Here is a 72,089-nt window from a genome sequence, read left to right on the forward strand (position 1 = left end):
ATAAATTACATAATATTTATTAATAAATACATGTATTATAATTAATTTTTCATAAATAAATAAAAAATAAATAAATAAATAAATAAATGTATTTATTAATGTAGGTTTTCAGCTGTGTAATCCGACCTGATTAGCTATTTCGGTTTACTTTAGGTCAAATTATACAAACTAGGTGTCTAATTTGACTACTTTAAGGCAATTTGTTAGCATATGGGTGGTGCGGTGGGTAGCATGATCGCAGTGAGGTCGCTGGTTCAAGCCCCAGCTGGGTCAGTTGGCATTTCAGTGTGGAGTTTGCACGTTCTCACAGTGTTCGTGTGGGTTTCCTCCATGTGCTCCAGTTTCCCGCACAAGTCCAAAGACATGTGCTATAGGTGAGTTGAATGAGCTAAAATTGTCCGTATTGTATGTGACTAAGCTGAAAAGAAAATGAATGAATAAATGTTTGCATTTACAGTAAAAACTGTAATGTAAGATAAGAATTCATGCACTTATACTGTTAAATCAGCCTGATCTCACGGGAAAACGTAAGTATTTATGTTTTGCCAGTTTAGTGGCTAATTCGTACAAATTCAGTCGTAAAAAATTGTACATTTTAAAAAGGAGGCGTGGCACCTAACCCCACCCCTAAACCCAGCCGTCATTGGGGGATGAGCAAATCGTACTAAAATGTACGAACTAGATCATACGAATTCGTACGAATTAGCCACTAAATGAAAAAGTTACGAATTGCCGTGAGATTGTGTTGTGTTAAATATAGACATACAATATATGAATTGTTTTGTTTTTAAAGAAAATGCACTATGTAATTTAGATGGTAAATTAAGGTTAAAATTTGTTTGTAAAATGTAGCTATGGAAAAACAATTCAGACAAATTTAGTTAAAATTTATTTGGTTAAACTGTGTTCCTAACAAAACTCTAAGCAATTTAAAAAATCTGGATTTTGTTGTTGTTGTAATGATTACTTATGGATAAAAGAAGAAAAAATATATTTTGCATGTGTATATATCTATTGTAAAATATTGTTTGAAATGTGAAGTAAATATGACAACCATCATGTAAATGTTTTTTAAGCAATGCATGTGGTTTTAAAGTTATATTTTCTCATTTAAGAATTTAAGTGTTTTGTTCAAGATGTAGCCTATTTTGAGGTACTTTGACTTAAATGTTGTCTAAGTTGAAATCTGCAGGATAACTAAAATAAAAACTTTTAATTTAATTTTTTTAAGTATAATAGAAATATATAGTACAAATTTAAATATGTAAACATAAATAGTAGATAGTATCTATCTATCTATCTATCTATCTATCTATCTATCTATCTATCTATCTATCTATCTATCTATCTATCTATCTATCTATCTATCTATGTCTGTCATAATCATAAAATTCCCAGCAATGCTTGACGAGACTATGCAAATTAAGCATCACATTTGTCTTGATTTGAAAATGAATTCATCAAACATTTCTTCAGATTTGTTACTGTACACTGCAGGCTATTGTGTTATTAAAATCGTATAAATCTTATCACCGTATACCAGCGTCAATTTCTAAATGATGGCCGAGATTAGGTAATATAGTGAGTAGTTTTGATATTACTGGATAATCCTCTCTGAATATGTGAGTCTGTATAAAATACCCTTTGAGCACACTTGCTGTCAAAGCAGGGGACTTTCCCCTTGTGCTTTTTTACTGCAACGACGTTTCCGTGTTCGCGAAGTGCTCAACATTTCCTTGAAGAACCCACCTGTTTACGCGTTCAATCTCTGGATGAGATATCTGACATTCATGCCCTCGAGGACTTCATTCATGAGAGGAAACGGGACCGTTCAACCTCCTCTAGACTTCTAGGAGCATCTGAAGCGTCTCCGGCCGGGTTTGGGTCTGTCGTCTGTGGGCAAAACTCCTGAGGATCTGCCGCTGGCATAAAAGCGTGGCTGCTGGTTGAGTTGCTTTCAAAACAACAGGTGAAGCAGGAGCATTGAGTGAACTTCTTGGCAGTGTCTCTTAAAAGGGCAACAGGTAACACTAGTTTCGGTTTATATTACTATTAAAGCTATTATTTACTAATTAAACTTATTACTAACTTATAATCTTAACTTTTCCGAATTTTATTGTAACGCAATAATGTGATGGCTAGCTTTTGTAAAGCTGTTTTGAAACAATAATTATTTTGAAAAGCTCACAGATAAACTTGAATTTAATTAAAATTACAAACGAAATAATTTACATGAGTATTTGAATTATTTATGATTATTATAATGCACTGAGAATTTTGATTTATCAACTGTGTAAACTGTTGTACAATTGTTTTGTGTCTCAGACTGTATAACAATAACATACACTGTAAAAAATATGATCAATTAGTCCTTACAGCATATGTTTTAAGGTCATAGTAACTTATTAAACTAAGTTATAACAACTTAATTTTCTAAATTACACAAGCAGTTTAACATGATATACGTTCAATGGATTCATAAGGTTAATTTGATTCATTTAAAAAATTTAAGGCAAGTTTTTTTTACAGTGTAGCCTCTCACGACATTGATATAGTTTCCAAAGGAACACTTTACAATAAGTTTGTATTAGTTGATGTATTTTGTAACATGATCAAACAATGAACAATACATTTGGTATTTCTTCATCTTTGTCAATGTTAGTTATTGGTAATAAAGTTGTTCATTGTTAATTCATGTGTATAACTCTCAGTGCATTAACTAATGTTAACAATTTTAATAATGTATAGGGCTGGGCGATATGGCAAAAATGTAATCTTGATTATTATTTTCCATATTCATCGATAGCGTTATATATTTCAATATAAGTTGTTATTGCCAAGTTCCAGATTTAAGAGAGTACCCCAAAAATGACTAAAGCCTTAAAAATTAGAGGGTCCATTAAATGGCATAACATTTTTGTCAAATAAATTTACGGTGCCGAAAATTCGGTGCATCTCTAATGTTAACAAGCTTTCAGATTCCCGTTGTTGCACATTTCTGCTGTGTGATTGGCTCTTAGATCAATATAGAGAATTGACAAAAATTGTATCGTGATTTGATATAATATAATTTATCGCAGCTCTAGCATTAGTAAATGTTGAACTATGATTAATAAATTAGTTCATAATTAGTTAATGTTAGTCAGTAAGTACATTATCTAACATTAACTAATGAAACCTTATTGTAAAGTTTGACAGATATTGATGACTCTTTCTTGAACTGTAAATTAGTTGTAAACCAAGCATAATAAACTGTACAACTAAAAGAAACACATAGTCTAAAGGTGTAAAATGTTGTTCACAATAACAATATATATATATATATATATATATATATATATATATATATATATATATATATATATATATATATATATATATATATATATATATGTATATATATATGTATATATATATGTATATATATATATATATATATATATATATATATATATATATATATATATATACATATACAGTTTTTTTCTTGTATCACTCATTCTCCTTTTCTAAATTTTATCTTAATGCAAAATAATAATAACATGTAAAGCATATTGTATAACCTTGTAAAAAATTTTAAATGATTTGTTTTCTTAAAATGAATTCACAACTAAAAGTAATAAATTAACATTTTAAAAAAAAAAACTATATCTTTACTGATTTGACTGCTGGACTGGTCCAAGATTGAGAGTGGGGGATACAAATTAAAATTCTTAGATCCTCACCATACAAAATATGATAGAAAACAATGTTAAATATAATTTATATGTATAATTTATACTTCTATGTATTTATTTGGGGGCCCTTAGATTTCCTAAGGCCCTAAGGGGTTGCTTACCTTGCTTATTGGTTAAAGTTGTCCCTGATCCCAGCATTTTTAACACCATTTCAATTGGAAGTATATTGACATATAAAGTAGTACATGAATAATTCATGCATTTCCATTAAACCAACTAAATTGTCTTTTCAGTGTAACAGTACTTTCTAATCCAAAAATTACTTTCAGGGATATTTCTCACAACAATCATTTGATGAGTTAAAGGGCATCTGTTATGCAAAAATTCCTTTCATAAGGGGTTTAAGCACTTGCTGTGTGGCAATAGTGTGTGAATATAGCCAGTTTCTAATGGTAAAAATTAATGAGTTATATTTTTCATAATCACCCTTACTTAAAAACAGTCTGCAGAAACACTTTGATTGACATACTCCCATTGTTTGTGTCATCAGAGGAAAGCCCCACCTATTAGTGATTAGATCTCTCCTTCATTAGCGTAGACAGGGAGAAGCAGCCGTCCGCCATTAGTTTTAGGGCAGTACCTGCTAATGTTAATTTCGAAAAGAGGGCTGAGAGCACACTTTTATTTGAATTTAAAGTATCAGACACCAAAAAGGGCAGAGTTAAAAATCACTTGTTTGGTATTTTGAGCTGAAACTTCACATAGACACTCTAGAAACATCATAGACTTACAGTGTTTTTACACCTTGTAAAATTGGGCATAATAGGTCCCTTTTTAAAGACATATTTAATAATTAAAAATATAACTGTCATGTGATGGAGGTTTATTATGAGAATGGTCAGGCAATCAATGGTCAAAACATGCAGGGAATCCAGAGTCGTGGTCCATAAACAGGCGAATGGTCAGTACTGGCAGCAAGCCATGTAAACAGAAATAAGCAAGCGTCAAAAACAGCAACGCAAGGCAAAGTAAACGCGTTATAATGTTCACAAAACAGTATAACAAGACTCAACAACTGGTGTGTGTGTGTCTGTGCTGCTTTTAAAGTCCATGTAATCAGTTCTGAACAACTTCATTGTGTATCAGCAATCAGCAGCAAACCGAAACAGGTGTAAGTGTGTGGTGCATGACAGGATTTGTAGTCCATATGGTGACAGATTTCTAGTCCTGATGGAAAGCGAATGACTCCCAGCCATCTACAAGCCTGGATTGCTGCTGGTGATTGTGACAATAATGCAATTCATATGACCACTTATAATTTTATGTATTTTAATATAAGAGGGATATTACACTGAATGATGATGGACCATTTATACTTCACACGTATTTTGATATTTTATTTAAAAAAGACTTTTAAAACAATTTAAAACAATAAATTAGACACTTTTACTTGCATTTGTTTTGTATAATAATCATCTCTATTTTGCTTTTAGAATTATTAGAGTAGGCCAGTTCTGTCATTTCACAAACACATCCAAAAAGAACGGTTTAATTTTGCACGGTCAACCTAAAAAAAGATTGTAACCTCAACAAGACTGTAACCTCAAGAAGGTTAAGGTGGATGATGCTCATGTATGATAGTGGTTTGGTTATTTCTTATCACATAACTGACTCTCTGAAGGCACTGTTGCTTTGTTATGACTACAATATAGTATGTTTCTTTTCCAGCATCACCATGAGTCAGTGGAAGCAAGTTCAGCAACTGGATATTAAGTTCCTCGAACAGGTGGATTATTTTTACGATGACAATTTTCCAATGGAGCTGAGACAAGTGCTGGCTAACTGGATTGAAAGCCAGGATTGGTATGTGGTTTATTGATCATAATTTGCACGTTTATCAAATCTCACTTTCAATTTGTGGCCCTATAAAATGATAGAAAATACACAAATCTCACACTTTTAACAATTGTCTGTATAATTTACAGTAACTTACTGGCACAGTTTGCCAACAATTTACTGTAAACCAAACTTACAGCAAAAATACTGTATTAATATTTATAGTACCGTTTGTTTTTCTGTACATGTTTTTACAGTATTTTACAGTATATCTTTACTTCTTCAGGCTTCTCATATTTTTTTACTGTTATATTTTCTAATATTTTGTTTAACAGCAAATTAAAAATAATGTTTTAATGGCAATAATTTTCTTATATTTTTTACAATGCAACTTTGAGATACAGAAAAATACTGCAAAACTCTCATACAGTGAAATACCATTCATATTACAGTTAAATCCCCCTTTAACTGCCCCACCAAGAAAATAAATTTGTATTGCAATTAGGAATGGGATGATAACCGTTTTCAAGGTATACGGCGGTTTGGAAAAGTCAAGGTTTTAAAACCGCCAACATTTTCTGCTATACCTTTCCTATGGTGTATGTAAGATTTCTTTATTTATGTTTTTACAACAGTATCTCCGGCAGAAAAGATATCCAAAGATGCCGTTTTAAATTGTAAAGAAATCAGTGTTTTTGAAAGTAACGAAGACAGCAGAAGTCAATAATTTATTTGAATTATTTAACCTGTTTACCTCACCAAAATATTTTAAATGTTTTTCAAAATAAAATAGATTGTGTTCAAAGGGGAAATAAGCTTTAGTTAAAAGGTTTTTTTAAAAGTTAAGCTTTTTAAAAAGACATTTTAAAGCAGTAGTCACAATACCGTGAAACCGTGATATTTTTATCCAAAGTTATCATACTGCAGAATCTTATACCTGCCCATGCCTAATTGCATTTCTTAACTCCTAATGTCGCTAGTTGCATTTTTTTTCTCAACAATCCCATAATTTCTAAAGTATTAACCTCTACCAAATGGTTGATATGTTGGTTTATGCTAAAATACATGAATTACATTATATATTTTCATATACTATGAAAAATCTGAAAATATTAGGTGTAAGACCAATTTATTTTAAACAAACATTTTCAAAATAAAATCATGTTTGAACACTAAATCATCTTTAATTTTTCAGGTATGCATTAAAATATTTCCGATTCTCATTTAACATGTTATCTTGTTGTTTATATTTACAAATAAACCAAAATCAAGTGTAATAATGCAACAGGATTATGTTTGATGTTTTATTTTTTGTAAACCAACAATGTTGTGTAGTGTAAACCATTATTTAAAACAGCCAAAACATGGTCAACCATTTAGTAGAGCAGGCAGTTACAGGACTACTGTGTAATGGAAAAGTCAATACCTCGTCCTAAAGCATTTCTGTGTTTATCGGCTCAGGGAAACGGCATCAAACCATGAATCTATGGCTACTGTACTCTTCAATAACTTCCTCATTCAGCTGGAGAGACAGTGCTCTCAGGAGCAGAACTTTCTTCACAGACACAACCTGAAGAGAATATTTCATCAGATACAGGTAACATATGCCTTAACACATCTTATACATAACTGAGCGGTGAAAGCTGTTTTTATTTGCACTCTGAATGAGCGTTGCCTATCAAAAGCAGTGTTTCAGATAGTGATGCCACCGTGTGTATTTTTAGACCCCTGCTCTTTGTGTACTTGACAAAGAGAAGTGAGAGGAAAGCAAAGCGCACATAATGTCCTTGTGAATGACCCCGTGACTGTTTATCTGACCAATGCACAACTGAATGAATTTGATTACTTATATATAATACAATTAATTTAAAGGTATATTTCACCCCCCAAATTTTTATTTACTCATTATTTACATTCCCTCAAGTGGATCCAAAGTTTCTTTCTTCATGTTAACCACAAGATATTTTGAGGAAAACTGAAAACCTGTAACCATTGACTTCCATAGTAAAAAAACAAATACTGTTTAAATCAATGGTTACAGGTTTCCAACATTTTTCAAAGTATCTTCTTTTGTGTTCAACAAAAGAAAGAAGCTCATTAAGGTTTGAATTAAGTAAAGGGTTAGTAAACGCTTTATTCTTGGCTGAACTATCCCTTTAATACTGACATTAATAGTGCTAGTCAACAAGCTAATAACAGCTCTCTGTTGTAATTTATACGTGATGTACAGTAAGTGTGAATAATTTTACGTGCTGTTTTGAATGGGGTAGTGTAAGTGGGATCTTGTGAACTCAGGTGTGGTTTTTGCTAAACTTCATTGACTTGGGTGGAAACAGTCCTGACCAATAGTTTGCACCGAGGCCACCGAGTTTACCACATTCAGATAGGAAGCATATTTATGAGCAGTCTGTAAACAATGGCTGACATAAAACATACTATTTTGATATGCTAGCTGCAGTGACAAAGTTGTTGTTAGTTCATGTCAATGTTGTTGGGTGTAATTAGTTTCCAAGTTACTTATTACTGTAATTAAATTACCTTTCTACTAAAAAAGTAAAGTACGGGATTACTTTTAATTTCAGGTAATGTAATTACAGTTACTTATAGTGTGCTTGTCGGGCGACGTGGTGGCTCAGTGGTTAGCACTGTCACCTCACAGCAAGAAGGTCGCTGGTTCAAGTCCCAACTGGGTCAGTTGGCGTTTCTGGGTTTCCTCTGGGTGCTCCGGTTATTTCCCCACAGTCCAGAGAAATGCGGTATAGGTGAATTGCAGTTAAATCTTATGAGATGTGTGAAAATGAGAGTGTATAGATGTTTCCCAGTACTGGGTTGCAGCTGGAAGGGCATCAAAACATATGCTGGATAAGTTGTTGGTTCATTCTGCTGGTGAATAAAGGGACTAAGCCTGAGGAAAATAAATTAACGAATAAGGTGCTTGCCTTAAATACTGTACTTAAAATGAACGGTTATGTATAAACCAATTTAGAAAAGCAGATTATTTGTATTTTTATTATACAAGTAAATTTTGCAGAACTATGGACAGGAGTGGATTTAACCAGTAAGCGAGGTAAGCAGCTGCTTAGGGCCCCTGGAAATCTGGGGCCCCCAATAAATATCTAGAAGTATAAATTGTACCTATAAAATATATATAGCATTGTTTTCTGTCATATTGTGTGTAGTGAGACTCAAACAAATACTATTTTTATGTGATTAAATATTATGTAATGTAAAATAAAATACAATATAATATTATTAAGCAGCGTGGTGGCGAAGTGGGTAGTTTCTGATTTTTGTTTCTGACTATTCTGGTCTATCACCTTAGGATATTTTCCTTTTTGTGCTGCTAGTCTGACTGTTTAAAAATTACATTTTGTTTAAGTCTGTAATGTTTTAGTTGTGAGAATGCAAATGAATTAAAACTGTGAAGCTGATCCACAGTGTATTCTCCATGCAGCACTGAAGTTATTCACCTTATTCGTTGCATACGAGCGGTGCAGCCATTTGAATCTTTTTAGCTTGAGACTTCCAGTCTCATTCACTTCCATTCATTTTTAGATGTTAAAAACAGCTTGTTATGCTTCTTGATGTTGCAAACTGATATTTTTGTATTATGTGATTCTGCTTTGTCTGTATAGTCATGAACACACTTGTTTGCAGAGCAAGTAGTTTGACTGTTTTCTGCGGTTTATTATTCCTAGTCATTTCTCCCATAGACAACTGAATCGGAAGTTCGCACATCCGCGTTAAGGAATATGGTCAATAAGGGCATTAATGGAAGCATTTAAAATGTTCTTTGGAATAGTAACTTAAAAATAACTTTTAACAGCAATGCGCTACATTTTGGTATGTTTAATCAATAAAGTAAATGAGTTACTTTTTGAATGAAGTAACTAGTAACTGTAATTAGTTACTGTTTTTCAGTAACTAGCACATCACTGCTTGTCAATATGTGAATTGTGATTCCATTTGTTTTTCTCTTTGACTCAAATTTAAATTCTATTGTTACTCATGGAGTAATTAAGTTACTTTTGATACAAAGTAATAATAAAAGTAATTTAAATACAATTTTAATGATGTGATTAGTAATTAAATCCTTTTTTGGAGTAAATACCCAACTCTAGTTAACCCAAAAAAAAAACTAAAACCCAAACATAAAAACCAAAACCAAAACTTCCTGAACATAACACCTAAATTCACTGATAAAATCTGACTGGCTGAACTCTCTATGTATTTTCAACTGCATTCAGTTATTTGCTGTAATTTCATGAGTGGGAGCTGTGGGGATTTCTCAAAACATAAATCTTTTACAGATGCATCTTTACTAGAAACCTTCACAGATGCATCAAATGTCAGGAGTTTCACGCGGTTAAAAAAATTACGTAAAGCTGTCTGCAGCTGGTGTTGTATGCCAACCCTAAACACAAAAAATGACAGAGTGTGTGGGAGATTGCAATTATTTAGGACGACTGCAAAAACTTTTTTCTTCTGGAAATATCTGTCTGAATACTGCATGAAAAAAAAGCACCTAGAGCAAACACCCACAATAATGTTTAAAAAGCAGACGGAGAGTTCAGAGACAGATGATTGTTATTTTCCATAATAACACATGTGTCATTTAAAATACTCAAAAGCTTTTTGAGCCAAGGTGCTTCAAGGAAAATGAAAGCGCACTCATTTAAAGCCATTAATATGATGAATATACCTAAAATAAAAACTATTTTTCCTTTTTCAAATGAAGCATGAGGTATTTAGCCATGATTTATTAGGTTGGACATTTATTATGATTGTTTTTTTTTTTGTGTGTGTGTGTGTGTGTGTGTGTGTTATGGGATTAAATGTCTCTGACATCAGTGATGAATCAACATGAATCACTCCTTATGAAAACATAAGAACTTTAACAATGAACTGTTATCAATCAAAATGATTCCACTCCTTGTAATGCCACATTCCTCTTGATGCTCGATTCCTGTAAATGGTAGCGAGTTTTTACCGTCAGCTAAAATTCTTTAGAATTTTGATTTCCGTCTTAACAGTGTGGTTGCTTTCATTTTAATGGGGATGCTAAAAAGAGAGACAAAAGCATTTTGAACATCTGACAGAAGCAAGTGACAGCAAGATCAAGGCTTTTAATGCCGAAGTTGCTTTAAATATGTCATTTTAATGCAGGTTGAATGATAAATTCTTTGAATGCATAAATATGTAATATTCTTTATGCATATATACATGGCGACGTAGTGGGTTGCACGTTTGCCTCACTGCAAGAAGGTCGCTGGTTCGATCCTCGGCTCAGTTGGCGTTTCTGTGTGGAGTTTGCATGTTCTCCCTGCGTTCGCGTGGGTTTCCTCCGAGTACTCCGGTTTCCCCCCACAGTCCAAACACATGCGGTACAGGTGAATTGGGTAGGCTAAATTGTCCGTAGTGTATGAGTGTGTGTGTATGTGTGGATGTTTCCCAGAGATGGGTTGCGGCTGGAAGGGCATCCGCTGCGTAAAAACTTGCTGGATAATTTGGTGGTTCATTCTGCTGTGGCGACCCCAGATTAATAAAGGGACTAAGCCGACAAGAAAATGAAATGAACATACATACATACATATACAATATAACACACAATATTTTCAACAGTAATATAATTTTAAAATGTAATGTAAATATTTTATTAAATGTAAAATATTTTTAAATTGGACACCTAAATATATTCCATGCATACACAGGTCACTTTGTGTATAATGATGTGTATTTTGCTGGTCTTAAAAGTCTTTCGTTTCCTTAATACCCATGCAGTTTTTAGAAATGAAAGTCGGCAAATGATACTGTAGATCTTTTCTAGCTTGTAAACCTCTTTATAACACCAGCAGACCTCAGTGTATAGGGATTTTACTACTTTTTCCTCCCTGAATCCACCACAGAAGTCCTCTCAATTGCATTAAAATGCTCTAGATTTATTTTAACCAGTGTATGTTAGGATGCGGATACAATTCCTGCTTTCACATTATCCAGTAAATGTTATTTCTTCTATTCTCCCAGGTGAAATACAAAGCAAATCCTCTCCAAATGGCTGCAGTCATCTGTAACTGCCTGAGAGAAGAAAGACGCATCTTGTCCACAGCCAGCATGCAGGAACAGGTACTGCCAAACACGCGACAAACAACATGCAAAAACCACAAGTACCCCATGCTGCTGTTGTTAACCAAGCTTCAGAGTTTTGCACTCGGTCTGACCTTTAGCTCAAACTACTGTAGTCACCCTTGCTTGGTGTTACAAATAAACGTATTAATATTTTGGCAGCAGTTTATTTTCTGTGTTGCTGGCTATAATTAACTTTGCAACTACGTATCAACTGTCTGCTTCATATCTGCTTAAAGTTTATTTTGATACTCCACCAATAGACATTTTAATTACTAGAAATAACTTTGGAAGAACAGTTGAAGTCAGAATTATTAGCCCCATTTCTGTTTAACGGAGAAAAGATTTTTTCAGCACATTTCTAAACATAAAAGTTTTAATAACTCATCTCTAATAACTGATTTATTTTATCTTTGCCATGATGACAGTCAATATTATTTGACTAGATATTTTTCAAGACACTTCTATACAGCTTAAAGCGACATTTAAAGGCTTAACTTAGGTTAACTAGGCAGGTTAGGGTAATTAGGCAAGATATTGTATAACGATGCTTTGTTCTGTAGATTATTGAAATAAATATAGCTTAAAGGGGCTAAAAGTTTTGTCCCTAAACTGCTTTTTGTAACCACGGGGAGTGACACATACAACTGAGGTAAGATCCACAATGCAGGTTTATTTGTCGTCAGGCAAGCAATGGTCAATACAGGTACAAACGGGTATGTGAAGGCTGTCCACAATTGTAATCAGTAACAGGCGAAAGGTCAAAAGGCAGGCGGCAGACAAAGTCAAGGATGCTAAGAAGGCTAAGCTTGGTACACAGGATAACAAGACTGGGAAACGCATTGTAGTGTTACTTACAGTGAACAAGACTCTGCAACTGAATGAGTGTGTGTGCTGCTTAAATACTGTGTGCAATCAGTCTCTGACAATCCTCAGGTGGTGCTAGTGTAATCAGTCTAGATGAGAAAGCATGTGTGCCTGGGTGAAGTGCATTGGCTGTTTCTCAATTCCAAGAACGCAGAGAACGGACTTGTGTTCTTGTGGAGAGCGGTCTTGACAGGTGTCCTCGGAAGAACGAACTCAGGAGACCGCGAGGGCAGAGAATGCATCCTTTGAGAAATGGGATGCTGCGTTCTTCCTGATGGTCACGTGACCTTCATGCGTTTTAAATGGAAATTCTTTAAACATTACAGCATTCATACAACGATTTATTGTTTCCCCCTATTCAAAATATATACTTTGCATAAAAACGTTATCAATATACTCTGCACAATATAAATAAAACAAATTTTAATATGAATTTCAGCAAACAAACACCCTTAATGTGTTTATTCCTTTATTAAGATATTCATGTTAATGTTTACTTTCACCGTTTCATTTAGGGAAACTCCTGAGGTAAATAAGTGATATCTCTGAACTTTAATAATAAATCTAAATAAAATGCAGCGCTTCCCACCTCCAGTCGCAATGACTTCTGGGACTTCCAGAGCGAGTTCGGTGCTCAAGTCTGCATTAGTGCGTCCTCGATATCAAGAACACATCCGGGAAGTTTCACGCGTCCTCCGTATTTGCGGTCTTGAGTATTGGAACTGAACTTAGGCAGCTGATTATGACGTTGCACGAGAACACGAGGATGCAAGACTGCTGAAGAACGCATATTGAGAAACAGCCCATGTATGCAGTTGTAGTCCATAAACTGGCGGATTTGTAATTAGAATGAGATATAATGTTTTTCAGCGACCTCTGGTGGTTGGAGGTCGCTGGTGATTGTGACACTTTTATTCTAATAAAATTCTAATATTCTAAAAAACAACAACAAAAAAAAAAGAATTTCTCCAGAAGAAAATATTATTAGACATACTGTGAAAATTTCCTTGCTCTGTTAAACATCATTTGGAAAATATTTAAAAAAGAAGAAAAAAATAGGAAGGGGGCTAATAATTCTGACTTCAACTGTATATATATTACTTAGTATTTGTTATACCAGAGGTGGCCAACCCGGTTCCTGGAGAGCCACCTTCCTGCAGATTTCAGTTGCTACCCATATCAAACACACCTGAACCAATTAATTAGGACCTGAACACCACGTGATAATTACAGGCAGGTGTGTTTGATATGGGTTGCAACTGATATCTGCAGGAAGGTGGCTCTCCAGGAACAGGGTTGGCCACCCCTGTGTTATACCAACCCTAACCAAACAGTCTACTAATACTCTTGTAGTACTGTAATGTGAGTTACAGTAGTTGACATGTAGATTTTAAGTAAATAGAATGTGACCATCGACATACAGAGGGCGACAGTTCAATATGACCATTACCGCCAACGTGATGCCGCTGCAGGACACTGGGATTAAGAACACGTTTGTTGGTGTAAAAGCAGATTGCGACTATGCCACCAGGGGGCACAAAGGGACTGGATGTGAACGACAGAAATATACCAGGCCCTTAGCCAGCCTGTTCAAAACGGTAGTTCTTTTTTCTACAGAAGTAGACCTTAATGCAGTTATTGGCCTCATTTTCTATTTAATTATGAAGGTTGAATACTGCCTTTTAGTGACATTTTAAACACAATTTTTTGCTGGATTAGCTTGTCAGATGGTCATCAAAACCACAAGTTTTGATGTACCAAAAACATTTCCTAAAAGTTTAAAATAAAGAAATATGAAAATAATATTTATTTTATCGTGTAACAAAGAAAATATATATATATATATATTAGGCAAATAACAAACTGGCCAGCACATTCAACTGTTAGTCAGATTTTGGGATGCTGAATATGGAAGTCACACAACAGCAACAGCCGACACAGGATTCCGCTTGGTCTTAAAGCCTTCTTCGATGGGTTATTGTCATAGGAATTTTTTTTTTCAATTTATGATGGCTTAGCAGTCAAAATAGGACGAATGAGCTTTTGTATGATACAAATTCTGGACTTTTGTCAGTTAGGGATTGGTCGAACCCCCCCCTGGCTGCGGGCCTGTTTACAGTAGCTGTAAATACTCTGCTACTTGTAAATGAAAATACAATAATGAAACAAAGCATTAATTCCTTCATAAAGTATTAAAAACTTGGTAACAAGCTTTATTATCATTGTAAACTTTTAAGTGCAAAGAGGAAAACTAACTAAACAAGGCAAACTTTGGAAACAAAAAATAAATAAATAAAAATAAAGACAGCTAAAATGAAAGTACAATATAAATAAACGAATAAACAAAATAAATAAAAAATAAAATAAACAATTAAATAATTAATAAAGTTAAATACATAATAAATATAAACAAACAAACAAATAAATAAAAATAATTTAATAATTAAATAAATAAAAATTAATTAACAAATTAATAAAAATAAATATATAAATATAAATAAATAAATAAGCAAACAAATTAATAAATTAATTAATAAAAAAAAATAAAATTGATAAATTAAAATAAATAAATAAATTAAATTAAATAAATACATTTTTAAAAAAGTGTTTAGAGAGATGTACAGTTTTTAATATTTTAAAGTGAGGACCAAGACAGGTAATAAATAAGCTTTTTCATTTACAGATTTCATTTATATTTTCTTTGTTGATTATATTTTACTTTTTCATTTTATGTCTTAATTATTGTACATAAATAATAAATTAATAATTAAATAGGCCTAAATAATTATTTTTTAAAGACATTACCATCGAAAACGGAGAAAAGGTCCAGCGCATGGTCTAAAGGGCTCTTAAAATTGAATGCTACTTCATCAAAAGAATAAAAATAAATTGACCTACTTCAAGCAGAACTCTGAAACTATAATAAAAATAATTTAGCTGCAGGACACACTGTAAAAAATGTTACTTAGATCTAACTTATAAAAAGTGAGGCAAGTGGTTGCATCGGACGTTTTAGGTTGATTCAACTTCCAGCCTTTTTTAAGTATTTTAAACACTAAAACATTGCTTAAAACAAATGCAATAAAATTAAGTTGAGCCAACTAATATTTCTAAAATTACTCAAATCAGATAAACTTACTTTTTTTGTTAAACTTAACTTACTTATACATTGCTATATGTTGACTGTACTCATTTTAATTAAGTATTATGAACTTAATGATCTAAATAAAATTAACCATGCATATGTCATTTAAAACTAATTTAATTGACTTCTGGCTGTAACCTCAGAAAATAAATCTTCGTTTCTATATTGTAAGCACAATATACACTAGTAAAAACAGATAAACAGACTTTCCTGTCAATAACAATTAAATAAGAATGGGAAGATGGATTAAAGACCATAACATGTATTCAATATCAATCGATGTTCCTTTTAATAGTGACTACAAAATAGGCCATTAATGTGGCTACACATACACAATACATAAATAAAAACATTAATAATACCAGATCCTATTGAGAAATCATCCAAGGCAACTCAGTGAGGAGATTTGCATATTTTGATGAAGATTTAGGATGCATAATGTCCAGTCCCACAAAGAGTCTCTAATATATCTCAAATGTATACAGTTTTGATGGATACTTGAAGTCGAGGACATCGGTAAGTCCAAACAGGAGCCATCATGCATTTGACTATGATAATCCAAACTGTGTTGGGCTGATGGCAAATTTTTCCCGTGGGCAGCCGCATGCACCTCTGATTCCTCACAACTCTATTGGTAGAGACAAAAAGAAACAGGAGTTCAGGTGGTTGCTACCAAACAACATTAAATAGCTAAATACTGAATAGGAAATAACTACAAGTGAAGTTACAAAAGTCCAGTGAGAATGATGCATGGATGAAACACCTTAGTTTATCAGTTAAAAATTACCTTAGTTAAAATTACCTAACTTCTATTTAAAAAATAAAAAAAGGTTATAGAGGTTGTGTAATTACATTATTCCAGGTGTTTTTAGTTATCAAATTTTAAAGAAAACATTTTACTCAGTGTAACAGTGCATGTCATTGTGTTTTCCTGTCAATCAAAGAATTGTTAAAATTTAGGTATTACATTTTTTGTTTATTTTGGCAACTTATAAAGCATAAGAATGTGTATTTAATTTAGATATTAAAACTGTTTGAAAATGGCTATATGAAAATTATAGAATACAAATTCTATAATTTAATTGTCATCTTCATTTTGCACCAAACTTTGCACGTCATAATACAAATTTTATTAAATAAATAAATACATTGCCATTTTACACATTACATTAAGGTTTACATTAAATTTTTGCTAAAGCTACATTTAATTGACTTTTTCTTCAAATTTAATGTCACTGGCAAATGACAGTTCAGTGATTCAGTGTTATCAGTTAGCTATATTGAAAGACTACATGCATTAGGATATTTTTATACTGTTTTTACTGTTGCACACATAATATCTGTGTAAAAAAACAGTAAAAAATTACTGTTGCACTTCAGATATCAAATGTAAGTTAATTCTATGGAGCCCACTATTGTTTGCAATTTTACCAATGTTTTACTTGCCTGCAAATAATTATAGCTGTAGTTGTATCTAATGTTTTTCTTACCTGGATGTGAAGTTTGAAGATCCACAGGTAACAAAATCACTTTGGTATCTAAAGACCAAGAACATGCATTTTAGAATGAGGTGCATACAGTTTAAATGGTTCTGTAAACATCAGTAGTAAATGTAATTTAAGTTAAAATAAATTGTAAATCTGTAATTTATTCACTGCAGCATTAAAAAAAACTTATGGACTAAATCTCTAAAACACAAACTTTAAGTTATACTTTCTCTTACGTTAAACACAAACTACTTAACTGTTGCATACGTTTCTGCATTTAATATCCATCCTTAATGTGCTGCTATAACTTAGGTGAGCTAACTTTAGCTAAGTTAGCGCTAGCAAACTGAACCCCCACACCCCGACCGCCCACCAGTGACCTTGTTAATCGGTTCTGCAACGTTAGTTATACCTACTAAGTGTTTTAAAACTACTTTCACTATTTTTTCTCAATAATATCACTTTTAATCATTAGCATAAACTAGCGTTGGTTAGCGTTAGCCAACTTAGCTTTCCATGTGAGAGCAATCTAACTGTTAACATACCTGAGGCTACAGTACAATTTACAAAGCTAAAACCTCACCTGCCTAGCGAAGACAGCAGTTTTGCATGACTTTACAATTATCATTCGGCTAAATTTGCAACTTACCGTGTTAATCAGATCCGCTGCTGGGAGCAGTTAATGTCGACCATTGCAGAAGCTGCGTCTGCCTGCTAAATCCCGGGCAATGAAAAAGGAGTCACGCCAAACTTCTTCTTCTTCTTGTGTGTTTTATGGCGGTTGGCAACCAGCTTTTGGTGCATTACCGCCACCATCTGGATTGGAGTGTGGATCCGGAGTTAACTAAACCATGTTTTATAGTTAAACAAAGCCCAACCATAAAAATCACAAAAAAAAAAAAAAAACCCAAAAAAAAAAAATTTAAAATCAAATTTTTATTTCTTTTTCCTATACATATAAATAAATTACTAAATGTCCCAAACTTTGATATTTCTTTCTCTATAATACCTCTATATGATATAGATAACTTTTCATCTAAATACTAAATTCTATTAATCAACCCTGTGTCTTTCAAATAGTTATAAACATATCTAAAACATACATCACCCGTGCTCAACTTTAGTATGTTCTTTATGTTAGGTTCCACTTGTTTTTCCTGTAACTGTGTGAATAATATATTTCTTTCTGTCTGATATATTGGGCAGTGCATTAATACATGTTCTACAGTTTCCTGGTTGTTACATTCACACATCCCATCTGCATGTTTGTTGATCATATGTAGTGTGCTATTGAGTGATGTGTGATTAAATCTCATTCTTGAGAACTTGTCTTCTTCCTTTTTGTTTTTCCTTGTTTCCCTACCTTTCCCAACTATGTTCTGTATGGTGTAATATTGACGTCCTGTACTCCCATTATTCCATATATGTTGCCATTTTCCTAATATTTTGGTTTTAACTATACTTTTGATTTCTGACTTGCTGTATTTGATGTCCATGTCTATCATAGTTTGCTGTGCTGCTTGTTTAGCCAACTTGTCTGCCATCTCATTTCCACTAACCCCTATGTGCGCTGGTACCCACAATAATGAAATGATAACTCCTGATTTAATGATATTATTTCCCAACTGTACTATTTCATATATTATGTCCTGCCGTGATTCTGATACTACATTTTTAATACTTATGAGTGCTGAACTTGAATCAGACGCAATGACTGCTTTAATTGGTTTATTGTCCTCTACCCACTTTAGAGCCAACCATATCGCTACCAATTCTGCTGTATAAACTGCTAAATTATTATTAATTCTTTTTGTAACTTCAATTTTTAACTTTGGAATACTGAATGACACTCCTACCCTTTGTCCAATTCTTGATGCATCTGTGTATATTTCAGTTGTTTCACTGTATTTTTCTCTTATATAATTTTCCACTTGTTTGCTGTCAATCTCATTTTCTTGTTTTTCTTTCATTATTTCAAAATCAACTTCCAAGTCATCAAGCAGCCATGTGGGAACTACTGGAAATACTATAGTGGGCGAAATTTTTATTGTATCTATTTCCATATCATTTATTTTTTGTTGTATTGTCCATCCATACCCTTTAATGCCCCGTTTCTCTCGTTCTTGGCATTGCATCAGAACTGTCTGTGCTATGTGATTTTCATTATGGCCTTTCAAGTTCGCCCAGTATACTACCTCCAGCTGATCTCTCCTAAGGTGTAGAGGCATCTCTCCCATTTCAACCTGTAATGCTGCTACCGGTGTGGTTTTCATGGCTCCACAGCATACTCTTAATGCTTGGTTTTGGATTACATCTAGCTGTTTTAATGTTGTATTAGCAGCTGATCCATACACCATACATCCATAATCGATCACTGATCTTATCAACCCTGTATAAATTGATTTTAATGCCACTCTACTAGCACCCCAGTCTACACCACATAGGCACCTCATTACATTTAACACTCTTTTACATTTATCCACCATTTTACTAATATGTGTGTTCCATGTAAGTCTCCTATCAAACCACACTCCCAGATATTTAAAAGATTCAACATTCTCCAAATCTTTACCTCCCAATTTCAATTTTAAATCCTCTCTTATTTTCTTTTTGGTAAATAACATGGCTTTAGTTTTTTCTTGAGATATTCTAAATCCCCACTTAACTGTCCATTCCTGCACTGTATTTAATATCTGTTGCATTTTCTTCATTATAAATGTTATGTTTCTCCCTCTTTTCCAAATCGCACCATCATCAGCAAATAATGCAACTCCTGTATTATTTTCTATCTCCTTAAAGATCCCATCAAACATTATAGAAAACAAAAAAGGGCTAATAATACTCCCTTGTGGTGTGCCATTTTCAACACTGTAACATTCACTAAATGTACCATTTATTTTAACTGTTATGGATCTTTCTGATAAAAATTCTTTAACCCATCTCAATATGCGTCCTTTAACTCCTATTTGGTTAAGTTTAATTAACACTCCATCTCTCCACAACATGTCATATGCTTTCTCTATGTCTAAAAACACCGCTATTACTGATTCCCTGTTAACCTGTGCTTTTTTAATATCATCTTCAAGCCTCAATATTGGATCCATTGTCCCTCTACCTTTCCTAAATCCACTTTGATAATTTCCTATCTTTCTTTTAGTTTCAACCCAGTACACTAATCTGTCATTAATCATTCTTTCCATCGTTTTTCCAATATGCGATGTTAGGGCTATTGGTCTATAACTGGTTGGCTGTTTGGGATCTTTCCCAGGCTTTTTAATGGGAATGATAACTGCTTTTTTCCATTCTTTTGGAATAACTCCTACCTCCCATATCTTGTTATACAACTTCAACAGCACCTCCTTTCCTTTATCAGTTAGGTTTTCTAACATAGTATAACAAATTCCATCTCTCCCTGGAGCCGTTTTCCCTAATTTCTTTAATGCCCTACTCAGCTCAGTCCCTGAGAAATTTATATTTAGTACCTGATCCCCGTCATCTTTCCCTAAATCAAACTGATATCTTTCATAAGTCTCCACCCTCCCTCTTTTTTCCTCTTGGCTTAAATTGTCTGTGCTGTGTACTTTAATTAATGTTCTTGCTATAATTTCTGCTTTCTCTTTATTATTAATAATAACCCTCTGCCCATCCATCAGCATTGGATATCCATATTCTTTTCCATTTCCTTTCATTTTTTTGATCATTCCCCATACTCTCTCTACTGGCGTTGTTCTACCAATTGACTCACAAAATTGTCTCCAATATTCTTTTTTTGATTTTTTAACCGTTTTCCTAACTATTGCCTGTGCTTGTTTGTATTTCATGAGATTTTGAAAGTTGTGTGTCGTTTTCATTTTTTTAAAAGCTTTGTTTCTCTCCTTTATAGCTTTTCTACACTCCTTTGTCCACCATGGAACAATTTTATTAATTATTTTAGGTTTTGATTTAGGTATTGCCATTTTTGCTGCCTCAATTATTCCCCCACTAATTCTTTTACACATATTTTCAACATCTAAGTTATCCTCAATCTTTTGCAACAAATCTTCACTGATTTCCCTAAATTTATCCCAATCTGCTCTTTCTAAAATCCATTTCTCCTCTCTCACTTCAATTTCTTTTGCGCATTCTATTCCTACTTGAGTTTTGATTGGGTAGTGGTCACTTCCAACTGTGTTACCTCTTAATACCTCCCATTCACACCTATCTGCAATATCTTTTGTAACTATTGTAATATCTATTGCTGATTCTGTGCCTCTTGCTGTATTCAATCTAGTTCCTGTCCCGTCATTAATGCACACTAGCTCTTCTTCTTCAATAAATTCTTCAATTACTCTCCCATTATTATCATTTCTGTTACCCCATAATGTACTGTGTGCATTAAAATCTCCACACCAGATAATTTTTCCATTAATACCCTCCCATATCTCTTCTAACTGTTCCCTCTCTAACAATCTACATGGGTTATAAAAATTTATTATTTTAATATTACCTTCACTTGACCATACCTCCACAATAACATATTCTAGTTCATTCCCTCTCTTTACTTCTCTATATTGGATACCTTTTTTTATAAATGTAATAATTCCCCCACCTTTACCTATTTTCCTATCCATTCTTACTGCATTATAGCCTTTAATATTAAATTCTAGTCTTGATATTAACCATGATTCTTGTACACACACTATATCAGGTTTTTCATTTAAATCATCTATATATTTCTTAAATTCCTGACCATTAGATATTAAACTCCTCGCATTCCACTGCAGTATAAATATTACCATTATGCAACTCCACCCCATGCTTGTGACTGTTGTTGCTGAACTTCTTCATTTAACGTGTTTCTCACTGATTCCCAAGGGATTCCTTTAATACCCATGTATTTTTCCGCGGCTTTAACTATTATTTTAATCCTTTCCGTCCGACTTGTTGTCTGTGCTGAGCAATTTATCACCTCTGCCATAAAGAGAACAAATTCATTTTTATCCACAATCAGTGTTTCTTCCTTTATTTTATCACATTTTTTACACTTAATCATGTCTTTCCTTTCTTCTCTCATTGTCGGCATCTGACCCATCTGTTCCCTTGTAGGCCTAACTTTCTTTGTTGCTTCTGCATAAGATATACCTTGAGTGACTTTTATTCTCTGTATCTCTTGCATTCTTTTATTTACCTCACACCCTCTGTATGCTGAACTATGTTCTCCACCACAGTTGCAACATTTGAGTTTTGCTTCCTTATCACATTGTCCATACTCATGTTCTCCACTACATTTGCTACATCTCATTTTCCCTTTACAGATCGCTGCAATATGACCATATTTTTGGCATTTGTAACACCTAACAGGCGGTGGTATGTACATTTTCACTTCATAGCTCATGTATCCTATGAAGACTTTGTCAGGTAGTTTTGTTTCATCAAATGTCAGCATTATTGAAAGACTGTCACATATGGCTCCGTTCCATCTTGTTTTTAAGCGTTTAGCTTCTTTTATTTTAGCATTCGTTATTCCTTCAATCACGTTGTTTAATGACTCACTTACCGGTATGCCTGTGATTACTCCTCTTATAAGTTTTCTGTCATAGACCTCAGAGCATTTCACTTTTTTACCATTTATTTTATTTACTTTGATTGCTTTCTTTTGTTGAGCCTCATCTTTACATGACACCAATAAGCATCCATTCCTTAATTTTTTAGCACATCTTACCTCCCCAATCTCCTTATACAGAGCTTTCGTTAGTTGTATAGGACTCCAATCCTCAAATGTCGCCCCTTCCTGTACTAGTCTAACAAACACATTATACTCTTCATTTCCTTCCTTTACTTTGGATCTCATTTCTTCGTCACTATCTAGTTTGTTTTTTCTTTTTTTCCGCTTTTTACCTCTACAGTTTGTCCACGGTTCGCAACTCTCGCTACCCTCCATCTCCTCTACTTCATTTCCTGATCCGTCATTTCCGTCTCCCCACTCCTGACCATTCTCAATCCAGTCGTTGCCAACCGCCTGCACTGCTCCTCCTCCACTTGATGCCGCCATTCGAGTCACGCCAAACTATTAAAATCCCGTTTTATGAACACCTGCCCACATCGACAGCTGCTCTAATAAATTGTCTGTGTCAACTCACTTTTATAACATTTATTCTACACAATAACCACGTAAAAAAATCTACTCAAATAAATTGCATTAGTTTTATTCAAAATATACAGTTATATAAAAACTGATATATTTTAAGTAAAGAGGAAGCAAATTAAATTTTTTTGGTATAAAACAAATAAAATTAACTAGATTGCAATTATTTAAAGTAGATAGAAACAACTTTGTGAGTGTAGCACTTTTTACAGTGCATATATTACCTCCTGCAAGTTTATTTTTAACAATTTAGTTTTAGTTATGTTTCTTTTTTAAATGTCAACATTCTCCTTCAAATTATAATAGTATGTTTTTAAAAAATGTAACTATTAATGGTCCAGTATCTTTTGTGCTTAATTTCAATTTGAGTCATCTTGCAAATGTGTGCTAAATAAAATGCGCGCATAACAGCATACAAAAGGAAGGATAAAAAGGAAAGTGTCACCAAAGGGATAGTTCACCCAAACTGTGGTCTAAATTCACCCTTAAGTGGTCTGAAATATTTATGAGTTTCTTTATTTTGTTGAACATTAATTTTACACTAACTTTAGTGTTCAAAACTAAACTGAAGATATATTGAAGAAAGCTGAAAACCGTTAACCATTGACTTCCAAAGTAGGAAAAATAAATACTAAGTTGATGGTTACAGGTTTTAAGTGTTCTTCAAAATATCTTTATCAGACACACTTTATTTTAATGGTCTGTTTGTTGAATTTAAGTTACATTGCATCTACATGCAAACTAATTCTCATTAGATTATAAGTAGACTGTTAGGTTAGGTTAGGGTTGGGGTTAGGGTTAGTGTAAGTTGATAAGTACTTGCAAAGTTTGTTATAGTCAGTTAAATGTCTGTCGAAGGAGCATATCAACAGATATTAAGCAGACAGTCTACTATCTTGTAAACTTATAAATGTTTTGAAACAAGTAAAGGGTCAGTTAATGATGGCAAAACCTGCATACCCATCATGTTAAATTTACATTTTCATGTGGAATTTACATCTGCATATTTCTATTTTGTCAATGCCAGGGACCACTGGAAAAGTCAATGCAAAATTCAGCAGCTTTGGAGAAGCAGAAAGTTCTGGACAATAAAGTGGCTGTGATAAGAAGCAGCGTTCAGGTAATTTACACCCAAGATTTGTTCGTTGTTATCACAACCATGGGATTTTACATATATGAAATGCATGTGTGTGTTTGTTTTCTGCACTATTTGATCAGATGCTGGATCAGGCTGTGAAGTATCTTGAAGATATGCAAGACGATTTTGACTTTCGTTACAAAACGCTCCAGCTTCGAGGTGATTTGGTGACTGTCATCATTACTTCAGCACAAAATTGGGCAAATTACATTTAGTCCAATTCATTTCAAGCTTATTTGTATAGCAATTTGAAACTTTGTAGAACAGCAAATGGATGGAACAAGTTCAAGCTACAGAAATTTGATGTGATATTTAAAATATAACATTTTTGTACCTTAACCTTGTTCCACTCATAGGCTTTTCTGTGTGCTGTGTTTTACCAAAGAAACTTCAAAAATGAAATGTTGAACATTGTGTTTAATGTATAGAAACACACATACTGAGCCATCACATGGCAGAACAGCAGTATACAACAGAATAAAAACCCATGAGGTTTGGTCACTTTTTGTTCTAAACAAAAAAACAAAATAAATAAATAAATTACTTTATTAGAAAGTTCTACAAAAGTTTCACTGGTATTAGTAGATGGTAAACAAACTATGAACAACTGATTGGTAAAGTGTGAGTTAATATATTAATTAAGTGTTAGTTATTAGCTTATGTATGCTATTGGGACGTTATTCTAGTTGCAACTATTCCTCATTTACTAACAGTTAATAAATTAGGAATAATTGCAACTAGAATAACGTCCCAATACGTATATAAACTATCAACTAATACTTAACAAGTCTTTAGTAAGTAATTTACGAACAGCTTGTTCATGATATATTACTAATTTATTAGGTATAGCTATAAATCATTAAAATGAGTTTACAAGTCATTTATAACTTGTTAACTAACAGCTTGTGAGTTACCTTTTGGCTAGATCTATAAGGCACAGTTATAAATAATTAACAAACTATTAACTTTTATTTAACAAGTCATTTATAACTCATTAACTAACAGTTTACTAATGATCTATTAACTAGTTAACAGATAGATATTCTAAAGTTACCAAAAAAGTTGCTGATGTTTGCCTGCCATTCTCTGTCTGAACCGTGTACGTGAAATCAACACTAAGTATGTTTACATTGACACCAATAATCCGTTTTTAATATGATCAAAACAATACTCCGATTAGGAGTCTTCCATGTAAACAGCGATTTTTGATTAATTTAATCCGATTAAGGTCGTAATCAGACTAAACAAAATCTAATTAAAACATGTGGAGTATGCAGATTTTAGTGGCATTAGTTCGGTTCAGTACATACATGTAAACACCGCATTTAAACTATTGCCATTGTGTGATATTTTCTCTGCATTTTGCGACAGGATAGTCTATACACACACACAGCTGTTTGACACTATTCTCTGCATCTACCGAGTCAGACCAAAGACACACACATTGTGAAATGCATTGTTTTTTTTTCCCCATACGGTGTGCGATATCAAATTTTATTAAAACAACACTCTTCCAGCAGTTCATACTCGCATCCAATATCTCATTTGTCGCGGGGGGGCATGCATGGAATGTTCCTGAATGAAAGTGAAAGTGCCAAACTGCAGTTAAAGTCAACAAACTAAAAAAGAAACACTCAAAATTACATGAAACTCTGGAGGAAAAGTGGACAGCGTGGAGATGCAATGACATTAATCGAATTATGTGCTTTAACATGTAAAACGAGATCATGAAAGAAGCATTCAAAAAGCAACTCATGTAAACACCTTAATACTATTAATGTCTTATTCAGAATAAGGAAAATAATTCTATCAGTGATGTCCATGTAAACGTAGTCAATGACGTAATTCTTTCTGTGAGGACAGGGTGTGCAATTACATATTTGGCAAGAAGGACAGCCTATTATAATGTTTAGGCCAAACGTTTTGATTGGATGAATGTTTCTGAGTTCTACATTTCTACTTGAAATCTTTAAATATCCCACTTAAAAAATTATTTTCCTGCTTGTTTAAACTACTTTCCTAAAATGAGCTGAAACAACACAATTGTTGACTTTTTTGGGGACGACTTAATTGTTTATTTTCAATTCACTTAAAGTCCCTGTGAACCGGAAGCTGCGAATGAGCAAACAGTGGCTTGTTTTTTCTATCATGGGCTGAATGGATATAGTAAAGTAGGCATTTCACTCAGAAAGATCAGGAAATGGGTTTTAGAAGAGTTATTACAACCTAACAGACTCCTCCTGCTCACCATTCCTGTTTGTTGTCGAAACTTATCCACCCCCATTACCTCAAAATCACATCATCTAATAAATGTTTATATATTTTTTATAAATAAAAAAAGGGCAAACTATTTTTTGTTCTTAATGACATGCACAGATGAATTAATCTTCACAAAATTAGCAATGTAAGCTAAAAAAATCATATGGTTAGTTTTGATTTCTTGGGGACTTTGAACTTAAGTTAACTTAATCTAACTTAACCTAATTTGTGTTGGGACAACATGAATGAATTGTGTGGAACCCTGTAAAAAATGCTGGGTTCATGTTGTTGCAACACAAATTAATTATTCATTCATTCATTCATTCATTTTCCTTCCGCTTAGTCAGAGGTCACCAACGTGGAATGAACCACCACCTATTCCAGCATATGTTTTACACAGCGGATGCCTTCCACCTGCAACCCAGTACTGGGAAACACCCATACACACTCATTCACACACTAACTCATAGACTACGGACTATTTTTGTTTATTCGATTCATCTATACCCCATGTTTTTGGACTGTGGGGGAAACCGAAGCAACCGGAGGAAACCCACGGCAACATGGGTAGGACAAATCAATTATGTTAACGTAATTGTTTTTTCAAATTTAAGTGGATTAATCTAAAAACCATTAGGCTGTTCCCTCCAAAATGTAAAATTTGTGTCATTTCAGCTCATTTTAAATAAGTAGTTTGAACAAGCAACAAAATTTATTTTTGAGTTTTATTGCAAAAATCCAAAATATATGTTTCTGTCAAAATCGCAAAGCTCTAATAGGCACATGAGAGATGTTTTTTTAATACAAAATATACATCTTCCTCTGAAACCCTGTAGATCCACTTGAGAGGAACTCTTCATCCATGAAACAAGAAGTCACAACTCTTCAAGAAATACTGAACCGCTTGGATTTCAAAAGAAAGGCAAGTGTTTCTCTGGCTTTTTTCAGTTCACGAGCATTTCCTCTTCTTCTCGTTTATTTTGTTGTTTGGTTTTGCATTGAACTACCCTGAGAACTTCCTGCTTCAGCCAAGAGGTTTGAGTGGTTTTCACACATCTGTGCCACATTTTTCTTAGGTATGTGATGCAACCATGTGTTGTTGTTGGCTGGTCATTGCTGACATTGGTTTTTGCTTTTTGTTTTTTACATTTGTAGGAGTTTTTGTCAAAGACAGCAGATGTTATCAAGGAAATTGATGCTCTGATTTCCTCCCAGCTCAACCCTGAACTCAAGGAATGGAAACGGAGGCAACAGATCGCCTGCATCGGAGGGCCAGTTCTGATAGGACTGGACCAGCTCCAGAACTGGTAAAATGCTTTAGACTACAAAGATATATAATAGATGAAGACGTAATGTAACATTTATAGTATTACAGTGTTTATTGTAGATTAATGGGGCTAGCAGAACATATGCAAGATATATGGAGTTTAAAGAACACTACTGGTAAAAGTTTGGACTGTTTTTTGTTTAAAATAATTAGATTTTTAATACTGATATCAAACAATCACAATTTATCGCATTTAAAATAAAACTTTTAAAATACTACACTTCTACGCATCTAAAATACTGCAAATTATATATAAATTTAAACATATATGTAAATATTTACTCACCGGCCACTTTATTAGGTACACGTTACTAGTACCGGGTTGGACCTTTAGAACTGCCTTAATCCTTCATGACATAGATTTAACAAGGTGCTGGAAATATTCCTCTGAGATTTTGACCCATATTGACATGATAGCATCACGCAGTTGCTGCAGATTTGTCTGCTGCACATCCATGATGCGAATCTCCTGTCCCACCACATCCCAAATATGCTGTATTGAATTGAGCTCTGGTGACTGTGGAGGCCATTTAAGTACTGTGAACTCATTGTCATGTTCAAGAAACCAGTCTAATGATTTGCGCTTTATGATGCAGGGCGTGTTATTTTGCGGGAAGTAGCCATCAGAAGATGGGTACACTGTTGTCATAAAGGGACATGGTCAGCAACAATACTCAGGTAGGCTGTGGCCTTGACACAATGCTTAATTGGTACTAATGGGCCCAAAGTGTGCCAAGAAAATATCCCCCACATCATTACACTACCATCATCACCAGCCTGAACCTTGATACAAGGCAGAATGGATCCATGCTTTCATGTTGTTGATGCCAAATTCTGATCTGAATATCGCAGCAGAAATCGAGACTCATCAGACCAGGCAATGTCTTTCCTATCTTCTATTGTCCAATTTGAGCCTGTGTGAGTTAAAGCCTCAGTTTCCTGTTCTTAGCTAATAGGAGTGGCGCCCAATGTGGTTTTCTGCTGCTGTAGCCCATCCGCCTCAAGGTTGGACATTTTGTGTGTTCAGAGGTGCTCTTCTGCATACCTTGGATGTAACTAGTGGTTATTTGAGTTACCATTGTCTTTTTATCACCTTGAACCAGAACTGCCGCTCACTGGATATATTCTCTGTAAACCCTAGAGATGGTTGTGCAAAAAAATTCCAGTAGATCAGCAGTTTCTTAAATACTCAGATCAGCCCGTCTGGCACCAACAACCATGCCACGTTCAAAGCTACTTAAATGACCTTTCTTTGCAATTTTGATGCTTTAAACTGCAGCAGATCTTCTTGACCCTGGCTGTTTCTTAATTCCAAGAAAACAGAGAACAGACTTGTGTCTTGTGAAGACAAGAAGACAAGGTCTTGCCAGGTCCTCGGAAGAACGAACTCGAGAGACTGTGAGAACAGAGAACGCATCCTCTGAGAAATGAGATGATGCGTTCTTCCTGATGGTCACATGATCGTCAGGCGTTCATTTATTTATTCATTTTCTTTTCGGCTCAGTCCCTTTATTAATCCAGGGTTGCCACAGCGGAATGAACCGCCAACTTATCCAGCACGTTTTTACGCAGCGGATGCCCTTCCAGCCGCAATTTATCTCTGGGAAACATCCACACAAACTCATTCAAACTCATACACTACGGACAATAGCCTACCCAATTCACCTGTACTGCATTCTTTGGACTGTGGGGTAAACTGTCTTCACCGTCAGGCGTTTTTAATGGAAAATTATTTAAACATTACAGCATTCATACAATGATTTATTGTTTTATAGTTTTTTTATGTGTTTATTCCATTATTGGTGATGTTTACTTTCACCGTTTCATTTAGGGAAACTCCTGAGATAGATAAGTTATGTCTCTGAACTTTAATAATAAATCTATATAAAAGGCTGCGCTTCCCACCTCCAGTCAAAATGACTTCGGTGACTTCTAGAGCGAGTTCGGTGCTCAAGTCTGCATCCATGTGTTCTCGATATCAAGAACACATCCGGGAAGTTTCACGTGTCCTCCGTTCTTGAGTTTTGGAACCGAACTTTGGCAACTGATAATGACGTTACACAAGAACACGAGGACGCAAGACAGCTGAAAAGCACATACTGAGAAACAGCCCATGTCTACATGCCTAAATGCATTGAGTTGCTGCTATGTGATTGGCTGATTAGAAATTTGCGTTAACGAGCAGTTCGTCAGGTGTACCTAATAAAGTGGCCGGTAAGTGTATTTCTATTATACATGTTTGTATTTTATGTACAATATGCGTGTGTATTTATATCTGTTTACATAGATATACACAGTACAGATGCATATTTTACGTACATACAAACTTTTATCTTGAATGCGATTAATCATGATGCGATTGGATGCGATTAAATATGATTTTTATATTAGCCAACAATTCTTTAAATTGATCTAAGAAAATATTTATAATAATACAAAAGATTTTTACCTCAAATACGTTTAATTATTTTGAATTTTCTGTTTACCTTGATAAAATGTCATGTATATAAAAAAATGTATTTGCACAACTGTTTTCAATATTGAAAAAAAATAAATAAATTTTGAGCACCAAATTAATTATAGAATACTTTCTGAAGGATCATGTGACTGACTGAAGACAAGAGTAATTCACAAGGAATAATTGCATTTTAAAATATATTAGCATATAAAACTTGAAATAGCATTGTACATGAAATGACTACTTGTACTGAATTTTTAAAACAAATGCAGTTTTGGTAAAAATAAGAGATCACTTTCAAAAACAAAACGAAAGTAACCAAGGTTTTTTGATTGATTGCTAAGCATTTACTGGAGTAATTAGCCTAGACGCTAAGATACTACTATTGCATTTTTGTGGTGGCCAACAGATTGAAATTGTTTACAGGAGTCATAAAAAACACTACATGTGATCAAGTTTAAATCAAACCTAAGTTTAAATGTGATTTTCCTCTTGCAGGTTCACCCTGACAGCCCAAAGTCTGTTCCAGATTAAAAGACAGCTAGACAAGCTTGGTGAGCTGATCCTGAAAGTCACATATGAGAGCGATCCCATTCCTCTCCAGAGACCTCAGATGGAGGAGCAGGTCAAATACCTCATCTACCACCTCATTAAAAGGTAACCAATAGGGATTATATGTGATATATGAAAAAATGAGACACAAAAATTCACTTCTGCCTTTTATGGCCTGCTTATACACGGTTACTTCATGCCTTTTTTAGATCACATAGCTGATTTGCAAAAAGGGTTTCATTTACAACTGACCACATAAAAGAGTTTTGACTAAACAGATATAATCAGGATATCTTCCGTGCCCCTCATTTGAACTCTTTTTCTTTTTTAAATATTTCCCAAATGATGTTTAACAGAGCAAAGACATTTTCACAGTATGTCTGATATTTTTTCTTCTGGAGAAAGTTTTATTTGTTTTATTTCAGCTAGAATAAAAGCAGTTTTTAAAGTTTTTAAAAACATTTTTAGGTCAAAATTATCAGCCCATTTAAGCTAATTTTTTTCAATTGTCTAAAGAACAAACCATCATTATACAATAACTTGCCCAATTACCCTAACCTGTCTAGTTAACGTAATTAACCTAGTTAAGCCTTTAAATGTCACTTTAAGCTGTATAGAAGTGTCTTGAAAAATATCTAGTCAAATATTATGTACTGTCATCATGGCAAAGATAAAATAAATCAGTCATTAGAAATGAGTTATTAAACTATTATGCTTAGAAATGTGTGTGTGTTTATAATTAAAATATGAGGAAATAATATAAAAACATATGGTACCCTTTTTTTAAAGCCCCAGGGCCCAATGTGTTCATATTCTGGTCCTGCAAACAACTATATATATAAAAAAAACAGTAAAGCCTCTAGACACTAAATAAAACAAAATCAATTTTTATTATTGTTTAGGCCTACAGTAGCTCAGAAATAATCATGCGAACCTGTTCATAAATGTTTTTGCTCAGCATCAGGCGCACAGCAGCAAGAAGTTTGGCGGCGAACTATAGGCATATATTATTATTATTATTCATTCATTAACTTTATTTTCAGATTTGTACCTTTATATTATTATTATTATTATTATTATTATTATTATCATTATTATATTATTATTATATATTATTATTTTATAGCCCTTGCTCGGAAGCAATTATGCAAACCAGGTGCTGCTCGGAACTGGCTATCTTTGCTCAGCATCAGGACGTTTGGCCGCAAACTATGACCTTATTTTAATGACAAATGTCTAATAAAACTGCTAACTTATGTTTTTATTTAATTAATACAATGTAAGCCTGCTAACTGATCAAATAATAGAATGTGTAAACTTAGTTTATAAATATAATTAAATAAAAACTATTAAAAGCCTGGGCGGACTATTATTTTAAGGGCAAGCTCACAATTGGTTGACCAATCAGAGAAAAAACGGCGTTTCAGCACCGCCTACATGTGGACAAAGAATTTTAAAGTCATTTATTTGTTTTCCTATAAAACAAAAATCGAGCCAAAATCTTGTTTGTTTCTCATTTTTTTGTGCGAAAAATTACGGTTTTCTTACTTTTCATTTTTTTGTTTGAAAACGGATATGGAATGGACGGAAGATACCCAGTTTAGATATAAATCCATTCTTCAAATCTATATGCAATTTAACCAGGTTACGCCTGGTACGTCTAATAAAGCATTAGATACAATGCATTTTATTGAATTATTATTTGTTACAGAAATGTAAGCTATATATACTTTTTGGCAAACAAATGATTTCATATTTATACTACAGGCTTTGTTTTTTACTTATGTTTCAGTAAAACATCAACACAAGCGCACAAAGCTCAGCAATTATTTTTATTACAGGCTAAATGAAACATTTACATTTGTCGTACAGTGCAGTACAAGTGATGTTTAGCAGAGCAAGGAAATTTTCACAGTATTTCCTATAATATTTTTTCATCTGGAGAAAGTCTTATTTGTTTCATTTCAACTAGAATGAAAGGAGCTTTTAATAAAAATACAATATTATTAGCCCCCTAAGCAATATTTTTTTTTCAATTGACTACAGAACAAACCACTGGTATGCCTAATTATCCTAACTTGCCTAATTAACCTAAGGAAGCCTTTAAATGTCACTTTAGGCTGAATATTAGTATCTTGAAAAATATCTAGTACAATATTATTTACTGTCATTATGGCAAATAGCAAAGAAATCAGTTTATACTATTGAAACTATTATTTAGAAATGTGTTGAAAAAAATCTTCTCACCGTTAAACAGAAATTGGGGAAAAAATATAGAAGAGGGCTAATAATTCAGACTTTAACTGTAACACAAAACCCAGAAACGGTGCACAACAAATAAAGTCTCTCTTTGGTCAATGTTTGCAGCTCCTTTGTGGTGGAGAAGCAGCCCTGTATGCCAACACACCTCCAGAAACCCCTCATCATCAAAACACAGGTGCAGTTCACCACCAAGGTCAGGTATGAACCACCGCTGAATCTTCCTGTAACTCTAAGTAAACAAGTCTGAAGCCTTATTGAACTGACTGCCTGAAGTCCAACGCAAACTTTTCATTTCACTTGTTTTTTCTTTTTTTTTCCAGGTTGCTGGTTAAGTTACCTGAGGTGGATTATCAACTCAAAGTCAAGACAACATTTGATAAGTATGTTTCCTAAATATGGTTTACATTATTAATATTTTTTTCTTTACCCTCTATTCTTTATTTTTATAACCTGGGTCATTCATATTACGCAAAACATTTTCAGCTCATTAACTTATTAAAATGCAATAAATACAGTTGTGGGCAAAATGATTAGCCCTCCTGTGATTTTTTTTTTCCTTTTTAAATATTTCCCAAATGATGTTTAACAAAGCAAGGAATTGTTCAAAGTATTTCCTTTAATATTTTTTTTCTTCTGGAGAAAGTCTTATTTGTTTTATTTTGGCTAGAAAAAAAGGAGTTTTACATTTTTCAAAAACCATTTTAAGGTCAAAATTAATAGCCCCCTTAAGCAATATATATATTTTGATTGTCTACAGAACAAACCACTGTTATTTAATGACATTCCTAATTACTCTAACCTGCCTATAAGCATTTAAATAGGAAAATATCTAGTAAAATAATATATTTCTATAATATGAGTTATTAAAACTATTATGTTTAGAAATGTGTTGGAAAAATCTTCTCTCCGTTAAACAGAAATTGGGGGAAAATATACATAAGGCCTATTAATTGACTTCAACTGTATATACAGTATGTGTTGTAATATGAGGATGTATTTCTATAAAATGGTAAAGTAGACTGTAACCAAAATGTGATATGGTTAAGATTCGACACTTATTTTCATTATATTCATTACCAGGGTCTAAAATGAGCAGTGTTAAATAAGAGAGAATATGAAAGTAGTTTTATTACTGTCTTGGTTCAAAGCCATTTAATCAACATACAATATCTTCCCATGTCTGCCAATAAAGAGAATGATTCATGAATTAGAGAACAAAAAGAATAGTTTCCCTGTTGATTATCCACTAATAAAAATATAAATAAAAGCTATGTGGTTTAACTATTAAAAGCAAAGGAAAAACTATGTAAATAATGAATATAATAATATTATAAATAGACAAATAAAGCATATCTAAATTTATACAAAATACTTTACAGTTAAGTAGTATTATAAATGTTATAGTGATAAATCAATAATAATTTGTTGCATTTTTTCTAATAAATAATAATAATAGTAATAATAATAATAGGGGGATCACGGTGGTTCCCAGTGTTGGGTTGCAGCTAAAATGGTATCTGCTGCATAAAACATATGCTGGATAAGTTGGTGGTTCATTTTAATCTGGCGACATTAGTATGTGTGGATGTTTCCCAGAGATGGGTTGTGGCTAAAAGAGCATCCGCTGCGTAAAAACGTGTTGGAAAAGTTAGCGGTTCATTCCGCTGTGTCGACCCCAGATTAATAAAGGGACTTTAAAAAAAATTAAGAATAAAGGTGAAAAGAAAATTATTTAATGAATAATAATAACAATAAATAATGCATGTATTTGTGTTTTTGGTTAGATACATATGACATATGTTTTTAAAACATACAATTTCATCCAAAAAATAGCTGGAAACTTTTCTAAATTCTCTGCCTCTCATTATAACTTGATTACATACACAATACAAAAAAAAAAAAAAAAAGCAGTATGGAAATTATCATGATTGCTATTTTTAAAACAAATCTGAATGAGTATTCGAATGACAATCAAGCAACTAATGCCACAAAACTCTAAATAATTCATCAAAATATATACTGATATATGCGTCTGCATTTTCCTACCACATATGATGTCACATCCTGGAGGTGGATGTCAGTAAACCCACTTTTGTTTTTGAGTGAAATCTCAAACGTCCATTATTTACGAGTAATTTACCTCATAATACTTCAATGCTCTCAAAGCTTTCATTTTGAGTTTAGGTTTGTTAAATCCATGTTATTGACACTGTTGGCAGGAAATATTAGTACAAATTGAGATGCATTGGCATTAAAACCATATTACCAATAAAATATTGCATGTTTTTTTTCAATTATGTGTAGTAATTAAACAACAACAAGAGAAGACATATTAAATATTTCTGAGATATTCATTGATCATATGATAAAAATTACCAGGACATGGCCACTCAAACTTATGTAGTACTAGGAGTAAGAAATATTTCTCTAAATGTATAATAGTCATAATCAGGGATGGACAAAAATACATTGAAATGTATTTTAAAATAAAATACCAAATACCTCAGCTTTACTTGTACTGTATCAAAATAAACTACAAATTCAGCAGCCACAAAAAATATCAAAATAAAATACAGTCCTTGTATTTTGAAAATACTACAAAATACTTTAGTAATAAATAAGTATAAAATTTCTTCGCAAACCATCAATGGGCATATTGGATCAGTCCCTTCACCATTAAACTGACTTAGTAAACAATGTTTAACAGCAACAGCTGAGCAAGTTTAATTCAGCTTCTCTGCCACCTCATTCACCTACTTCTTTACATGAGGAGGTATTCATAAAAATGTAACTTGTGTTTCTCTTAGATTTTAGTATAGGTTTCGTACAAATTTCATAGAGAAAGCCTGTCTTGAAGATGATCTCTTTAATCCCTATAAAAACCATGTAATGCAGATAACAAGTTAAAATATAGCACAATATCTCTTGATTGTAAAAATTGCCACCATCTCTTAAAAGTTTTGTTTAAATTAGTTTTTTTTTTGCAATTAAAATTTTTAATACTCAATGTAAATCATGATTTCTGAAAAAGACTAAAATTCCCATTAGTTGTTTCCATTAATTGTTACACAATTTAAAACACAACATCTAAAACAAATTGCTATCTGTTCTTACTGCCATAAAACCTGAGTTGGGGGGTTTTGACCAGTCTGTAGACTTGGATATTATTAAATGTTATTGTCTCATACTGATTAACTATGTCAAAGTTGGTAATTAACTATTAAGAACACTTGCAGATCAGCTACTAGCATTTGAAACAGCCAATAAAGTTTTGTAGATAAATAAATATAACTACTGAACTGAACTGAACTTCAACTCTGAAAACTGAACTGACACTGTTTCAATTCACTATTATCTTCTATGTGAAGCTACTTTGACACAATCTACATTACAAATAAAGATTAATCGAATAGAATATTACCACTGCAGGACTTTTTGGGCTCTATTTTGACGGTCCATGCACAAAACGCAAAGCTCAAATCGCAGGGCGCAAACGCTTTCAGGGCGTGTCAGAATTCATATTTGCAAATTTAAGTGTGGTCAAAATACTGAGTTATTTCCAAATACACCTGCTATGCCCCATATGGTCTAAAACCTGACAGGTGGAAAAATCTAAGCTTGTTTTTAATAAAACAAATATAAATATGGATATAATAAATAATACTGCTAATAATAATAACATTATACAAAAGCAAATTGAATGAACTGAAAAAGCCTCCCAAGATGAAGAAAGTATGAAGGCAGTGGTTTTTAAATTCATGTAGGCTAGAAATTAATATGTTTTGTAATGTTTTAATCATTTATATTTATATCCCATATATAACCTTATTATATATATCCTTAAGATATTATATATTTTTCATATGTAAAGATATTTGCATATTGCTCTACATCTTGTGTGTAGTGTGTAAGCCAGGCGCACTTTGGGCCAGACAATAGACCGACTTTGTTCTGGTCTAAAGATCAGACTATTTACGGTTTCTCAAATTAGCAACACGCCAAAACACGCCTGCTTTTTTAGACCAGAACGCCTATGGGTGCACATATGATCGCAAATGCATTTGCTATTTGAACAGTGTTGCGCAACGCCTCAAAATGACCCTTGCGCCAAGGTGGAAGTAGCAAATATCAATTGCGTTGCATCTTGCGCCACATTGCGCCGGGTGTATGATAGGGCCCTGAATGTTGTTTGTCTTATTTTCTGGTCTTATTTTGACGTGCTCCTTCCATCCAAGCACTGATCAACTTCTTCAAAATAAATCAGTTTTCTAGTCTGATCTCAAGCCTTGGCAAATATCTAAAGTATTTAGATACAAAATATTAAGCCATTTTCATAAATTCTATCAAATACAAATTATGAAATACTATTTAATATCTGAAATACGTAATTAAAATACTTGTATCATAAATACGGCCCATTTCTGGTAATAATAAGGATAATAATAATAATAATGATAATAATAATAATAATAATAATGATGATAATGATAATAATAATAATAATAATAATGATGATGATGATAATGATAATAATAATAATAATAATAATGATGATGATGATGATGATGATGATGATGATGATGATGATGATAATAATAATAATAATAATAATAATAATAATAATGATAATAATAATAATAATAATAATAATAATAATAATAATAATGATGATGATAATAATAATAATAATAATATGAATTGTAGTATCAGAATTTTCGGGAAATCCTCGTGCTATAAATTGGCTGAGGTTTTGTTCAAATTAAAGGTGTTTACTAAATTCTCATGCAGTATAACAACAAACTTGTTGAAAGATAAGTTAAAACAGTCCAATAAATCTGGAGCAAACCATCACAAACAAAGGAGTGGGGGTGAAATCAGCAAACATCAACATATGTGAACTGTACATGTATTTGAGCTCTATTAATAAATTGTATTAAATCAAATTATGACTCTGTCATGAATATTTAAAATTCTAAATGTATATCACAGCACAAATGATAGGGATATGAATCATAACTTGAGAATGTACTGCATTTATGACCAATATATGATTATTACATACAAGTGTGTCACCTTTTAATGTTCACAAGCCATGTGAGCAGTGTTTGTGTATCACAAGTGTGTTAAACCCAACGTGACTATATTTTTACGCTCTTTTTTTCTCTCTCTCTCTCTCTCTATTTGTGTACGCAGAGACCTTCCACCGGGCAAAGTGTGAGTGCACTCAACCTCAAACACAAGAAAGAACTTCCTGTTGTTTATTTGGGCCAAATTTAAATGAGTTGTGTGTGTGTGTGAGAGGGGGAGGGGGCGGCTGTGTTTACAACCTCAACTCTGCGTTAATCTTACACTGTTTCTTACTGTTTGCTTATAGAAACAGACAGTTCTTCATCCTGACCAACAACACTAAAGTGATGGATGTGGAGGAGTCCACTGGCTGTCTGTCTGTAGAGTTCAGGCATCTGGTACTGCAGTCCAAGTCTAACACATATTGCTGTTATGGAAATGACTGAAAGTATAGTTTACACCCACTGAAGGAAAATTAATCAGTCATTAATGACTCATTTTTGTTAGGGCTGTGCAATATGTCCATATACAGATGAAGTCAAATTTATAAACCCTCCTGTGAAATAGATATTCTTTTTCAAATGTTTCTCAAGTGATACTTAATGGAGCAAAGAAATTTTCACAGTAATTCCGATAGTATTTTTTTTCTTGAGAAAGTCTTATTTGCTTTATTCCGTCTAGAACAGGGGAGCCCAAACTTTTTCTTAAAACCAAACTTAATTACATAAAGTTAATAAAGTTAATAAAAACAAACTATTACATTAAAGCTGCCATGGTAATTTCCTAATTTATTAATAATATAAAAAAAATAGAAAAAAAAATACTTCAATCATATTAATAGTTACACCTTTTCTTTACATTTTATTATCAACTTCTTACAATAAAAACATAAACACATTTATGACACAATGGTGTTAAATACTAAATATATGGAGCCAAGCTAAACCTGCCTTTAATTTGCTCATTGGATTGTCGTCTATCTTTGAGTGACACTATTTACATTTTAAAAAAATCTGATTCATGCACAACAATTAATTGAAACTCTTCATTTCAGTTGACTTCTTTGTAGCTCAACAATTAAACAAACAAATTAAATTAAAAATGACGGTCTCTGTTGCAGGCATTTGCCACAACCTTCATTCGAAATCTCTTCTCACATAGGATGGCGGGCCAAATCAAAGGTTACCATGAGTTATCTCGGGTCTAAAATAAAAGCAGTTTTTATTATTTTTTGAAGCATTTTAAGGTTATATAATGATTTGCCTAATTACCCCAACTTGCCTAATTAACCTAGTTAAGCCTTTAAATGTCATTTTAAGCTGAATACCAGTATCTTGAAAAACATCTCGTCAAATATTACAGTATGTAGTGTCGTCATGGCAAAGATAAAATGAATAAGTTATTAGAAATGAGTGATTAAAACTATTATGATTAGAAATGTGTTTAAAAAAAATCTTCCCGATAATCAACTATAAAAGAATTCAAATAAAACACAAGGGCTAATAATTCTCACTTCAACTGTATATATAGTATGGATAAAATAAAAAGTCTATCGTTTCATATTTTGCTCTTTTATTTTGCGATGTCACAAATATACGTTTCAGTTTACAGTAATTATTTTTCATCATTTAGATTATTTGGCAAACATGAGGATCCAGAAGACATGTGAATAACAGCTTGCAAAATTGTTTTACATTTCACTTTTTTAAGTTTGTAAATAACTTCATAATGGGCTTTTAATTATTAGTTTTTGAAAAGTTTGTTACATTTCGTTTATATATCTTCAATATTTGTAATCAAACATTTACCCGGAAATTTTAAGTAAAGTAAAAGTACATCTGAGCATATACTTTAAAATATACTTAAACAAAATATTGTGGTCAATATGTATATAGACCATTAATTGACTGAATTTACAGAAAAGGTTCCACAGTATATTGTAATATACAGTTGAAACCAGAGGTTTACATACACTCTGTAAAAGAGGCACATAATCATTTATTTAAATGTCTGAAACTAAACGTTTTCTCTTCGGTCAGTTAGGATTACCAAAATAATTTATATTCGCTAAATGCCAGAATAATGAGAGAATTCTTTTATTGAGAATGTTTTATTATTTTCTAGACAGTCAAAAGTTTACAAACATTTCCTTAGTATTTTGTAGCGTTGCCTTTAATATGCGTAATTTGGGTCAAACGTTTTGGGTATTCTTCCACAAGCTTCTCACAAAAGTTTGCTGGAATTTTGGCCTATTCCTCCTAAAATAACTGGTGTAACGGAGTCAGATCTGTAGACTGCCTTGCTCGCACATGCTTTTTCATCTCTGCCCAAAAATTTTCTATTGGATTGAGTTCAGGGCTTTGTGATGGCCTCTCCAAAACATTCGCTCTGTTGTCCTTAAACTTCTGGTTTCAACTGTATATCGTTATCAGCATATGAAATGATGACTTACATTGCGATATGAGAGTTTTGTCACATCATCCAGCTCTGATTCTTGTATTGTTCCAAACCCATACACTGTTTAATTTTGTCTGTGGAAAATACTTTTTTTCTTATTTTTTGGTGAACTATGCCTTTAAAAGAGGGAAGGTATTTTATTAATGCTTTGTGTTCTGCAGCAGCTAAAAGAACGAAAGTGTCCTACCGGAGGAAAAGGAAATGAGGTAAGACTTTATAGGTGCATGTTTTCCCCATCTTTGAATCCCATTTTCTGCCCAATGCAATGTCTTGAGTCCTGTTACTTGATTGAGTTGTAGTGTGTTTGTAATTGAGTGTGGAGAGCATCATCCTGCCAGTAGAGGGCAGCTTCACACTGTATAGCTGACATTCATATATTGTGTGTCTCCTGCAGGGTCCGCTGTCAGTAACAGAAGAGTTACACTCTCTCAATTTTGAGGCCATGCTGATGTTACAGGGTCTGGATATTGATCTTGAGGTATGTTTTTACATATATTTATTAAATGCATCATGTTGCAGTATGTACTGTATTTGGGCTTCATGATATTGGAAAAATCTGACATTGTGATGTTTTGTATTTCTGTGATATGAATATGAATACAATTTAACTCACCAGATGGCTTAAACCGCTATTTGGTAAGAATTTAGGTACAGCAATTGAATAATCAAATGTAAAATAGCACTGCATAGTCTTCATTTTAGGAATAATTCAATTAAATATTTTTTTATTCATTCATTTATTTTATTTTCGGCTTAGTCCCTTTATTAAGCTTGGGTCGCCACAGTGGAATGAACCACCAACCTATTCAGCCCATGTTTTAAGCAGCGGATGCCCTTCCAGCCGCAACCCATCACCAGGAAACATCCATACACACTCATACACACTCATTCACACACATACACCACTGACAATTTAGCCTACCCAATTCACCTACAGTATAGCGCAAGTCTTTGGACTTGTGGGGGAAAGCGGAGCACCCGGAGGAAACCCACGCCAACACGGGGAGAACATGCAAACTCCACACAGAAATGCCAACTGACCCAGCCGAGACTCGAACCAGCAACCTTCTTGCTGTGAGGTGAAGCCTCTGCACCTCAAGCCACTGCACCACCACGTTCCCCCTAAAATGTTTTTATTAAACTTAAAAATGGTACAGTTTCTTGTGCCTGAATACCTTAAACTCAGTTTAATACGTTCATAGTCACAACACTTAAAAACACATGCAAGCGATAATCTTTTGCTCCATTATAGTAAAAATCTTCAATGACTCCATATATCCCATGTTCTAAACTGTGGTACCTGCTCACCTGTAATCCCAAATTTAACATAGCAGATTCTGCAATGTGACTATTGCCAATGCACACATTGCTAAATCGATGCTAATTCGACCCATCGAATAATGATGAGTAAATAACTAGCCACAAAACGTAATCAGAACTCTGTTACTTGTACAAGCAGTTTTATTACAAGGTACAGAACCAGTAGGTAGTTAAAATATATATTGGACACTTTCAATTCGCTACAAACATGCCAGTCAACAACAATGAGTAGGCAAAAGGAAAAGAAAAATACACTCAAACATCCATCGCAAAAAAAAAAGTTACATTATTGAAAAAAGTATGATACAGCATTAGAGCGACCGTCACACACTTGTCAGAGCTCGCCAGAACTGAACTGAGCTTCCATACATGCGTGCTTACATCTTAAAGGTAAAAAAACCACAGAAGAAGTCCTCTTAAAGGGGACATGACATTTATACACAATGCTTATCTAACATTAAGCTACCGTTACAATATCACAATAATTAACCTTGAAAAAAGCAGCGCAATAAATACCAGACTGCTGTTGTGTTTGCAATAAGGAGGGACGAGGCTGAATCCAGCTTCTTATTCACAGCTTTTTATTGACTATATCCGGTCCACCTTAAAAACCGTGACTCGTCCGTTTTTCAGCCTCGCGCTCAAGTAAACACAAAATAGTTTTAATCTAAGCAAGGGCTTATTATGCGGTCCAGGCGCCATCTTGTGGATAGACAACATCGACCGTCTTTGGTCTACAACAGTACACAAACTCTCTCAGATATTGTAAATATTTTAAAATAGGCACTATTCTTACAAATAAACTGCATAGTTGCAATCTAAACAACTACATTCTCGACTAAAAAGCCTCAAAAGTACATTTTGTTTTCTAACAGCGGTAATATTTGTCAAACTGTAGTGTCTCTTTGCTTGTTGCTGGCTGCATGTGGGCGGAGTAATACACAGAGGTGAAGGGTGAAGAGGCCTTTGTGTGATGTTACTGGCAAAATATTGCACGGCTATCAGCCAATCAGATTCAAGAACCAGACAGAACTGTTGTATAAATATATTTATTATGTTAGAAATTAAACCTAATACAGCTTACAGTGTTTATATTTTCTCCTGTCTAGACTTGCTCTCTGCCGCTGGTGGTCATCTCTAATGTCAGTCAGCTCCCAGGAGGCTGGGCTTCAGTCATGTGGTACAACCTGCTCACGGATGACCCAAAGGTCAGATTCTCACACCTCTGATACAGATATCAGAGAATGCATGTCTAGCATAATATCTAGTATCTAGAAATGATGCTTAAGATCTACATTTTACTGAATTCGACAGGCAGTTAGTTATATGTGACCTTGTCTGTCTTGTGTAGAACCTGGCCTTCTTCAGTAACCCGCTGCGGGCGAGCTGGAGTCAGCTCTCTGAGGTGCTCAGCTGGCAGTTCTCGAGTTTCGCAGGCCGAGGGCTCAACAAGGAGCAGCTAAACATGCTGGGAGATAAACTTCTGGGTATGTTTTCTATTCTGACACAAAAGAGTTAAAAGCAGAGTTTGGAAAAAGTGCTGCAAAAGTGGGCGTGGTCAATTCAGATTATTAAATTTCACTCTTATTAGTATTACATAAAACCTGCTTAATGGAAACGCCAAGATGTGCATAAACTAAAAGAATGTGAATAGAAACAAACTATGAGTAGGATAAAGGTTTTATTTGGTATGACAAAAATGAGCATAAACTGCAATGGAAACACAGTTAATGAATAAATTCCAGCATGTACATCAAAAGTGGTTTTGTTTTAACAGATCACGATGTGATAACAAAAACGAGCATGATGGGACAGCATTAGTTGACAATCCAGCAGACTGACCACAATGTAAAACATCTTAAATGTTGTTTTGATCATAGTGAAATCTCTTAATGGCGGTCATCACTGACTACGTTTACATGGACATCAATAATTCAAAATTAATGCAATTAAGACAATACTCTGATTAAGCGTTAACCATGTAAACAGCGATTTTTGATGAATTTGATTAGATTAAGGTCATAATCGACCTAAAGAGAAATCGAATTAAGACATGTGGAGTATGCCGATTTTAGACGCATTATTGAAGTGCATTACAGACATGTAAACACCTTAATCAAACTATTACCGTCATGTACTGTAGGACTTTTCACAGTGATTTGCGACAGGATAGTACACACTCGCATGCGCACACGGTGTTTGGCAAAGTTTTAATGACCTTAAATTTATAAGACTGGTCTCTGCATTAAGATATAAACAGATAAAAAAGAAATATTCACAAAAAAACAGTATTGAGTCCCTATACCAGGCTTCCCCAACTTCATCTTCTAATTGAAGAGCAAGATATTATTATACCATATAATTATACTATATGAATAATTATACTATAATTATAAATAATTATGACAAATCCAATTGCCAACAACTTTTGCACAGTACTGTACATCAAGGGGTTGTTAAGGATTTTATTTGTAAGACACTGCCCTAGTGTTGATTGCTCAGCGTTTAGGGTTTTATGAATCTATAATGTGTTTGTCATTTTTTATGTCATTGTCAGTTTGAATACACTCTTTCATTTTCCCTTACATTTTATTAATAAACTTCATATCTAAACAGTGCTTTAAAATTGTTTCAAAAGGTCAACATGGTTCTTATAATGACTGCCAGGTTTCTTGGTCCAAGTTCTGCAAGGTAATAATGAATGAATATAATCCCACTATTATCTTGCACTTACTGTAAGCATCACAAAAAGTACAATAATATAAATCTAATGGTTGTTGTTTTTTTCTTATTGCTCTTTTAGGAGGTCATACCGGGAAAATCCTTTAGTTTTTGGATGTGGCTGGACTCTATCTTGGACCTAATTAAGAAGCATTTACTTCCTGTATGGATTGATGGGTCAGTGCTTGCATGTAGTTTAAGCTCAACTCTAAACAAGTATTAGCTGGTTAACATTGTGGCACTCAAATAAGCACACATAACATAACATATTATAACATGACATACTGGGTAAAATAGGTCTATTTACAGTTAGATTTGACTGGTAAGCTAACAAAAATATTCTAAAACTGTTAATGTTCCCATCAAGTTATGTTAAATTCAGAATTTTCACTGAAAGTTCAAAACGTTCAGTATTTAATTTTTTTAAAAAAAATTTTCATTTTATTATTATGCAAACATTGAGGCATAATGAGTTCATTTAAATTAAAATGTTCTCATCATTTCCTCACATTTTGTTGGCTCTAACTGAATGTGTTTTTTTGTTGAATGCAAAACAAACTATTATGAAAAATGCTGGAAAAAATAGCAATTGATATCTATAGTAGGAACAAAAAATAATAATATGGAAGTCAATGTGTGTTTTTACCCTATGATTCAGAAGAATGAAAGAAAGAAATAGATGCTGATTATTTGATGACACAATTTTCATTTTGGGGTGAACTATTCCTTTAAATATATCTTAAAATGTTAAAACAATAGTAATAATACTCATAAAACATTGCATAATCATTGCAACTAATCCTAAACCTAACCCTAATCCCTACTCAAACCATACAGTATGTAAATGTAGTTGATAACATGACTAAGTAGTTCAATCCATCGTTACACCATAAAAAGGACACCATTAAATAAACTGTACCCAAACCTTTGTTCATCATGACCTTTCCAAATCATTAGCCAAAGTTTGAGAGTTTTGTCTCTTAGCTGGGATATAATTATTTGAGCTTTCTATTGACTTTTCTGCAATGCTGAATGCTTTTTTTCTGCCAATATTAATGCAATGCATTCTGGGGCATGTGAGAGGTACATCAGCAACTTCTTACTCTGATCTTTGTTTGTTTTTCAGTTGCATAATGGGATTTGTGAGTAAAGAGATGGAGCGTGCTTTACTGAAAGAGAAGGAGCCCGGAACGTTCCTGCTACGCTTTAGTGAAAGCCATCTTGGAGGAATCACCTTCACCTGGGTTGAACAGGATGAAAATGGTTTGTGCTTTTAAGACGGTCACGAAATAGACATTACAATAGTATTTCCTATTGTTTAAGAAAGATAACAACATACAAGTATGTAAGTTGCTGTGCTTGCCTGCCCACGCAGGTTAGAGGTCTTAAAGTTTAAGGAACTTGAGATTGTTTTGATTTCCCTCGATGAAACGCTGTCTTGGATTTGCAGAGGGAAATTCCAGCCTGGATTTGTTCCATGCTTTAGAGATGCCTTTAATACGCTTACAGCTCAGATCTGAGCATGCTTATCTTTATGCCTTTATTGTATTAAATACAGTGCCAAGCATAAATGAGAACATGCCTTACAGATCTCTCTTATAAAATACTAAATATGTTATGCGATTTATAGCATTACATGTTATAGATATTTATGTATACAGTATAGTACATTAGATTAGTCAGATTAGTCCACAACTGAAAGAAAATCATTTAAGATCACAGTGCAAAAATAAGTATTAAAATAAATAAGGTTAGGGTAAAATTTTAATAAAATAAAAATAAAATAACAAAATATTTAATAAAATTTGAATTAAGAGGAAAAATTCATATAACATTTATTTTTGGGTTCTTAATAGCAGGGTGTCCGCAGGGTCTTAAAAAGTTTGACATTTCAAAAACAAAATTTAAGGCCTTAAAAGGTTAAATTCACTGAACTATTTTATTGTACGTCTTAAAGGTGCTGTATGTCAGTTTTTGACTCTTCTAAAGCATAAAGATACCATAATATGTTTGCAGATATTTAATAAACATGCTAAGTGAACATTCATGTTTATCTGTAAAACAAAGCTTGAGTTAGATATTCTGCTTTGAAAATGTGCAATACATGCTGGAACAGCATCTTTGTTTTGGTCTCTTTAACCCCCCCTGCCAGTTTAGCCCATTCTATTTCAGCACTTCTAACCCTAACCCTAACTCAAGATTTGCATTGATAAGCAATTTGGCTGTTTGCACCAGATGAAACACAACAGAAATTTAATTACAGCCATTCAGAAGCACAGAATAGTGCACTTACTGCACTCCAACAAAATGGTAAGGTGTATAATCTAACAATACTTATTAAACCTCTTTAACATTATTAAATGTACATGGTGAATTACTGATATGTGTTGGTTTGCACAGTTCTAAAGTTCAATTTCAAATTTTAAATTTTATTTTTAAGATCTAAGGTGAGCTGTCTGCTGCTGCTTTCAGTAGTATGGCAATAAATGTCATGTAAAATGGCATTCAAACTTTCAGAAGCCATATCTAAAATAGGTGTTGGTTAGGACAAAAACTAAATGGAAAATATTCCTTCTTTTGCATGCCATTGCTTTTATTCAGAACCATACTAAATCAGCCTTAAATCAGCGTTTAGCCTAGATAGTCAGGCACACTTCTGTTGGTGTCGTCAATCTGGCAACCTGTGCTTGCGTGTGTTTTTTTAACCAGGAGTGCGATACCCAGTTCAACCACTGGGTGTCAAACGTACATACTGCTCATTTAAATAATATTCATGTAAAGCTAACCAATCGGGCTGACACCCTTCCAATCACCAACAATCCATCTCAATAAAACTTAACAAATCTTTATTTATAACTCTATTTACCAATATTGTGTAAATATCTTCTTTGCAATAACTTTTGTTTAAATGTTCTCGATATATGGAACATTGTCCATATACGGTGAGCACACTGACCTGGACAGTTGTGTATACATTTAGTTTATTAGTTTAAAAGCTTAAAAAAACATACATACAATTATGCTTTGCTTGTCTTGGCACATTGTTTGAAATATGCAACAAAAAAATTATTCATTATTTTCTTTTGATGGGGGAAGTAAAAATCTTTTCTAGCCCAACCGTAACAGCAGAAAAATCCCTTCCGTCTCGACTGCAGAAACTCAAGCCTGCAGAAACCCTGAATGCATTACTGTATGTTTTTATTCCTAAAGATGTTAGGTGACTACTTAATAAAGTTGTATTATTTAAATGCACCTAAATATAGACTATATTCACTGATAAATGGATACAAATATTCATTTTCAAAATACTCATAATCATTTATGCTGAGCATTGTATGTTTTTAAATAAACCTGTTTCATGCCTACAGGAGATCCAAAGTTCATCTCTGTCGAGCCGTACACGAAAAACCGCCTCAACGCTTTGCCCATTGCTGACATAATCCGCGACTATAAGGTCATTGCAGACGGTGTTGTTCCAGAAAATCCCCTAAACTTCCTTTATCCAGACATCCCGAAGGACGAGGCTTTTGGGAAACATTACAATAGCCAGCAGAACAAAGGTTAGACATCTGTAAACTCTCTCTGGAATATAATAGTCCCATATATTGTGTACAACCTAAGTTAACAATCATGAAATCTCATTCAATGTCTTACTACAGTGGCCAAGAGAGCTTAACGTGATGCAATTTAAGAAAATACAAGCAATTAAAAAACACCAGCAAATTCAGACCTTCATCACTTTGACGGCAAAAAACGTGACGGACCCGGCTATTTAGGCTAGGGTTTTTAGGCTTATAATATATAAAAGACAAGGGAGTTATTTTGTTAATAAGGATGTTAAAATAAACAAAAAACCTCACCTTTCATGCCCCATTCTCACTGGGCTTTAGCATCAACGCTTCCCATTCACTTTACATGGGTGACGTCAAGTCTTGCTGAATTGTGGAGCTGTCCTTGCTGAAAAAGTTGGGAATTTTTCAACTATAAGTGCCAACGGAAGCGTCAGCCAATCTGATCACTTTATGCAAATACCCCAGATCAGACAGTAGCCGATTGCGGACTAATTTCATTGGCTGACACTGCTATGATGATTGCGTCACTTTCAACTTTAGAATCACCCTCCATCAAGTGTTGACGCTGAAGCCTTGTGTGAATCGGGCGTCAAAGATCACAGCACAATAAGCAAATCCCAGCCAGTCTGTCATGTTTTTGGGTCCCCTTGAAACATTTTCGTTGTGTTCTGTGCTATTTGTATGTGTTGTGAGAAATTGCAGCACGCTTTCTTAATTTCAATTTAATTCAATTGATGTTTATTTCTATAGTACTTTTACAATGTAGATTGTGTCAAAGCAGCTTAACATAGAAGTTCAAGTAAATTAAAACTGTGTCAGTCTAGTTTAGAGATCTGCGCAGGACTGGATTATTAATCCCGCTCCCACCAGGTTTTATTCGCACACGACCGCTCCCACCGCATATTCAGTCTTCGTTCACCCACTGCCTAGTTCACCCGCCTAGTTTTCTACCCGACCCGACTGTTCCAGCTAAATTTAGATCTAATCCAAATCCATCGATGCGTAGCTCCACAAGTCCCAAACCAAGCAAGCCAGTGGTGACAGTGGTGAGGAACAAACTTCACCAATTGACGAAAGTGGAAACCTTGAGAGAAACTAGGCTCAGTTGGACACGACCATTTCTCCTCAGGCCAAGCTTCTTGTGCAGAGCTGCAGTCTAGGTTCTGGAGGCAGGAGAATACTGGACGTCCATCGTGGAGAAGCTGCAGGTGTTATTAGTTTGCATTGTGAGAATTTGCATCACGTTTGCTCTCAAGCCGATGAAGATATTTTCTTAATTTGCTAGTGTTTTCTTAAATGCAGCACGTTAACCTCTTTTGGCCACTATAACATACTCTATTTAGTGAGTAAAATACAGTCACGTATTTTCACTGTATTTACACGGAAAAGCTGAAATATCATTCATTTTAATCTCATTTTATATTTGATTCACCATTCTAAGGTTGACCTTAAACCATTTCTCTAATTTGTTGCTTTCTTTTACAGTTTGTCCCTATATTCCGACACATTTAGTTCCAATTTCCCATCGGTACGAACATCTTCATTCCTTTCAAATTAATATGCAGTGTTATGATTTGTAGATTCAAGTGTTGCATGTTTGCATGAACTGATTCTCATGATTTTTGGGGGGATTTTCTCAATCTCAGCGTTCCAGCACAACATTCATGTTCCTCTCCTGAGCCTCCAATGTCTCCTGGAATGTATGAAATCATCACCCAGCACCTCAGTCCCTTCGAGTTTGAGAGCGCTGTAAATAATTTTTTAAACATACTTCAAAGCTTGCTGAAATAATGATGATGATGATTTATGAGTCAAAATATCCAGTTTAATCAAATCTATAAAACTAATTTTATATGTAGTAAAGTGGACTTTAATGTCTAAATAACTTTAGAGAAAATTAAATGTCAAAATGTGAGTGAAATAATCTTCCTGCACCATTTATTGTAACAGACGATTCTTCAGATGATTAACTATTTTTCTAAATGTCCCTTAAACAAAATATACAGCAGAGGAAATAAGTACTGAACACGTCACCATTTTTCTCAGAAAACTTATTTCTAAATGTGCCATTGACTTGACATTTTAACTGGATGTTGGTAACAACCCAAGAAATCCATATAAACAAAGAAAACAAAACTAATTAGCTGACAATGTGTAATAAACTGAGATGACACCAGGAGAAAGTGTTGAACACATGATGAAAGGCAGGGGTAGAAAGGCAGTGAAGGCCCAGACAGCAGCTGAAATCTCTCAGCAGTTCTTTACCCTCTGCCCTTCCTCAGTGTAAATCAATATTAACTGCTTCAGTTCAACATCTACATTAGCAGGATGATGAAGATGAAACCACGGTGGACATATCAGCAACACAATGGTCCAAAACACAGCCAAGGAAACTCTCAGATGCTTTCAAAGAAAGAAAATCAAGCTGTAGAATGGCCTAGCCAGGTCTCCTGACCTGAATCTAATAGAAAATACAAAATAATGATCAGATTTGAAAGACGAGACCCACAAAACCATCAAGATTTTTACGCTCTGTGAAAAAAACACACCTGAGCAATGCATGTGGATTCATTCTCCATATGAGAGGCGTCTTAAGCTGCCATCACCAAAAAGCCTTTTATATAAAGTATTAAATACATTTCAGTAGTTCAGCACTTTCTCCTTGTGCCATTTCATTGTTATTACACACAACTCATTTTGCTTGTATTGTTTGAGTTTTTACCAAAATCTGGTTCAATTCCATGTCAACAACTCAATTACAAATAATATTCCCAGGAAAGAAAACATGACGTGTTTAATACTTATTTCCCCCTTTGTATTAGTACATATAAAAATGTTAGACTGAATGACATTTTAGTGTGTGTCTTCTGCAAATCATAGTGAAAACACAAGTCATTTATTTATAATTGGCTCAGAAAAGCTTCATCTTTGACGAATAGCAATTGTAGACAAAGTGACGGTTCACTCAAAACTGAACATTTCCTCAGCATTCATTCACATTCAGTTAAACACAAAGATATACTGAAGAATGCAGAATCCATTGACATCTATAGTAAGAACAAATATTACTAAAGAAGTCAAAGGCTATTCAACATTCTTCAAAATATCTCTTGTGATTCTGACAGACGACAGAAACTCAAACTGATTTGGAACAAGTTGAGGAAATTTTCACTTTTAGAAACTGTCCCTTTGATTAAGTTGAGTTAATTAAGCAGATAGAGAACATGACATGACAGTGTTTTCTTGTTTACATTGCAGATGAGTTCACCCTAGAAAAGGCGACGACAGCAATTCAGATGGATCCAAGAATTTTGATGGGTTTAATTCTATCCGTCTTTTTATTATGGTTCTCTTTACCATTTTTTACTTTTTTATACATCACTGTACTATCTATATATATATATATATATATATATATATATATATATATATATATATATATATATATATATGTGTGTGTGTGTGTGTGTGTGTGTGTGTTATATATGTTCTGTCATTCTCATTCTAGATCAAATCCTGATCACAATATTGGTTGGTAATTAACCATTGTCTGTAAAGGCTGAGGATTTCTGTAAATTTAGATTTATTCAAACATTAATCTGGTTTAAGATTATACTAAATTTGACTGTTTATGTATATATTATGACAAGCTTGTTGTTTCTGTTGTATTTTTAAATAAATAATTTTAAGGTTTCTCTCTGGTGTTGTTAGTTGAAAGAAACCGTAATAGAAATGGAGTTTAGTGAGTATCAAATATGTTGGTATTACACTCTGGGGCTATTCCAGAAAGCAGGTTATGTGACGTATTCAGATAAGTCAGGATATGAAAGTGCATAACCTCAGCTTTCAGTTCCAAAAACTGAGGTAACTTCAGTAAGGTTACTAATGCTCTGAACATTGCCTAAACTGGTGCAGGACAGGTTATGTTTCATGTTTAGTTCTCCACTAAGCGTTATACACTGAAAAAAGTGAAATTTACACATTCAAAGCAGGACACAATCCCAAAAAAATGTACATTTAAAGTACATTTTTATATTGAAGTAAGTGAAAAAAAATATGGTTAACCTGCCTTAAAGTAAAAACCAACACTCTTCAAAAGAATTAAAGCATTAGTTTTTCTCAAAATATTTTTCTTCAAACCAGCAGTTTTCATGTTATGTGACCGACCACATCAAAAAGAACTGATATTTATTTTCCTTCAGCTTAGTCCCTTCTTAAACCCACACCATCACGGGGAGAACATGTTTACTTCACACAGAAATGCCAACTGGCCCAGCTGGTACCCGAACCAGCGACCTTCTTGCTGTGAGGCAACAGTGCTAACCACTGAGCTAATTATAATTAATCACAATCTTGAGTGGCATTTATAGCCAAACTAAAAGCTTTTGGAACTGACATACCTTATTAGCAGATTTAGGGTTGATCTTAGCTCAGTATTAATGTGAAAGATAAGTTAAACCCATTTTCTGGAATACACTGGAATTACAATTAGATGAGACAAACACTTTCCTGTGTTTTAATCAGTCTGTTTGATCCCCATTCCTGCTTTCTTTGAGTGCATATGATCTTTTCTGATATTGTGAAATATAAAATTGTACAAATGAACGATGGGAAGTTCTCTTATTGCTAAATGGCAACAAACACTATGGGTTATGTGAGAATCAGGCCTAAGAAATTAAACATTTTGCTTATTTTGGACTTAAAACAAAACTTAATTAATTTCATCTGGCTAGTGCGGTTCAACAACACGTCACTAAAAATCAGGTTAGTAGGTCAGCGTTTGATCTGGTTAAATACATCAGTCAACATTTACAGTACAAAATCATCATTATCAAACATGTTTTTAAATACAGGATACTTCTGAAAGTCCTCAAAAGTTGACAAAGTCCTCACAATTCCTTGTGGCATAGAATCAACAAGGTACTGGAGATATTCCACAGAGATTTTGGTCCATATTGACATGATAGCATCATACAGTTGCTGCAGATTTGTCGGCTGCACATCCATGATGCAAATCTCCCGTTCCACCACATACCAAAGGTGCTCAATTGGATTACTATCTGGTGACTGTGGATGCCATTTGAGTGCAGCGAACTCATTGACATGTTCAAGAAACCAGTCTGAGATGATTTACGCTTTATGACATGGCGCGTTATCCTGCTGGAAGTAGCCATCAGTAGATGGGTACACTGTGGTCATAAAGGGATGGACATGGTCAACAACAATACTCAGGTAGGCTGTGGCATTGACACCATGCTCAATTGGTACTAATGGGCCCAAAGTGTGCCAAGACAAAATCCCCACATCATTACACCACCACCACCAGCTTAAACCGTTGATACAAGGCAGGATGGAGCCACGCTTATGATGTTGATGACAAATTCTGACCCTCCCATCCGAATGTCGCAGCAGACGACAATGCTTTTTCCAAACTTTTATTGTCCAATTTGCCAATTGTCCGAGCCTGTGCGAATTGTAGCCTCAGTTTCCTGTTCTTAGCTTCCAGGAGTGGCACCTGATATGGTCTTTTGCTGCAGCAGCCCATCCGCCTCAAGGTTCGACCTGGTGTGTTAAGAGGTGCTCTTCTGCATACCCTAATTGTACTGAGTGGTTATTTGAGTTACTGTTGCCCAGGGCCGGAGTGGGACTCCTTTTCAGCCCTGGAGTTTCAAGCCTCAGACCGGCCCACCTCAGTTCACGACTGACTATATTAAAATAAGGTCATTTCCAATTCAGTTTCTAATTACGCTATCACGTCTTTTTTTGAGAAAACAGCTGCTTTAGAACTTCAAATGTTCAACAACCCTAACAGTATTATATGTCTTAACAATAAAAATGAAAAAAAAAAATTACTCAGACGAGGATCAAACCTGGGTCGGAGGCGTCGTAACTTAACATGCTAACCACTGGACCACATCAGCTGTACTTTGATTGGTGACTCATCTGAGTTATATCATCATTAAACTGCAGGCTGCCTCTTGCTCACGCGGCTGCGATAAAATAGATAAAAAGAGCAGAGCTGCGGTAAAATAATGAATAAGTAGACTGTGGTCAAGTAAATAAATAAATAAATTTAAAAAGTGTGACTGCTGAGAGCTACAAATTCTGGAGCTAGGGACACCGGCCCTCGCGGCCAAAAAACGGACCGGCCCACCGGGAATTCTCCCGGTCCTCCCGATTAGCCAATCCGGGCCTGCTGTTGCCTTTCTATCAGCTCGAATCAGTCTGGCCATTCTCCTCTGACCTCAACAAACAACATCAACAAGGCATTTGCACCAACAGAACTGATGCTCACTGGATATTTTCTCTTTTTCAAACTATTCTTTTGTAAACCCTAAAGATGGTTGTACGTGAAAATTCCAGTAGATCAGCAGTTTCTGAAATACTCAGACCAGTCCGTTTGGCACCAACAACCATGCCACTATCAAGTCACTTAAATCACCTTTTTTCCCTATTCTGATGCTCGGTTTGAACTGCAGCAGGTCATCTTGACCATGGTTGCGTCCGAAACCGCCTACTACTCAGTAGGCACTGCGTTTGAATTTAAACATACTACTCGGCCATAAGAAAAGTACGTTCAATACAATATGAATGTGAAAAGTATGAATGGAATTCGGACGTACTACATCCGCCATTTTGTCATGGTCACGTGACCTACCTGCGTCAGTTGCGTCGCTTCACTCCCATTCATGAATTCTCTCGCAAGGCATCATGGGATAGCGCAGCGCGCATGGGATGCGCACTTCAGACTCTTGCCAAAAGTAGTAAGCCATCCGGGTACTTCCTGCATACTGATTTTCGATATGAATTCGGACATACAACTCGGCTCGCATGCTGACTTGAGCGTACTTTATAGTATGGAAGTATGCGATTTCGGACGCATGTCTACATGCCTAAATGCATTGAGTTGCTGCCATTTGATTGGCTGGTTATAAATTTAAGTTAACGAGCAGAGTGACAGGTGTACCTAATACAGTGGCTGGTGATGGGTGTAGTAATATCATATGCTCACAAGGCCTTAAAATACAATGCACTTTTTCTGGCGCATTGGGGAATTGTGGTTGTTGACATCATGAGGTTGAAAATGTTGTTGAGTGGGCAGGACTGTGTGTGTGTTCCAAGAAACATGGGAAAAATATTCACCCACATTCTTCCTGTCAGCATATGTCAAGTGTTCGCACAGTACAATCCAGACATTTAGAAGTAGTCTAATCACGTTTGCCTTTATCCTCATAAACAAAACGATTTCATTTTATACAACAAGGACATCACTAAATGCTGAACATCCATTTTGTTCAGACAATTGGTTTCAAATGCTTTGCTGTCATTTGATTTGATGCAAATAAAACATTTATGCTTTGTATTTGTGCAACCATATGTGATATTTGCTTCAGTCTCGTGGCCTTGATGTGCTGGAGATCTACAGATGTTTATCAGAAGAACAATAAGTGGGAATTATGAGTTTCGTTTCTCGAATAATACAGATGCTACTAAGCAGTAGCTTTCATATCCTTGTCAAACTGCCATGATATAATGGAAGATACATTGAACTCACAATTTAAAAGATGAAATGTTGAAATGTTCCTCAGAGATTTATTCTATATTGACATTTATATATTTATGTACAGTTTTGCAGATTTTATGACTGCACATTAGTAATGCAAATCTGGGAGATTCCACTAAATGCCAAAGGTGATCAACTAAAGGAAAATTAAAGTCTCCTAGAGTTAAACGGTTCATTTATGGCAATTTTCATTTTCCATTTGTCTAAATACACCATGTAACTACAGAAGAGTCAAGCTTTAAATGGGAAAATTATTCAAATTTTATTTTAGAATTTTAGCTCGAGATGCTAATGGTCTAATCCAGGGATCACCAATCTCGGCCCTGGAGGGCCGGTGTCCCTGCAGGGTTTACCTCCAATTTGCTTCTACACACCTGCCTGTATGTTTCAAGTACACCTAGTAAGACCTTGATTAGCTTGTTCAGGTGTGTTTGATTAGGGTTGAAGCTAAAATCTGTAGGACACCGGCCTTCCAGGAACAAGTTTGGTGACCCCTGGTTTAATCTGATTCAATAATTTATGCTAAGGTAAAAGTGCTCTTGCCAGAACCCGAAATTAGCTGAGTGAATTAAAAAATGGTAACTGTTTATCTGATTTAACTGATTTGTAAAATGTTAGTGTTGTTTTAAAGCCTGGTTCATACTTCTGCATCGAGTGATCAGCGTGACTCATGGCACATGCCATGTGCATTGTCGTGCATTTATATTTCTGCGTGCTTTTTGTGTTGCTCTGCAATAACACTTCCGAAACACTAGCTGGCAGTAGGTTTTGATGTTCCTTTGTATCGAGTTTCTTCGCTGGTGTTTTGTTTTTTCTGAACGCTACCTTATTGTAGAAGTAGCTCAAACTAAACCCAACCAATAGTGTTTTCAAAAGCACTGATTGACCCACCCACCCCCTTCCCTAAACCCAACCGAAGTGTTTTAAAAAGCAATCCAGAAAAGGAAAAGCCCTCGCCTGATTTTTACCATGTTTTCAGATTTTACTACATTCTCACCCTGTTATTTACTTGTTTATTTTATTTTTAGGCTTTTGTTTTTGTCTTACCCACTTTCTTAAAACTTTCTTCACCGTACTTAAACCCAGTCGTTGCGGTCAACTCTGCTCTGCATCTTAAGTCCGCCAATGTAAATGTGGAGCTACCGGACAAACTGGTAACGGGAAAAGCAGTCCATATGAAGGCAAGCGGTCAGCTGGTAAGTGAAAAAATGAATGGTGTCATAGCACCCCGTATTGTTCATTTTAAAGACAAAATGCAGTCATACGTACTTCTGGCTACATTATTTGCGCACTCCATAAATGTATATAAGGCTACGTTTTCAGAATGAGCCTATGTTGGATCTTAAGACTGTGATGATCATTTAAGTTTAGAAAACTTGTTTTGAGCTTTGTAACATGATACACTATTCTTCTGGAGAAAGCCATCACAAGATATTATACTGTGGTCATAAAAAAATGGATGTGTTCTGTAAAAAACCCATGCCAATGAAATAATGAGTGGTTGGTGTAGAAGGGGTCCAGAGTGTTCCAATGTAATCTCCTAAATTACTCCATCAGCATCATTATCAGACCCATGCTTTCTTTCTTTCTAGGGCAAATGCTGAGGCTTTTATTCATAAGTTGCAACAGAAATCGAAAGACACTGCAACTCATCAGTCCAGGTTTTGTGTATATTTGCAAATCAAAGCCTCAGTTTCCTGTTTTTAGCTGACATGAGTGACACCATTTGGTCTTCTACTACTGTAGCTCATCTGACTCAAGGTTTGACTGGTTGTGCATTCAGTGTTTATTTGTGTTATTTCAAAATAAATGCACACTCACATAACTGCTACTCACTGCATATTTTCTCTTTTTCAGGCCATTATATGGAAACCTTATAGAGAAGGTTGAAGTAAAATCCCAGTTGGTCAGCAGTTTCTGAAATACTCCACTGGGCATTTTGAAAATGTTGGAAACCAAAAACAACTGACTTCTTTAGTAGGAAAATAAAATTCTATGGAAGTCAATGGTGCTTTCCAACATCCTAATATCTTCTTTTGTGTTTATCAGAAGAAATAAACTCAATCAGTTTGAGTGGCGCATGAGTAAATCATGAGAAAATTTTCATTTTTGGGTGAACATGACCCATTAAATCATAATTTCCCCCCATTCTGATGCTTGTTTATTTGTTGCATTGGGTTGGAGAAATCTGATGCATTGAAGAGCAGATGAACAGGTGTATCTAATCAAATGGCTAGAGATTGAGGCAGTGCAATTTAAACTTAATTAAATCTGAAACACATAAATCCTTATAAGATCCTTATGTAATTTGCACCACTAGAGGGCACATATTCACAACAAACAAAGGCATAGTTTGACGATGACAAGACTAAGGCTGTTTCTTTAATTCCAAGAATGCTGAGAACAGAATTGCATTTCTGTGAAGACTGGTCCTGCCAGTCTACCTCAGAAGGCTGCAAGAACAGAACACGCTGCTCTGAGAAATGAGATGCTGCTTCTTACTGATGGTCACATGACCTTCACGCATTTTTTAAAGGAATACTTTTTAAACATTACAGCATTCATACAACGATTTATTGTTTTCCCCCTTTTCAATGTATGAGATGCACAAAAACCTTACAAATATACATTGCACAATACAAATGAAACAGATTTTAACATGAATTTCAGCAAATAAACACCATTAATTAAGATTTTTATTGTGAATGTTTACTTTCACCGTCTCATTTAGGCATAATAACTGAAATAAGTTGTATCCCTAAACTTTAATAATAAACAGGAATTGAATGCTGCGCTTCACACCTCCTTTAATCAGCCACAATGACTTCGGGGACTTCTCGAGTGAGTTTTACGCTCAAGTCTGCATCGATGCATTCTTGCATCAGGACTCCTGCAGAAATCATGTTCATGAAGTAGCTTATTATCATTGTAATGTGAAGCTGAGTAAGGCTGAAAGCTGTCAAAATGAAACAAGAGCAATGAAAAAATTGTTGATGAGAGACGAGTGTGACATGGTACAAAGTTTCATTTTCAACCAACATCGAACTAACTTCAAGAGGAGCACCTGATATGGCTTCTCATCAGCAATCAGTAATAATCCAATCTGAGTGATCCAAGCTTACTATAAATGGATCGTTTTCTACCTACTGCTATGTCTTTGTTTTGGTAGAATCCCCCCTTCCACCCCATCTCCTCCTTTTCCTTCCTTTTCTAAGGGGGAGCTTTCGAGACCTAGCTGATCTCGGATCTCCATATATGCTTATTGACTGGGCAGAAGCCTTGGGCTCATGTATCTCCGAGCTCAGGGTTCTCTCCAAGGTCAGCTTGCCAAACCTGCTATAAACGCTAAGCATGTCTAAGAACTCTTGAAAGCAGCATAGCTTTTATCATGCCACAACTCACCGTTTCCATTTCTTTCTGACAAGATTATGTGGGGAAGATTTTTATTATATTAAATACATTTTAGAGTTCTGTTATAATGCAATCTAATAAATTGCACAACACATTGAAGCTTCTTTGGTGTTTCCTTTTTCTTTAAACTAAACCAGAAATTGAGGGTGTGTGATGTTATAAGCATGGTCACAAAAACACAGTCCATGCTACTCATTAAAATTACTTCTTTCTCTGGATTTGAACATTGATTGAAACATTTGGGTTAATGTAAAGTCAACAAAACAGATAACAAAGTTACACAGTGTCTTTACATCAATAAAGGCCCAAAGCTTCGCAAAAATATGTCATTGCTGATATTATTTATGAGTGTGATATCTGTGTAAAATGACTAATAAAGTACAAAACTTGCTTTCTTTTTTTGTTTGTACGCTGTTTGTTTAGACTTTATTAATACCAAAGAGAAATCACATCACAGCAGATCTCTCGATACAATCAGATAAATAAAATAAATTACATACAGTTGAAATCCGAATTCGAATTATTATCCCCCCTTTGATTTTATTTTTTAAATATTTCCCAAATGTTGCTTAACAGAGCAAGGAAATTGTCACAGTATGTCTGATAATATTGTTTTTTTTTCTGGAGAAAGTCTTATTTTGGCTAAAATAAAGGCAGTTTTAAACATTTTTAAAGCCATTTTAAGTACAAAATTATCAGCCCATTTAAGCTATATATTTTTTTTCGATAGTCTACAGAACAAACCATTGTTAGTTAACATAGTTAACCTATTTAAACCTTTAAATGTCACTTTAAGCTTTATAGAGGTGTCTTGAAAAATATCTAGTAAAATATTAGTTACTGTCATCATGGCAAAGATAAAATAAATCAGTTATAAGAAATGAGTTATTAAAACTATTATGTTTAGAAATGTGTTGAAAAAAATCGGCGGTTAAACAGAAATTAGAGGGAAAAAGAAACAGGGGGGCTAATAATTCAAGGGAGCAAATAATTCTGACTTCAACTGTATGAAACAACAATATTAATAAAATGACATTCATACTGCACGCCTTAGTTTCAAACAACGAGTAGACACTAGTCCATATATACAGTATTATGCTATTGCAATTCCACATCATTCATCTAGTATGATTTTGGTTATACAATCTGATCACTGTCGGTAAAAATGACTTCCTGTGTTGTTCCCTGTAACACAGAATTCATCTTGAGCTAAACGAGCTTGCACATGTGCAATCTCTTCTATAGTGGGTAGTACACACCCCACAACAGAACCTGCCCTTTTTAAAAGCCTATTCAATTAGTTTTTCTCCTCTTTTCAACAGTTCACCTCCCCAGCAGGTTACAGAATCAAAGAAGACAACACAGAAAGTCTTTAACAGTGTCTGACACATAACAAAGGACCCTAGTTGTCTTTATAAATGAATGCGACTCTGTCCTTTTTTGTACACATGAATTGTATTTTCAGACCATACGATCAACCTATTCAGATATACACCCAAGTACTTTTATAATGAAACAATCTTAATTACTGACTCATGTATGATGGCACTGGCAACGCTTGATGTGGATGTCTGCTAAAATCAACTATAACTTCTTTGGTCTTATTAGTATTTCATTTAAGACAGTTTGTTTCACACTAGTCAGCAAAACTTGACCTCTTCATCTTATCCCCCAAATATCTGTTTAAAAAGTAATGCCAGCTCTAAAATGTAATAATTAATCCTAAACCATTAATCCAAATTTAGTCCAACATTTAATGATTAAAAAGTATGTTTCATCATTCAAATTACAAAAGAAATTCTTTCTCAGTTCTTTTTTTGACCTGTTCCAGTTCCTTCTCGATATCATCAACCTCCAGGACATAAATAATGCTGGGTAAACAACACTGCAACCATCAGTAAATATTAGCAAAGGATTTTGTGATATTGGTTGGTTTCGTTTACTTGGAAAAGCTGTTTTATAAAAGTTATAAGAAATGTGCGACACATAAATCTATTTTCTTAGACTACAGCACAAACGTTCATTAATTAAAAGTTTGAATAGACAACCACATGACAGACCATCATCTCTCATGAAAGAAACAGTTCACCCAAATATGAAAATTTACTCACAATTCACTCTCAGTCAATGGTTACAGAATTCCAGCTTCTTCAAAATACCTTCTTTTATGTTTAACAGAAGCAAGAAACCCATAAAGGTTTAAAATAACCTAAAGGCAGAGTAAATATTTCCATTTTTGGGTGAACTATCCCTTTAAGTGAAACAAGCATCATGTGGCTCTGTTTCTTTGTGCTTCTTACATTTTTATTGCAATTTGCATATCAAAGAAAATACACTACCTGACAAAAGTCTTGTTGCCTATCCAAGTTTTAGAAACGACAAACAATAATTTGACCTCTAGTTGATCATTTGGTATCAGAAGTGGCTTATATGAAAGGCAACGGCCTCTAGATTATGATTATTTTACCAAAATAAAATATGATCATGTCTTGATTTTTAATTATTTAATTAGGACAGTAAGGTCTGACATTGCTTAGACAAAAGTCTTGTCACTTAACAGAAATAATGTACAGTATAGAATATATAGTCATGATGCAGTGAAAAAAGAATGAATATTGTGTATGACTACCATGAGCTTGGAGGACTGCATCCATACATCTCTACAATGACTCAAATAACGTGTTAATAAAGTCATCTGGAATGGCAAAGAAAGCATTCTTGCAGGACTCCTAGAGTTCATCAAAATTCTTTGGATTCATCTTCAATGTCTCCTCCATCTTACACCAAACATGCTCAATAATGTTCATTTCTGGTGACTGGGCTGGCCAATCCTGGAGCACGTTGATCTTTTTTGCTTTCAGGAACTTTGATGTGGAGGCTGAAGTATGAGAAGGAGCGCTATCCTGCTGAAGAATTTGCCCTCTCCTGTGGTTTGTAATGTAATGGGCAGCACAAATGTCTTGATACCTCAGGCTGTTGATGTTGCCATCCACTCTGCAGATCTCTTGCACGCCTTAATACTGAATGTAACCCTGAACTATGATTTTCCTTCCAACTGATTTGTGTGAGAATCTTGGGTCCATGCAAGTTCCAATAGGTTTTCTGCAGTATTTGTGATGATTGGGATGCAGTTTGACAGACGATTTATCAGAAAAATCAAGTTATTATTTGTTGCTCTTACAAATGGAATTGATGACAAAAATTTGTCAGGTATTGTACAAGGGCAATAGCACAAAAATAATAATTCAATGAAAGGAAAACATAGAAAAAGTAGTAAGTAATAAAAATATAATTAACAACAAGACATCCATTCTCAAATTTTGGTGTAAATAGTAACAAATCATTTAAGATAATACGTTTGAAACTTTTTTCACTTTTTTATTTCTTGTTTTTTTATGTACAAAGGTAGTAATTAATAAGTAAAACTAGGTTATTTATTTCCCATTTACACTTATGAATAATGAATTATAAATAAAGACAATATACAAAATATTGAGATTGAGTCTTCATAATAAAATATACTTAACTTTGAGTTGCAGTTCTATCTTGGTACTTTGTTTCAAGCTAAAAGTAAAATCTTACCAGAATAATCGTCTGTGCTAGATTACATTTAAGAACATTTAACATTTACAAAGATACAATATGAACAAAGAGAGAAAACAAGAGTCTAAAAGTTTAAATGTTTTACAACAAGAAATGCAATATAATTATTCAAGTTTAAGTATTTCACGTATACATCAGAATCCTTCCTAATAATAAAAAAAAAGGATGTTTCTTTGAAAATTTACATTTATAGATATAAAATTTAGCTAGAAAAAGCAATGAACTAATAGTACCTTTACAAAGAGAATGATCTAAGTACAAAGTAACCAAAGAATATAATTTTTGGGGTATATACACAAGTTTGGAGTAAGAATTTAATGAAATTGGAAAAGTCAAACCAAAACACTTTACAGTAAGTACACTCCCGAAATAAATGATTTAGTGTTTTGTTATATTGAGTATAAAATGAGCATTTAAGTGAATAGTGTTATTAAATTTATACAGTTTGGTATTTATTAGGACTCCTTCACCCAGTGGTGTGCAAAAACATAACATGGAATTGACAAATCCAAGTTTCGTTTCTGTTTCTTTCCAGCATTTGATTTTAACTCTCGTTTTCTCGGAAAACGTGTGCTTACCCGATGGCTAGTGGCTGTGCTATGAGTTTCGTAACCTCCCCCTGACAACAAGCATCTCAGCATGAACTTTCTGTTCCGTACGCGTTTTATTGATCATATAGCTATTCTTATGTATCTTAAGAAATAAATAATGAAATGTTATCATCTTATTATGAAGTATTAGTATCCGTCCATCAAAAGGCATAACAACATCTTTGTGTTTCGCTGAGTTTCTGTTCTCTTATCAGTTCCTATTCTGTATTGAGTGTGAGAGTAAAGGGAGGGCTGCGCTTCCCTGGAACAGCCATTGGCTAGGGGGCGTGCTTTTACTGTACGCATCAGAACGTGATTGGTTGTCATCGCTGGTGTATTTAAATATGGCAGTTAAAGCGTTACCATTGGCCTGAGAAGTTAATGTGACATCCACCTCTGTGAGTATTCTATAATTACGAAGTCACTGAGGAGAATAAAAGGCTGAAGCAGACAGTTTAGTCTACGCGTATTTTATCTGCTTATCCCGAGATACACTCCTTTAGTGACTTGACTAAACGTCCACGTTGAAAGGTAATACATGTTATGCGTTTTATATGAGTTTGTTCATGCAAAATGCTATGGGAAAGCTGGAGATAATGAAATGCCACGTAAAGCAGCTTTTTGTTTATAATGTAATGAAATATTAGTGAATGTCATATCATGTAATTTGTAATTTCATTTCATACATTTTAGAAAATGAAAACGTTTTAAATAAGTAAATTAATTGCATAGATTAGAAGCTTTAGGGATCTCTTAAAATAATTTTCTGCTGTAGATGGCTATTTCATTTTCTCATATCTTTTGATCATATCTGCATGACTTTTATGCAAAAGATTTTATATGCATGGGCTTGATGGCTATTAAACTTTTTTACAATTTACAATGAGTTAAAAATAAATCAAACATTTTAAATTGTAAAGTTATAACTACTTTTAATTAAATTATTAATTAAAATAAATAATATTTTATAAAAGTCCCATTTATTGTGAAAAATGTATATATGTATTTATATTCACAACTGGTCAAAAGTTTGGGGTCAGCAGGATTTTAAAATGTTTTAAAATAAGCTTCTCCTGCTCACCAAGGCTGTATTTATTTCATCAAAAATACAGTACAAATAGTAAAATTGTGAAATGTTATTGCACTATAAAATAACTGTTCAAAAGTAGTTTGTCATTTAATTTAATTGTTTATTCCAGTGATTTTAATGATGAATTTCCAGCTTCATTACTCCAGTCTTTAGAGTTCCATGATCCTTTAAAAATCTCTCTAATATTATTTTATTATTATTATTACTGTTATTATTATTATTATTATTATTAATGGAAATAATATTAAAAGCAATAATAACTAAAGTAATAATTTCATAAAACAAGGTGCTTGGTGAGAAATGTCAACGCAGAGAGGGTTGCATAACGGGTTGCAATTTTATGTTTGCAGATGACGCTCTGGAACCAGCTGCAGCTGCTGGACTCAATGTATTTGGAGCAAGTGGACCAGCTTTACGATGAGGCTTTCCCAATGGAGATCCGACAATATCTATGTCACTGGATTGAGAGTCATGACTGGTGAGATTTTAAAATAATGATTAAAAATTTTTTGCATAATAAATTGCTACCAATCATCATCATTTTGAGACAAAGAGCATGTTTACATGGACACCAATAATCCGGACAATTAGGACAATTCTTTGATTAAGAGTAAACAGCGATTTTTGATTAATTTAATCCGATTAAAGTCATAATCGAACTAAACAGAAATGGAATTAAGACATGTGGAGTATGCTGATTTTAGTCGCATTGTTGAAGTGCAGTACAGACATTTAAACACCGCTGTGACAAATCGGTCTTGTTGTGGGAAGAAGTAGACAGGGTCGGCGATATAGTGTAAATGAATGTTTTTTTTTCCACAGTAAAGCAGGTCAACACTTTGGGCCCTATCATACACCCGGTGCAATGAGGCGCAAGGCGCGACTCAAAGGTTGTTTGCTAATTTCTGCATGGTGCAAGAGTCATTTTGACGTTTTGCACCACGTTATTTAAATAACAAATGCATTAGCGCTCATAGGCATTCTGGTCTAAAAAACCAAGTGTATTAAGGCACGTTGCTATTTTAAGGAATTTGTCACAATCAAACAAGATTTAGAGAAGGATCCAAATGCAAGTAACGTGTTTATTTGATGCAGTCAAAACAAACCAACAGGGCTGTATGCGTGTGCAAGGACAACTGGGAAAACAGGGTAGGAAACAGACAGACGAACGGGGTCCTCCTCACAGTCCTAAGCACAGACAGACCCACGAGCAAACACAACGAACTGACAAAGAAACATAGAAGCGTCGCCCAGATATAGGCACGATAGTAAGCCTCAGCTGGTGAGCTAATCAAAACAGAGAGTATAGTCATAGCACGTGACTATAACCAATACACGTGCACAACCAAAACAAAACCCACGTGACCAAACAGACACTCCGAAAGGTGCACAAACCTGCAACCGTGACAGAATTAAATTGTCTGTTCAATAGACCAGATCAAAGCAGGTCTAAAGTCCAGCGCAGAGCAGGTTAGTTGTGCACCTCGCTGACACATTGCTTAATACATACAAGGTGTACAGCAATACACAAATATCTTTACAAATTAAAAAGGATTCAAGGATTAAAATATAACAAAAATATTCTTTTCTAGCCTACATAAATATAAAAACCATAATTTCATGCCTTCTTTATCTCTGGGGGCTTTTTTAGTTTATTCATTACAATTTGCTTTTGTGTAATGTTATTATTATTAGCAGTATTATTTATTATTTACATATTTACATGGGTGTTGCTAGGCCTATTCTACTCAGCCCCCCTAAAACTTTTTGCGATTAGCTCATGAACTGTACACTCAATTATTGCCTCAGTCACCTTTAAATTTAATATGAAACAGCGGCAGAATTCCGCTCCTCCCCTTCTTTTCTTTTTTCATTTGATCAGCAAACCACAGCCGTGGACGTCGAGAGAACAAGGTGTTATAATGTCTGCTTATTAGCAGTTCTTTGATATAGATAACCTTGTATCATCTGTATCCCAGTGTCATGGAGGAGCAGTGGGGTTTTCTCTGCGTTCACCTCATTAGCACAGCTGTTTCCTCCAGCGAAAAAAGTAACTCTTAACGAACATTTCACAATTTTTATTTCAAAATGAACTACCAATAAAAACACTTTACAGTTCGTCTGGCACTAACTATACCATACAGTCTTGCACAAAAAGCATTAAACACAGTGACAGAAGCACTTTGAGAATGTACTCAAAGTTTTAACTGTGACTGAGTCACTGACAGAAATAGAAACATCAAGTGTTGTCTAGTACTAAATGAATACTTCTTATTTATTATCATTCAGATCCTGAAATATGTGAATTAGAAATATGTGAATTAGAATATTATGTTTGTCATTTAATTAGAAAAGTGGCAGTTTATTTATTGAATACCTGAAATGCACAACAAATGCACTCGAATATAGAAAGTGTTTTTTACTATGGTAAACAGGTGGGTTGAGCCTACTTGGCTTACTCAGAACTCAATCTGGCTATGCCTGTCTATGTAATACAATGGAATAATAGTATACAAGCCTTATTAAACAAACATTTTTAAGTGTATTACTATTAAATTACTACTTATAAATGTAATATTAAGCTTTATGTATATATCAATTTTTTTACCTTATAAGGAGCTCAGCCCCCCTAAAATGAAAATCCTTAAATCGCCCCTGCATATTTATATTTGTTTTATTAAAAACAAGCTTATATTTGTCCACTTGTCAGGTTTTAGACCATATGGGGCACAGCATGTGCATTTGGATATAACTCAGTTTTTTGAGCACTCTTCGTTATTATTGTTCATTTATTCGTTTGCTGGTATTTAGAACTGAATTTAGAAATAGTTTTGAAAAAAATCTTTGCGCTTAACAAACTAAATTATTTATGTGGACTAATGAATGTCTGTTTGTACAACATGTTTCCCTATCCACGGGAGCGAAAGTAAAGAATGAGGAGGCGCATCTCTCATTCTCGTGCTGTAGATGCTCTGTTGAACTGTTTTATTACTAGAGAAACGCTCAGTTTTTCCATCTGTGCAGTGGCTCTTTTCTCTCTGTTGCTTCGCTCTCTTCCCCTTAAGAAGGTGTCTCTCTGGCCCAATCACTAGAAAATACAGGTGTTTTTGTTTATTATATTTAATATTATATTTAATAAATCATAAATTTATTATTTATGATTGGACCACTGACCAGTCATTGGTGTCTCAACCTGGTCTCCCCCCTTCTTGGATGTTCGATCATGCTCTCCCCACCACAACCGTAATAAAAATATTACCGTTGTGTAGGATTTTGCCACATTTTGTGACAGGATAGTCTATACAAAAACGAATGTTTGACACTATTCCCTGTACCTACCGAGTCAGTGAAGGACCACAGACACCTGCCTCGTGAAATATTGTGCCATATCAAAATGTAAAGACTTCCAGCAGTTCATACTCGCATCCAATATCTCATTTGTCACGGGGGCATACATGAAATGTTCCAGAATAAAAGAGAAAGTGCCAAACTGCAGTTCAAGAGTTCCCACTTAGATATGCTTGGCATTTACAGCAGGTTTGGCAAGCTGTCCCGGAAGAGAACCCTGAGCTCGGAGATATTTGAGCCCAGGGCTCCCGCCCGGTCTAGAAGCGTATCAGGAGATCCGAGATCAGGTAGGTCTCGATCGCTCCCCCTTTAGAGGAGGAGAAAAAGGAGGAGATGGGGTGGAAGGGGGGATTCTTCCAAAAAGAAGATAAGCAGAAAGTGATCCATTTATATTAAGCTAGGATCATTCTGATTGGATCATTACTGATTACGTATGAGTGGCCAGCGGTGCACAATCATATCACGTGCTCCTCTCGAAATTAGTTTATGAAACTTCACTTAAAGTGGACAAATTAAAAACGAAACACCGGAAATTACATGAAACTCTAGACTAGAGGAAATGTGGCTAGCGTGGTGGCGCAATGACGTTAATCGAATTATATAACATGTAAAACGGGATCATGAAAGGAACATTCGAAAAGCAACTCATGTAAACATCCTCATCCTATTACTGTCTTATTCAGATGAAGGCAAATAATTCAATCACTGATGTCCATGTAAACGTAGTCAGTGTTGTTTGCAGGGAATCCATTGCAAGTAATGAATCTCTAGCCATCGTTCGCTTCCATGAGCTCCTGAACCAACTGGATGAGCACTACAGCCGTCTCAATCTGGGAAACAACTTCCTCTTACAGCATAATATACGCAAAATTAAGCGCAATCTACAGGTAAAAATTCTTATATTGATTTCTAAATAAGATTGCATTCACTGTCCTAAAAAGATATCTGACAGATAATGGACATATCTCCAATAGGAGCACTTCCAAGAGAATCCTGTTTACATGGCTATGATCATATCCAGCACTCTGAACGAGGAGAGAAAGATACTGCAAGTTGCCCTTAGTTCTCAAGTAAGGCTTTTAGTCTTGCATCAAAGGCAGCGTTTCGAAGCTGTGCTTGTGTAATCATTCATCTTGGTCATTTATTTTTAGGGTAAAGGTGACTCCATGCAGGGGAACATCATGATGGAACATCAAAATGAGCTGGTCAATAAAGTGAACAATTTGAAGATGAGTGTGCAGGTGAATCATCTGCCAATAATAAAAAGGCTTTGGAGCATTTTCATAGATATAACTTTAATTTATTTTAAACCGGCTATATTTATTTGCTTCTAGGAAATGGAAAAGCACGTTCAAGCTCTGGAGGATATGCAAGATGATTACGACTTTAATATGAAGAGCCTACAGAGTCGAAGTAACATCCGCTACATTTTAAGCATTTCATTGTGGCATTACATAATTTTTTTTCTTAAATCTGTGTGAGACCAAATTTACATTTGACAGCTTTTGAAAGAGCACAAATGATGTGTGGTGCATCTATTTTATATTTTCAGTTGAAGCTGAAGGTGTGCAAATGAATGACCCGATGCCAAAAGAGATCCAGCAAGAGGAGATGGCAATTAAGCGAATGTTTACTGTGCAAGGCATAAAAAGAGAGGTAGAGGTCAAGATTATATTACAATATTATCAATTATACTATGACATGGGAAGATTGAGGATTCCATCAGTATCATTTTCTTGATTTTAAGTGCATGAATTTATAAACATATGACTGTATTAATTTTACACAGTGCTCTCCTTAAATGAGTACACTCCATTTTGAAAACGAATATTTGTATCCATTTCTCAGTGAATATAGGTCATACAATGTTTCCTCTAGGATTTTTTCCAGCTGTGGCAGCAGGCCTTTTTTACACAGATCTACCAACCACCTTTGGTGTTATTTCAATGTCAAATGTTGTGAGTGCAGTTTTAGAAGTCGAGATCGCATTTATGTAATAGCCTACAGCATGTGGATCTCTTTGCTGGTGCCCCGATTTCTTCTGCTCGTGCACAAAACTTCTTTTCGTGCACAGATCTTCTTGTGCGCTCTCAAATAAACGCTGCTGAAGTGCGATTTAGTGCGTTTATGTAACGAGTATGTCTCCAGCATTTATAAGATTTCCTAGGAATATTTATGAATGTCTCTAATAGACCTACAGAGCGATATTAATGCGTCCTGAAGTAAAGTGAAACGGCTATACGTCGTGTTTGCTGGCCTCACGCATCACGCACCTGTCAGTCAGCCAGTCAGTCTGTCAGCACGTAACCTTAACGGGGTAAACAAATAATGCACAGCACTACTACGGTTACAGAGAAGTTCGCACTGTTATAATTCACTCAGCTTTTAATACGTTTTGGTGCGATTATTACGCGCCATTAAAAAAATAACATGTTTTGAATGAGAAGCGATAATGTAGCCGTGGCGGGATGAATTTTGGGGTGGCGCCTCGCCATGGAAGAATGAATGTAGCGGAAACCATGTCATATATTTTGGTTTAAAAAAAAAAAAATGATTTATTAAACAGATACATTTATAAAAATAATATTTTCCTTGCCAAACATTTTTAGAAATAGAAAGACAATACATTAAAAATCATGTAAAATATTGGATAAATAAATTACAAACTACAAAATTTCAACAACAACAAAAAAAATAATATTGTTTTTTCGCCTAACAAATAAATTTGTGTGTACTCATTTTGGACCTTTATCATAAGTTATTTTGTCAGATTAGCTCCAGATTTGACTACGGTACGGAATAATCTAATGTATATGCACATATATAATATTGTAAAACTTCCTATAGAAAATATTAATTTAAATGAAAGATTTGTGAAGGGTATACTTATATATGCTGAGCACTGTACTATATGTGAATGTGTGTGTGCAGGTGGTGATGAAAGAAATCTCTAATGTACTGACGTTAGCAGAGCAGATCCAGTTCACTCTGATAACAGAAGAGTTACCCGAGTGGAAGAAGAGACAGCAGATGGCTTGTATCGGAGGACCACCTAATGCGTGTCTGGATCAACTGCAGAACTGGTGAGAACATAGAGGAAGCTGTTGCCTATAACGATCATTCATTAACGGCACAATATGCACACTTTTTCCAAAAACTACTAGAACCGTGTTATATGATTGCTGATTTATGTACAGTTGAGTCAGAATTATCAGAGCCCCTCTGTGATTTTTTTTCTTTATTAAATATTTACCAAATGATGTTTAATAGAACAAGGACATTTTCACAGTATGTCTGATAATATTTTTTTCTTCTAGAGAAAGTCTTATTTGTTTTATTTCGGCTAGAATTAAAGCAGTTTTGATTTTTTTTAAACACCATTTTAAGCATTAAAGTATTAGCCCCTTTAAGCTAATATTTATTTTTCGATAGTCCACAAAACAAACCATTGTTATACAATAACTTGCCTAATTACCCTAACCTGCCTAGTTAACCTAATTAACCTAGTTAAGCCTTTAAATGTCACTTTAAGCTGTATAGAAGTGTCTTGAACAATATCTAGTCAAATATTATTTACTTTCATCATGGCAAAGATAAAATAAATCAGTTATTAGAGATGAGTTATTAAAACTATTATGTTTAGAAATGTGTTGAAAAAATCTTCTTTCGGTTAAACAGAAATTGGGGAAAAAATAAACAGGGGGGCTAATAATTCTGACTTCAACTGTATATACATTATACCAAATGTTTAGAACAATGTTAAAATCCAGAGAAATAAGCAATTTTAACTAGTGCCACTATTGACCGTGTCCCGTGTCACCATGATAATAGCATCACACACACTTGGTTTTCGGTTTGGTCACTAGATCTAGAAAAATCTAAGCACTAAAGATGATACTTGTTGTGCACAGAGGAGCTTTTTGACTAAACCCTAAATAAACAGTGTTGCTTCTTCACACAATCACAACTGGAAGAACCGTAATGGAGCTTTTACACTAGACACGGCTTGAGTTTGCTCTCTTTATTCGCACATCAAATTCACTTCACAATAGATGCAGATTTGTATCATGGGAGGCTCATCTGTCTGCCAG

At 34.4% G+C, this 72,089-nt stretch overlaps 2 protein-coding genes and 1 long non-coding RNA gene across 12 annotated transcripts in view; 2 read left to right on the forward strand and 1 right to left on the reverse strand.

Annotated features, from left to right (window-relative positions):
* Positions 1 to 1,718: 1,718 nt before the first annotated feature.
* On the forward strand, positions 1,719 to 52,086 carry stat4 (signal transducer and activator of transcription 4). Of its 7 annotated transcripts, none has more exons than XM_087266196.1 (24): positions 1,719 to 2,024; positions 5,406 to 5,540; positions 6,975 to 7,110; positions 11,538 to 11,636; positions 24,287 to 24,379; positions 24,478 to 24,556; positions 27,493 to 27,578; positions 27,812 to 27,963; positions 30,940 to 31,098; positions 33,361 to 33,453; positions 33,576 to 33,635; positions 38,449 to 38,469; positions 38,630 to 38,720; positions 40,941 to 40,985; positions 41,174 to 41,257; positions 43,209 to 43,307; positions 43,451 to 43,586; positions 44,738 to 44,790; positions 44,903 to 44,997; positions 45,947 to 46,083; positions 48,189 to 48,380; positions 49,878 to 49,920; positions 50,039 to 50,141; positions 51,651 to 52,086. In XM_087266196.1, exons 2-24 carry the CDS (start codon positions 5,413 to 5,415, stop codon positions 51,663 to 51,665), a joined length of 2,199 nt encoding a protein of 732 aa, XP_087122322.1. In that variant the 5' UTR covers positions 1,719 to 2,024; positions 5,406 to 5,412; the 3' UTR covers positions 51,666 to 52,086.
* On the reverse strand, positions 15,914 to 17,965 carry LOC137496498 (uncharacterized). Its single transcript, XR_015499794.1, has 3 exons — positions 17,785 to 17,965; positions 17,139 to 17,186; positions 15,914 to 16,276 (listed from the first exon to the last, which is right to left on the reverse strand). It is a non-coding gene; the product is annotated as an uncharacterized LOC137496498 (long non-coding RNA).
* An 11,930-nt stretch (positions 52,087 to 64,016) lies between the features above and the next one.
* The window catches only part of stat1b (signal transducer and activator of transcription 1b), a 28,162-nt gene continuing 20,089 nt past the window's right edge, over positions 64,017 to 72,089 (forward strand). For 2 of the 4 annotated variants that reach the window (XR_015498780.1, XM_087266194.1), the window contains exons 1-8: positions 64,023 to 64,091; positions 65,001 to 65,128; positions 68,741 to 68,885; positions 68,973 to 69,068; positions 69,150 to 69,239; positions 69,333 to 69,411; positions 69,551 to 69,654; positions 70,930 to 71,081. Coding sequence is in view for 3 of the 4 variants with exons in the window: in XM_087266194.1 (XP_087122320.1) it covers positions 65,001 to 65,128; positions 68,741 to 68,885; positions 68,973 to 69,068; positions 69,150 to 69,239; positions 69,333 to 69,411; positions 69,551 to 69,654; positions 70,930 to 71,081 (794 nt within the window). In the remaining variant the exon portion in view is untranslated. 4 annotated transcript variants of the gene reach the window in all.

The sequence above is a fragment of the Danio rerio genome, chromosome 9 (genome assembly GCF_052040795.2).
Source record: "Danio rerio strain M-AB ecotype USA chromosome 9, GRCz13ab, whole genome shotgun sequence".
NCBI classification, from domain to species: domain Eukaryota; kingdom Metazoa; phylum Chordata; class Actinopteri; order Cypriniformes; family Danionidae; genus Danio; species Danio rerio.

Coding starts and splice junctions, on each gene's coding strand:
- stat4 (XM_087266201.1), top strand. CDS start 5,413: ATGAGTCAGTGGAAGCAAGTTCAGCAACTGGATATTAAGTTCCTCGAA. Junction 11,637..24,286: donor CAGCCAGCATGCAGGAACAG/GTACTGCCAAAC, acceptor TGTCAATGCCAG/GGACCACTGGAAAAGTCAAT. Junction 43,308..43,450: donor TGCTCACGGATGACCCAAAG/GTCAGATTCTCA, acceptor TGTCTTGTGTAG/AACCTGGCCTTCTTCAGTAA.